Source organism: Lycium barbarum, chromosome 10 (genome assembly GCF_019175385.1).
Source record: "Lycium barbarum isolate Lr01 chromosome 10, ASM1917538v2, whole genome shotgun sequence".
NCBI classification, from domain to species: Eukaryota; Viridiplantae; Streptophyta; class Magnoliopsida; order Solanales; family Solanaceae; genus Lycium; species Lycium barbarum.
Genome location: NC_083346.1, coordinates 77,326,524 through 77,398,612, shown reverse-complemented (window position 1 = coordinate 77,398,612; position 72,089 = coordinate 77,326,524). Strand labels below are relative to the sequence as shown.

The window sequence follows — 72,089 nt, the reverse complement described above, 5'->3', positions numbered from 1 at the left end:
AGAAGATAGTGTCATAACCAAGGAATAGAATTAAAAATCAAGAACTAGTTTGATTCTTTCGTATTCACATTGGGTCCTTAGCCTAAGACTCTTAGTCATGGAATCATTCTTGTCATACTTATCATAGACGTATTCTCTTCCTTAGCATCATCGTTATCATGGTTATCATAGACATATTTCCATTAGAATGGTACGGTACTTATCGTTTGATAATCGGGACAAGGGTCAAAAGTTTCCTTTGAATTCTGCTTCAAAATAAGTCAAACGGAACAATAAGGAAAATCCGGGAACAATGGGCCCACCTCGGGCCGAATGAGGTAGCGTGCACAATTTACATATATTACATGTCATGGCGTTACTTGTGAGGGTTTCAAGGTAGTCGGGTCCTATTTATGCAAGTTCTAGAGGTTTGGAAAGTTTTTCCAACGTTTCGCACACTTTCTAATTCAATTCTACTGAATGAAAGAGGGGAAACTTTAGGTGCGGATTCTGGAAAATAGAGTTATCCCCGAGGTTCATATCCAACATATTACGTCTAAGATATGCCATAGAAGGAAGGGTGAAGCCTTACATACCTCTTTCCGCTCCTTATGCTATTCCAAATTCAAGTTGCAAATCCGCCACAATCTACAAATTGGTCATATTTACCAAACTTTGGTTAGAGCATTTAGAATTGGAATCTTAAGATAATACTTGGCTACCGAAATTTCGGCAGCATTTCCCCTATAAATACAACATCCTCAAAATTCAACTTAGCCAATTTTTAATCAACCACAATCCGGGAATACAACCATACTAAAAATTTCCATATTCAATCCAAGATACATTATAATAACTCAATCAATATACTACTTCCTTCAAAACCTTCCAACTCCAATAAAAACAATAACAACCTTATAATATATGTTCCAACAATACCATACTAATATCATTGTCTTCCATACATGTAAGAACATAGTATTCAATTTACATAAACTTCATCCACAAGTCTCCAATTTCCATAATTTCTCTAAGACCATTAAGCTTTTTATCAGCAATATAGAATCCACATAACAACAACCAATACACTAAATAAAATTAACTCATTTTCCTCCACACCACACCACAACTACACGGCCAACATCATGCATACACAACTACAACCTCTCCAAAATCATTCAACTTCCATTATCAACATAGCATCCACAACAATAACAACCAAACACTAGATAGAATAATTAAAACATGATTCATACACACACATAGGCATGCACGGCCACACACCTATATTCTTGTTCTTCATGAATTTCACTCATTTTTACACATTACAACATGCACAACATCCATAACATATAAGAAAAGGATGAATCCTTACCTTCTTCTTTGATTCTCCAACTTGCTTGAATTTCCAACTTATGAATTTGTGTTTTTCTTGCTTCAATAACAACTCTACTTTGTTAAGGACCCTCCACTTGGTAGAAAATGATTTTTGAAGGAATTTTTGTCAATTTTCTTGTTGATTTTTGCACTTGGCCGAAATGGCCCTTGAAGCTTCTTCTTTCTCTCTCTTTTTTTTTTCCAAGTCTTGAAACTTCTAGAGAGCAAAATGAAGAACATGACTAATTTTGCTTATTTATTCATTTCCCACATGGGCCTTGGCCCATTAAGAAAGGGTTGGATGGCCAACATGGCCCAATTCAACACAAGCCCATTTTTTTGTTTTATTTTTGTACTTCATGACAAATTTTAATTTTTTTCCAATTTCCAAATTTGCCCTTCGTCTTCCTCCATAATTCCACGAGTCATATTGCGAATTCCCCTTTATGCCCTTAACCTTTCTTAATATTCCCACTTCAAAATTTTCATAACCAACTCATGTGCTTAACAAAATAAAAATAAACCCTCGCTTGTCATTTTCCCGCAGTTACCTAGAATTGTCCGAGCGCCCAAAAATGCGGGATATAACATCCTCCCCCCCTTTAGAACATTCGTCCTCGAATGTTAAACGGGCCTCATAGTGTATTACAATACTTCGGGGAGGTCTCCTTCGTAGATATCTCACATGTCGCTTAACATAGGATTAGGAAGAGAATAAGGAAGCCTAGTAGCATAGCTCTATCGCTCGATCTAGAGTACAAAGAATGTCATATTTCCTAAATGCCCTGCAGCCTCCTGTCTATAAGTGTGGCGCGCTACACACCCATAAACAGGACTCTACTGGACACGGCTCGTAGACAAACCCCTAGGACCGAACTACTCTGATACCACTTCTGTCACGACCCAACTAGGGCCGTGACGAGTACTCGATACTTGTACCCATTACTCCCCTAACTCGTATCTCATTATTATTACTAAGTGGGCCATATGAACATCACCGTACTTTCTTTTTCTGCATAACATTAACATTAGTAGCATAATTATAAACATAGGCTAGCAAACTTTGCTAGCACATTACACAGCGACGAGGACCATCAAAAGTACAAAACATCTAACTGTACATATCAGTCTACGAGCCTCTAAACATAGTACACATATACATAGGAAGGGTCGAGTACTGCCGTGCCCGAACATATATACACAAAATAGTACCAAGGAACTGAGGCTCCGGAACAACTGGAGCGCTGCTACAATACTGCTGATGAAGCTCCTAGGAGTCAAGTCTGTCTACCTGCTGACCTGCGCGGCATGGAACGCAGCGGACACAAGAAGGGACGTCAGTACAAATAGTGTACCGAGTATGTAAAGCATGGAAGATAATACAAACAGAAACATAAGGTATGATTAACAATACCATGGGATAATAGGATATATAGTGATACAAGAAAGTAACCTGTACATAGGAATACCCTTTTCAGGCCGGATACCATGCATGCTTGTCCTTCCCTTTAAAAAGAACATTTATTTTTCATAGACATAGAAAATAGAACTTATATCATGTCATGTCTTATCATATCATATCATATCATAGCGCATCATGTCATATCGTATCATATCATGTCATGTCATAGCGTATCATGTCATATCGTATCATATCATGTCATGTCATAGCGTATCATGTCATAGCATATCAGATCATGTCATATCATAGCACCGAACAATGTCGGCTCGCCCACATAGCGCCGAAATACGTCGGCTCGCCCATATATCCCGCGTCCGGGCATTCCGCGTCCGGGATGATAACGCCAGTTGACCAGGTGGCAATGAAACATGTATCCCTTCCCATCCCCCATATATCCCTTCCCCCACCCCATGTACATATTCATATCTCATATACATATATCATATAAGCATGCAGGAGAGCCCAAAGAAAACCATGTATCCATCGGAGTGACGTAAGGTCGGTGACCTCCGATTACATTATGGTATAACCGTGACCGCTTTGTCTCACCTTGAAGGAACTAATATCATAAGGCGAGACTATCAATGAAGAGTGTCATTATGAGAAAACCTAAAATACGGTCATAAGGCATCGTTTCATATACTTGGAACCTCTAAAGTAGTCATTACCCATAATAGAGTTGAGATATCAAGAAATAATTTAACATTGTCATATTGTCATATTCATAGTAGGAACATATCGTCAACATATCTATCATAGACATTTGAGACTTTACGACTTGGGATCATGCCTTTGAAATCTTTAGAAGATAGTGTCGTAACCAAGGAATAGAATTAAAAATCAAGAACTAGTTTGATTCTTTCGTATTCACATTGGGTCCTTAGCCTAAGACTCTTAGTCATGGAATCATTCTTGTCATACTTATCATAGACGTATTCTCTTCCTTAGCATCATCGTTATCATGGTTATCATAGACATATTTCCATTAGAATGGTACGGTACTTATCGTTTGATAATCGGGACAAGGGTCAAAAGTTTCCTTTGAATTCTGCTTCAAAATAAGTCAAACGGAACAATAAGGAAAATCCGGGAACAATGGGCCCACCTCGGGCCGAATGAGGTAGCGTGCACAATTTACATATATTACATGTCATGGCGTTACTTGTGAGGGTTTCAAGGTAGTCGGGTCCTATTTATGCAAGTTCTAGAGGTTTGGAAAGTTTTTCCAACGTTTCACACACTTTCTAATTCAATTCTACTGAATGAAAGAGGGGAAACTTTAGGTGCGGATTCCGGAAAATAGAGTTGTCCCCGAGGTTCATATCCAAAATATTACGTCTAAGACATGCCATAGAAGGAAGGGTGAAGCCTTACATACCTCTTTCCGCTCCTTATACTATTCCAAATTCAAGTTGCAAATCCGCCACAATCTACAAATTGGTCATATTTACCAAACTTTGGTTAGAGCATTTAGAATTGGAATCTTAAGATAATACTTGGCTACCGAAATTTCGGCAGCATTTCCCCTATAAATACAACATCCTCAAAATTCAACTTAGCTAATTTTTAATCAACCACAATCCGGGAATACAACCATACTAAAAATTTCCATATTCAATCCAAGATACATTATAATAACTCAATCAATATACTACTTCCTTCAAAACCTTCCAACTCCAATAAAAACAATAACAACCTTATAATATATGTTCCAACAATACCATACTAATATCATTGTCTTCCATACATGTAAGAACATAGTATTCAATTTACATAAACTTCATCCACAAGTCTCCAATTTCCATAATTTCTCTAAGATCATTAAGCTTTTTATTAGCAATATAGAATCCACATAACAACAACCAATATACTAAATAACATTAACTCATTTTCCTCCACACCACACCACAACTACACGGCCAACATCATGCATACACAACTACAACCTCTCCAAAATCATTCAACTTCCATTATCAACATAGCATCCACAACAATAACAACCAAACACTAGATTGAATAATTAAAACATGATTCATACACACACATAGGCATGCACGGCCACACACCTATATTCTTGTTCTTCATGAATTTCACTCATTTTTACACATTACAACATGCACAACATCCATAACATATAAGAAAAGGATGAATCCTTACCTTCTTCTTTGATTCTCCAACTTGCTTGAATTTCCAACTTATGAATTTGTGTTTTTCTTGCTTCAATAACAACTCTACTTTGTTAAGGACCCTCCACTTGGTAGAAAATGATTTTTGAAGGAATTTTTGTCAATTTGCTTGTTGATTTTTTCACTTGGCCGAAATGGCCCTTGAAGCTTCTTCTTTCTCTCTCTCTTTTTTTTTTTTTCCAAGTCTTGAAACTTCTAGAGAGCATAATGAAGAACATGACTAATTTGGCTTATTTATTCATTTCCCACATGGGCCTTGGCCCATTAAGAAAGGGTTGGATGGCCAACATGGCCCAATTCAACACAAGCCCATTTTTTTGTTTTATTTTTGCACTTCATGACAAATTTTAATTTTTTTCCAATTTCCAAATTTGCCCTTCGTCTTCCTCCATAATTCCACGAGTCATATTGAGAATTTCCCTTTATGCCCTTAACATTTCTTAATATTCCCACTTCAAAATTTTCATAACCAACTCATGTGCTTAACAAAATAAAAATAAAGCCTCGCTTGTCATTTTCCCGCAGTTACCTTGAATTGTCCGAGCGCCCAAAAATGCGGGATATAACAAATAATGTCCTTAACTTTCATAAGCTGTCTCGTATTGATTTGATACATGTCTATGGTCCCTGATACTTTCCTTAATATAGTTCTTAATGACATTTAGAGAGAACTTAATATGGCTATTATCCTGACACTCGAGAGCTGATTAGTCTACTTATCTATTGAATCTCAAAAGATGATTTATGTGCATATGGTTACTTACTACTCTGCTCGTGCATACTGTTATTGTATCATTCACCGAGTCCCGGGCCGGGTGTGTTATCATGCACAGTGTCAATGCATTATTCACCGAGTCCCTTACTACAGGGCCGGGTACGGTATATGATGATATGATGATATGATATATGATTATGGCACCGAGTCCCATGATGGTCCGGGTACGGTATACGTGTACACGACTTTATTCAGCGAGTCCCTTACTAGAGGGCCGGGTACGGTATATGTATATGATGATATGATATGATTATGGCACCGAGTCCCATAATGGGCCGGGTACGGTATATGATAATGATATGCATGATTTTGTTTCGTAAGGCACAGGTACAGTGACTTCTTGATTATTATACTTGTTTCTGGTAATCTCTACTTCAGATGTGATCTCCTTTATAGTATTCCATGCTTTATATACTCAGTACATATTTCGTACTGACCCCCTTTCTTCGGGGGGATGCGTTTCATGCCCGCAGGTACAGACGCTCGTTTTGGTGATCCGCCAGCTTAGGATATCTATTCAGCTATCTTGGAGTGCTCCCTTGTCCCAGAGCCTAGCTTTTTGGTACAGATCCTTTTGTTGCATACATGTGTTTATCCAGGGGTACGGCGGGGCCCTGTCCCGTCATATGATACTGTTATTACTCTTAGAGGTCTGTAGACATATGTGTGGGTTGTATGTATGTGCGACAGTTCTAAGACTATGTGTTGGACCTATGGGTCCCATATCATGTTTGGTTGTGGATTTATCATATAGCTAACAGGGGTGTATACGAGTGTCTAGCTCGGGCACTAGTCACGGCCTATGGGGTTGGGTCGTGACAAAAGTGGTATCAGAGCAGTTCGTCCTCGGAATGTCTACAGACCGTGTCTAGTAGAGTCTTGTTTATCGGTGTGTTGTGCACCACATCTATAAACAGGAAGCTACGGGACATTTAGGATGTTATCTTTCCTTCTCACTCTAGATCGTGCGATAGAGTTGTATTATCAAGGTAATTCCTTCCTAACGGATTATTATGTTACAGTGATGCCTCCAAAGAAAGCGACAGCTGTCCAGAAGGGCAAGTCAGTGGCTGGAGAGACCAGCCAGATCCGGAGAGTTACTAGGGCCCATGCCCAGCCTATGCCTGAGGTTGTGGTCCAGTCAGCGAGCTCTGCTACACCGCCACTATCAGAGGAGCCTAGAGCAGCAGCAACTACAGATCAGGGGGCGGTTCCACCGCCAGTTCCTGAGGTTTCAGTACCCGAGCCTCCAGCTCCTCAGCCAGGGGCGGAGGATAGGGCCATGAGAGATGCAGTTCAGTTATTGACCAGACTAGCGGCAGGGTAGGCTCGCAGGCATGGATTAGGGGTTGACTATGCGAATAGACATGATAGTTTGAGGGCTCGTGATTTCTTGACTTGTAATCCCCCAGAGTTCTTCGGGTCAAAGCCCGCGGAGGATCCACAGGATTTTATTCGGCAGATGCAGTGTACGTTGAGGATAATTAGAGCTTCTGAGACTGAGTCTGTTGAGTTAGCTTCATATCGGTTGCGTGATGTAGCTGTTAATTGGTATGAGTCCTGGGAGTTGTCTAGGGGTGAGGATGCTCCTCCAGCGGTATGGGATGAGTTCGTGGAGGCCTTCCTTGGTCATTTTCTACCTCCGGAGATGAGGCGAGCCAAAGTCGATAGATTTTTACATTTGAGGCAGAATGGTAGATGTTCGAGATTATAGTCTTGAATTTGATTCGCTGGCTAGATATGCGCCTACTATTGTAGCCGATATGGCTAATAGGATGCATCGTTATGTGATGGGACTGGATCGTTACTTGATTGATAGATGTATGGCAATGGCTTCTCAGCAGGGATGGATATTGCTCGGGTACAGGCTTATGCATAGGGGGTAGAGGATCGGCACAGGGGACGCCAGCCGGATAGAGACTATGACAGAGGCCAGCATAAGAGGGCTAGATCAGTTGGCTATCCGGGTGAGTTTCGAGGCAGGCAACCTCAGCAGTAGCATAGTAGATATCCTTCTCAGCCAGCACGGAGTGCACCCCCGCAGTTCTCGGGTAGGAGATTTGATAGCACAGGGTATTCAGGAGCCGGTCAAAGCTCTAGGGCTTCAGGTTCACAGATGCACGGGAGTTCGAGTCAGTCGAGGCCACCTTTCCCTCGGTGTTCTCGTTGTGGTAGGCCTCATTTTGGGGAATGCCGTTTTGCTACAGGTGCTTTCTTTACTTGTGGCCGTCAAGGCCATATTATGAGGGAGTGTCCATTTGGGCGTAGTCCAGGTGGTGCAGCTCAGCCTACTGGGTCGGTTGCTGGTTCATCTTCTTCTATGGCTATACGCCCTATGGGGCAGGGTATGCAGACACCAGCAGGCCGTGGTAGAGGCCGTGGCGGAGCTTCCAGTTCTAGCGGTCCTTCAAACCGCATATATGCTTTGGCTAGTAGACAGGATCAGGAGGCGTCACCAAATGTGGTTACAGGTATATTATCGATCTTCTCTCGGGACGTACATGCATTGATAGATCCAGGATCCACCTTATCATATATATCTCCCTTTGTTGCTAGTAGAATTGGAATAAAACCTGAGTTGATTGAACCATTTGAAGTAGCTACACCGGTAGGAGACAGTGTATCTGAATATGCATATATGATGACGCTATGAACCTTCAGAGTTCTTTTGTAAAGTTCCATATTATTCGTAGCTTCAGTTTGACTATATCTGATAGGTATGTATACGGGTGTCCAGGTCGGGCACCAGTCACGGCCTATAGGGTTGGGTCGTGACATTTTACTTGATTGATACTGAGATGAGAATGGTGATTCCATTGTGGACTATTGTATAGCCTTACTATTTATATTACTTGTGTGCTATGTGTGGTACTATTTTGGATTGAATTAGTTGTTGATATTACATTGCATCATATTCATACTCATTTCCATGATACATTAATATATGCATGATTATGGTATTGATGATGATAAGTGAGAGAGTGTAGCCTCCAAGGTCTTTTCCGGAGAGCGTAAAAGAGAGAAGAGTGTAAGTTGCCTGAGGTTTCTTGCCGAGAATAAATGAGTGATGATGCCCGAGGTTTCTTGCCGGGATCGAGAGAGTGCTCGTGATCCGATGTCATTTTTTGGAGCGAGCGGTATATAGACTTTATGGGTCCCCCATGGGTCATGATCGCCGAGACGTGGAGTTATTCCGTCCGGAACATGTTGTATAAAGGTGCATATGCATTGTATTCATCATACATACATTATTGTATTGCATTCTACCTTTTGGTGTCTGGTGATATGTTGTGATACTATCGTGATATACTGGTTTGGATTGATTAGCTGAGACTTGGCACAGTTGCGCTTAGATGATATAACATAAGTGATGACTTGTTGTGAGATGATTGTGATGTACTGGTTTGGATTGATTATACTGAGACTTGTCAGAGTTGGGTTTAGATGCTATAACATAAGTGATGACTTGTTCTGTTTGTACTTGTTGGTCTATGTGTTTATCTTGCTTTGTTGTCTTTATATACTTTAGCTGGTCTTAGTTGACCTATTATACCTACCAGTATTTGTTGTTTGTATTGACCTGCACTTGCTACATTCTTTTATGAATGCAGAGTACCAGGTGGGATCGACCTCTACTCCTCGTGGCCGATATTTGAGGATTGCTAATTCGAGTCTTTCAGGGTGAGCACGAGGACGTTCGCTTCCCGAAGACTCTCCCTTCTATTACGTCTTTATCTCTATCTTGAGGCATGATTTTGAGACTATTTATGTATTACTATTATTCAGACTTGAAGTAATTAGTTAGATGCTCTTGTATGACCATATTAGATATTGGGGTGTATTTCATTTACTTCCGCATTTTCTTATATTATTATCATAAGGCTTGCGTTATTCTATTTCTTCCACTTTATTTATGTTTTTGTGTTTATTGGGATAAGGGTTCGCTTACCGAGGTGGAAAAGGTAGGCGCCCGCACGACTTAGTGAAAATGGGTCATGACAATAAGTGTCCTAGGATTGTCTTTGGAGCTGTGTCTAGTGGAGTCCTATTCATGCAGACTGGCCACCTCTATGGATGTGTGACTACTAGGACATTTTAGGTGTTTCGTACTTTTCTTGATTCTAGATTGTGCTGTAGAGCTTGAACTTCCTTTAGGATCATTCTAACATGTTCGTTACCCGTGCTTTATAGACATGACTTTAACTCGTGTTACAAATGTTAACCAAGTGAACAATAGTGTTATAGAGTGCACATTGTTGTGATGTGTAATTTGATGGATGGTACAGAGTCGCTGAAATTGTATTGTAGGTGTTTGGTACATATGGTCGTTGTAGGGTTTGGTTGTTGATAAATTGAGACAGGTATAGAAACAAAAGTAGTCTTTGTTACAGAGAAAACTCTGGCAAAATCTTGTTAGGCTTAAGGGAATAATTAAGACGTGATATGTTTTCAAGTACTAGAGGTTAGGATGAAGGGGACAATTGAGGGTCTCTTGTAGTGAATTAAGAATTATCATATATTGAGGTAATATTCTTATTGGGTTAAAAGATCTGTGCTATTTTGATGTTTAGCTTAAGAACTATATTTTAGGCTTGAAATTAGAGAATAGCCTCTTGTGGAATAATGATTTAAGAAGATAATGAAGTTGATTTAGGCTTTAATTTGTTATTCTCGATTTTGGCATGAGGCAAGTTAGGCTTGAATCATTTATTGTTGAATTAGCCTCCTTGTCGGAGTATATTGTCTTGATTTATATATTGTGTGCTTCCTAGTCAAAGCATATACGTGTTGAACCTTATGGGTATCTAACTTTTGGAAAAGTCAGATGAAGGTAGAAACCCCCTTACTTCGTGTTGAGACTTGAATGTTCTAGTCATTAGAATCCCCGTGAGGACTATGTTGTTCTTATTTGGGTGTTAGTTGTATTTTTATCTTTCCAGGATCATTTAGTACAAAGAAAGCTCGACTTCATGATTTGGCTCGTAGGGAGGTGGCTGGAGCCTCAGATGTTGTGGTCACAGGTATTCTCACTATTTATTCTCTTGATGCGTATTCGTTGATCGATCCAGGTTCGAATCTTTCTTATATGACTGTTACGCCTGGGAAAATTTCATGTCGTCGTATGGTAGATAGACTAACGCAGGGTAAGAAGTACATGATGTTTCTACAAGTAAGAAGTAGTGCTTAACGGTTCTAATTAAGATTACAAACACGTTTGAGGCAACATAAGAAAGTTCGTTGAAGAATGTCAAGCATAAGCCGTGTTTGGTAAGGGGTTTGCAAGCACCGAGCTAATGTTGATTTAATAATGCCTTGAGGAAAGGTTATAACACTCCTTAGGTTGTTAGTGAAGTGCTAAACAAGTGCTAAGAAGGTTCCACAAGGATTGGAGATCAAACGAAACAACGGAAATGATTTCAGGAAAGTGGAGTTATACGACCTCTTATACGGTTTGTATTAGGATTCGTATAACTCAACAGAAAAGATGTTTTGCCTGATGATGAAATATGGACACTTATACGGACCGTATAAGGGTCCGTATAAGTCCCGACGGGATGAACATTTTTCCAAGTATATAAATGTGATCCCACTTCTAATTTCTCATTTTCCAACTTCTCCACTTCTCTCTAACTCTATAGAATACTCCACTCACTCCATTTAAAAGAACTCAAGGGAAATCAAAGATCAATATCATCAATTCAAGGAAATCAAGTGCAAGAGAGTTCTCTAGGGTTGTTGAAAGTCAAGAAATTCTTTGGAAGTGGAGCTAGGGTTTTCTCCAAGTGAAGTATCTTCATCAAAATCCCATCCCTACACAATCAAAGGTGAGTTTTATCATCATTTCATGATATTAAGAATATTGAGGGGTTGAAAGACTTGAATTATGGAAGAAATTAGAATATGGAGCTCAAATGTGAAATTTATGGTATTCTTGAATAGTAGTTTAACATGAATCATGACCCTTGATATATAATGAGTAAAATCTTGTTGTATATGATACAAATGCCGTTAAGGAAGTATAATATGAGAACGCATACGGTGTTATGCCATAGTTATGGTCATGAATCATTTTAGTAAGGAATTGTGGGAATTGAATAACGTTGAACTTGAAGAAGTTGTTGATTACGATATTATGAATGTTGTTATGGATGTTGGGAGTTGTTATATCATATGGAGAAAGTTGTAGAAACAAAGGAGATGCTACCCAATTTTCATTAGCTTTAGCTTAAGCTTAAGTATACTTCCGATTATCTAATTCTAGCACGAATTCTTTTGAATGTAGAAGCGCGAACTTGGAAGGAAGCGTTTTGTCGGAAAATTAGAAAGGAGAAAAGGTATGTGAGGCTAGTCCCTTCTTTTCCAAGGTATGATTCCTATGACATGATTCCCTTTATTTTTTCATGACCTTCTTACATTCCGAAAACTATGAGTCTATGTTTATAAAAAGCTTCTCATGAGATAAAGATTAGAGATATGTTACGAATATGATAATGATGATGATGAGTCTAAGTCTAGAGATTCTAAAGGATATGATGTTTCTACGAAGCTAATGATCCTCGTACGATTCTTTAATGCTACTAATTGTTGTTACACTCACCTTATATTGCTAGTTCCTTCAAGGTGAGGCAGGATGATTATGACTACTCTATAATGAAATCGGGGGTTCTCGACCTTACGTCACCCCGATAGAGTTATAGTTGGTCCTTGAGTTCTTATGCATGCATTATGATAAGTATATGATGATGAGACTACACCGTACCTATATGGCCGGGCAGACACCGCTAAGGCGGGTGGCATATACACCAGGTCTAGAGGGCATGGGCAGACACCACTAGTGGGCGGCATGAGATGTTACCCCGGACGCGGGAGGCCTGGACGCAGGATAATGATGATCACGCCGTACTTATATGGTCGGGCAGCTTATATATGCATACTTGATATGATAATGTTCATGATGTAAGTTAGCATGCATTATTCTGTCTTAAGTGACATTCGACTACAGGTTGTTTTCTTACTTGATGTTTCCGTATCTCTTTGATATGTTACTATTGTTCATGCCGTACATACTCAGTACATTGTTCGCACTGACGTCCATTCTTTTTGGATGTTGTGTTCATGCCCACAGGTAAACAGGGAGGTGGCCCAGAGTCCTAGGAGCTACTGAGCAGATTTACAGGAGCACTCCATTATTCCAGAGGTGCCACTTTTGAGATATTATTTGGTGTGTATATTTGGAAACGACGCGGTCCTATCCCGTCCTTATGTCTTAGTACTCTAGTAGAGGCTCATAGATACGTATGTGTGGGTATTAGATGTCCCATGATGACTACATTATAGATCTTTGTATATTGTTTTTGCAGCCATGAGGGCCTATGTATATTTATATATTGCTTTGAAGAGTATATGTGTTCAAGTGGGGTATGATGATTATCATAATGAGTGGTGCTCGATAATCAGCTCCGGGTACCCGTCATGGCCCCCTAGTCGGGTCGTGATAAAAGTGGTATCAGTGCAGCTCCGTCCTAGGGAGTGTCTACGAGCCATGTCCAGCAGAGTCTCGTTTATGGGTGTGAAGCGCGCCACACTAATAAACAAGAGGCTACGGGGCATTTGGAAAAAACTGACCATTCTTCTTCTTATTAGATCGTGCCATAGAGCCATGTTATAAGATTTTCTCCTCCCTAATTGTACGTTATGATTTCAGTGATGCCGGTAAAGAGAAAAGCTACAGCCGCCCAGAAGGGCAAGGCTACGATAGAAAGGCGGATGGAAAGGGAGCTACCAACAAATATAGAAAAATGTGAATCTCATAAAGAGGCTCCATCCAATACCTCTCACACTCCGCCTATTCTAGAAGAACAAGAAGGTGTTCCTGCTCCGGCTCCTATGCCTCCAGTTTCTCCACCTGGTGCTTCGGGTCAACAAATAACCGAAGCTATTCAGCTATTGACACAGCTAGTTGCCGCTCAGGCACAGCGGCAGAGTACAGGTCCAGGTGACAGGGTGGCTAGTGCCAGAGCCCGTGATTTCATGAGTTTAAATCCTCCAGAATTTTTCGGGTCAAAGCCGGATGAAGACCCGCAAGGTTTTATTGATGAGATGTTTACGTTGAGAATCATCCATGCCTCCGATACTGAATCTGTGGAGTTGGCATCTTACAGGCTCTTGGATGTGGCGGTTCATTGGTATAATAATTGGATATCTTCAAGAAAGGAAAATGCACCCCCCCCCCTCCCCCCATAGTTTGGCAAGAATTCATAGATGCTTTCATCCGCCACTATTTGCCACCCGATGTTCGTCGGGCCAGAACTGATAAATTCTTGAATTTGAAGCAAGGGAATATGAGTGCCCGGGAGTATAGCTGTAACACCTTGAAAATTCCCCGCGAACGTACAGTGGATAGGCTAACAAAGGGCATAGCGTGTACGATGTTTTAATAAGAAGGGAACGACGTTTGACGACCCTAAGTAAGATTTCAAAGGCAATTGCAATAAGAGATAGGTTATGCTCCATAATGACTAACTATAGGTTCTGAAAATGTGGAAAGTTCCAGATTTGCACTTTGGCCAGTTGATCGTAAAATGAAATACGGACCGTAAAGTAGTTTACGGGCCATAAACTTCCATGTCGTATTTCAACTTCCAAAACTTCAAATTTCTGTCAAATGCTTGAATGGTTAAAGACGACTTAAAATACGGACCGTAAACTGAAATACGGCCCGTAAACTGTGTTCGTAAATCACCATGTCTCAGCCTGACTTTCTGGTTCTGTTATGATTAAATACGTCCACGAAATATGGCCCGTAAACTATAATACGGACCGTAAAATGAGTTTACGACCACTGTTGCACTTTCGACGACTGTTCATTTCAGATCAGATTTTGGGTTATTAAAAGGGGGACCAAGTTTATTATTTCATTTCCACATTTCACCCCTTCTCTCTAAAACATCTCTCTACATTTATTCCACAAGAATTCAAGGATTATTAGTGATCAACAACATAAACCAAGTGAATCACGTGTAAGAAAACCCATTAAAGATTATACAAGTCAAGAAATCTCATTGGAGATGAACTAGGGTTTTTGCTCAAGTGGAGTATTATCAACCAAGGCTTGTTCCTACGACATCTTAGGTAAGATTTGTGATATTTCTATGTTGTGTAAGGTATTTCAGAGTTGAAATACTTGGATTGTAGAAGGGTATAGAAAAATAGGTCATGAATGTGGAATAGTGCCATTTTGAGAAATAACTTAACTTGAGTTTCGATTCTTGATGTGTTGTGATGTAAATATGTTATAAATGATGTTGAGAACATGAGATGAGCAATGTATGAGAATAGACGTCGTCGTGCGTTATGGCCATGGATATGGATGATTGAAAGTAAGTCTAGAAATATGGATAATGTGGATGAATAATGACTATCGTTATAGTATTGTGAATGTATTATTGACGTTTGAGAGTTGATATACGCTATAGAGGAATGTCGTATAAATAGAGGAGACGTTGCCAGATTTTCTCTAGTTTTTGTCATGTATGCTAGCTATCGATTCTAATGATAGTATGACTTTAATGAAGGTAAAGACGTGAGCTTCGGAGGAGAACGTGCAAGTGTAGAATAGTTCAACGGAAAGGTACGTAAGGCTAACCCTTCTTTCATAAGGCATGGTTCTTTGGCCAAACGTCTAAATCTTCTATAAGACTGATATCTTTCAAATGATTTGATCTTCCGAGCTTGTAAGCTCACGATTCTTGATACGCCACGATTGTGCTAAGTTCCTCGTATGACGAGTAAGCCTATAAAGATAGATGTCATGAATGACGATAATAGTGACAATGACATGGAAGACGACTATGGTGGTAATATCGATGACGATAACGATGACGACGATGATAGTAGCTATAATAGTAAAGACGCTTATGAGCTATTATGCATATGTATCTATGTATGACTATTATGGAACCTCGAGCTTATGAGGCCGGGTAGGATATGTAAATAAATATGTATATGATTATTTAATGCGCGCACACCTCTGCAGATGGTACGGATAACCCTGACTCCTTGGTAGGGCCAGGTAGATGTAACCCTGACGCATTGGTAGGGCCAGGTATGTGTAACCTTGAGCCTTGGCTGGCCAAGTATGTATGAAACACCAATCCTGCATGGTCAGGTATGCTATGTAAATGCTATGTATATGATATGATTGTGTATAATATATAGATACGAGTATGATACGATATGAATGTGAACAAAAGTATGTATACGAATACGAGTGTAAATATGGAACGGAGACGATTATGGATACGGATATGGATGTATGTGCACAATACGCATTAGAAATGGAAAGTTCCTATGAAAGGCAAGTAAGTGCCTGTGACGATGATATTACCATCTCCCATCCTGTGCTATTTTTCATGTTGCTTATTATGCTTCTACATTGATATTGATCATGCCTTACATACTCAGTACATTCTTCGTACTGACGTCCTTTTGTTTGTGGACGCTGCGTCATGCCCGCAGGTGCACAGGGAGACAGGATTGATCCATAGCTACATTCTCAAGAACTACATAGTGGAGCTCCATTTCATTCAGAGCTATAGCTTTTGGGTACTTATTCTTTTGTGTACATAATTATGGGCATAGCGGGGTCCTGTCCCGCTTATGTGATATGACATACTCTCCTTAGAGGCTCGTAGACATGTGTACGTGGTTAGATGTGTTTGGCCTTGTCGGCCTATATTTTGTATATCATTTTGTTAGCCTTGTCGGCTCATCTACATTGACGTGGTATAGATGCCAATGATGATATAAAGGCATTGTTGTCCAATGGGACTAGTATGACTGATGAATAGAAATGTATGTTTAATTATGTAGCTCACCTAGATGTAAGTGTAAGTGCAAGCCAAGGGGCGCCCGGGTGGGCTAGCACCGGGCGCTCGTTGCGGCCCCCTAGACGGGTCGTGACAATAGCCTTCACTTTAATTCATTGCCTAGGTATGCTCCAACTATGGTGGCTGATATGGGAGATAGAGTGCACAGATTTGTGAGTGGCTTAGGGCCACATTTGTTCAAAAATTATTTGACAGCTTCATTGCAAGAGGGGATGGACATTTCCCGTATTTAGGCTCACGCCCAGAATTTAGAGGAGCAGTAAAAGCCGCAGAAGGGTGAGCGTGATATTGACAGAGAACAGAGCAAGAGGGCCAGATCTGCTGGTGCTAGTAAAGAGTATAGAGGGGGTCAGCGGCAATAGTATCCTAGATATTCGGGCCAGTCCACGACGAGTGCACCTCCACGATTTGTGGGCAGACGATTTTCGGGTCTGAGTTAGAGTTCAAAAGTCTCCGGTCCTCAGTTTGGAGGTGATCCTAGCCAGGGGCGACCACCAGTGCCACGATGTAGCCAGTGCGGTATATTACATTCTAGTCAGTGTCGCCGAGGTTCAGATACTTGCTATGCTTGCTATTCTTGTGGTCAGGTTGGACAAATGATGCGAGATTGTCCATCGATGAGTGGTAGAGTTGGGGTTCAGCCCACAGGATCAGTGGCTAGTTCTTCCTCGTCTGTGCGCCCGATAAGGCAGACTCCCCAGACTCCGGCAGGCCGCGGTAGGGGTAGAGAAGGAGCATCCAGTTCAGGTGGCACTCAGCCCCGTATTTATGCTTTAGCCGGACGCCAGGATCTTGAGTCCTCCCCGGATGTGGTTGCATATATACTATCCATATTCTCTCATGATGTTTATGCATTGATTAATCCGGGTTCTACGCTATCTTATATTACCCCTTATATTGCAGACCGTATTAGGGTAAAACCTGAGCCAACTAAACCTTTTGAGGTATCTACTCCGATTGGTGACCTAGTAATAGCGAAGCGGGTGTATAAAAATTGTGTGATAATGGTATGCGATCGTCAAACTGAAGTTGATTTGGTTGAGCTGGAAATGTTAGATTTTGATGTTATCATGGGTATGGATTGGTTAGCCTCTTGTTATGCTAACGTCAATTATAGAATGAAAATAGTTCGATTCCAATTCCCGGGAGAACTCGTACTTGAATGGAAAGGTAATACATCATCCCAAAGAGGTAGGTTTATTTCCTACCTTAAGGCAAGGAAGATGATAGCTAAAGGATATATTTATCACTTAGTCCGAGTTCATGACACCGAAGCAAAGCCACCAACTCTTCAATCCGTCCCAGTGGTGAATGAATTTTCAGATGTATTTCTAGATGAACTTCCAGGCCTTCCTCCGGAAAGAGAGATTGATTTTGCTATGGATGTGTTGCCGGACACTAAGCCTATATCTATTCCTCCTTATCGAATGGCTCCTGCCGAATTGAAAGAGTTAAAAGCGCAACTGAAAGATTTGCTCGAGAAGGGGTTCATTAGGCCCAGTTCATCACCATAGGGAGCACCCGTCCTATTTGTGAGAAAGAAGGATGGTTCCCTACGAATGTGTATTGATTATAGGCAGTTGAATAAGGTAACTGTCACACCCTAATCTTACCAGGGTTTGATAGGCACCCGACCCTATATTCGGAGCCGAACGAACCCGTTGACTCTTATTACACACATACTCGCTTGGACTTCTAACTTAAATTAAATGAAATACATAATAAGAGCTTTCAGAAATATTCTTTTCGTTATTCTCAAATCAAACAAAATCTGTAATCATATGGAGTTTATCACATAACACAAAATGACACATCGTTGATGGAGTCGCTTACAAAACTGACATTCTATACCCACGACTCTGTCTGCAAAGTCTCTAACTTCGAACAAGACATCATAGCATAATACTCTAACCCGGCAACACTCCGGGGCAAATGGAGCTTGCCAACTCCGCTGGAACATCTTCTATAATGGCTTCTACTCATCTGGGTGTACCTGCACGGCATGAAACGCAGCGTCCACAAGAAGGGACGTCAGTACGAGTAATGTACCGAGTATGTAAGGCATGAATAGTAACATACGAGGGATACATAGCATGAATAAAGACACGAAGGAAATGTAGAGCATATCGTGAGATAAAAGAGCAACCTGTACATATGAGTGCCTTTTGGCGGGTACCATGCATGCTTAGTGCTGCGGAACGTGCAGCCCGATCCATTTATATATTATATTGTTGCGGAACGTGCAGCCCGATCCATATATACATATATTATATTGCTGCGGAACGTGCAACCCGATCCATATATACATATATTATATTGTTGCGGAACGTGCAGCCCGATCCATATATACATATATTATATTATATTAGTGCCGAGGAACGTACGGCCCGATCCATAAATATAATATATTAGTGCGTACAATGACATAACCGGCCCGGGACTCAACGAACGATATAACAATAGTATGCACGAGCAGAGTAGTGAGAACCCATATGCATATAAATCAATTCTAAGACCCGATGGACAAGTGTACTCACCGACACCTGGGGGCTCAGAAACAAGTTTCGGGTCCATCCGATTTAGTATAAGAAAGTTATGAGCGTTTGAAGTACAGAACCTTCTACGAACGTTTCAGAAGCCATTTTTGGAAAATCAAGGCAACAATCATGTTAGGTACCTTTCGAACATCGTTATGGATCAAATCCGATAGAGCTTTTGGAACCATATGTACGTGTCAAAATATATCAAAGACTCAACGGAATAATCAAACGTGCCATCATTTGAAAATCAAGACATTAGTCATATCAATTGTCTCTCGAATGACATTCGGGAACATATCAAATAGAACTTCGGACATCATAGATACGCATCAAACCATATGAAATAGCTTATGGAAGTCAAGAATATTAGCCATCCTAGTGGCTTTAAGAATAGGAGTTTCTTTGGAATCATATACATATCGTCTGTTCGTTTCACAAGGATCATGCCAAAAGAAAGAAAGGTAAGCCTTACATACCTACTCCACGTCCTATTAGCTACGTTTAATTGTCCAAGCTTGCTAGTCTACATTCAAAAGAATTCACACAATCATTAGATTCATTGTCATACACTTACCTTAGCTTCTCAAACAAATTCACTTATAATCTACCGAAATTTCGGCAGCATCTCCCTTGTAAATACACCATCCCGAATCTAACTCGGCCAATTTATCAACAACAATCTGAGAATTCAACTCGGCCAAATTATCAACATCAATACCGCAATCATACCAACAACTTCAACAGTCAATCCAAAATATATTCTAACATTAACAACCCTTGTCGCATAATTCAACGGCATTTTATTTATATTCAACTCAATCACATATATTCAAGCTAACACCAATGATCCCACATTCAAGTATTAATCTGAAATCATTCTAACATGATTCAAGAATACTTCAAACAATTCACCTAATATTCAAAACAACCCAACCAACATACCACTTCACCCAAAGCTTTCCAAATTCAACAAGAACACTAACAACACATTTCCTTTCTTCCAAATTCATAAGCTACACCAACAATCTACACCTTAGCAATATCATTCATACAAATGTAAGAAACCATACTAGTGTCACATTAACTCATTCAATAATCCCACAACAATTACAAATTCATTTCAAGTCATCAAACCTTCATTTTCATCATGAAATCCACAACAACAACAATCAAACTACTAAATAAAATCAATTCATCACATCCTTCCAACATCACATTATTCAGCCACACTATACACATACATATTTCATGAATTTCATTCATTCCTACATACTTCAAATTACATAAATCATCTATAACACATGTAAAAGAAGATTGGATACATACCTTTCTCCACACATCTTCTTTCTCGGCTAGAGTCCACAACTCGTACAACGAATACTTTGCTTACTCCAATAATTAATCCATGTTAAAGAGGACCTTCCAATTAGTACAAATTCTAGAAGAAAATAATTTTTCTTGATCAATTTTCCATGGCTCAATTTTGGGAAGCCATAGCCGAATGGCTTCTCCTTCATTTTCTTTCTTTCTCTTCTTCTCCAAGCTTCTTAACTTGAGAGAAATATGTCTTATTTTTTTTTTCACCACTTGTCTATATATATAATTAGGCCCTTCAAGTAAAAATATGGACACATGGCCATGGGGGGGGGGGGGGGGGGACCCACACACACCACACCTCACGGCCAAAGGGCCCTTCATGAACTTTCTTGAAGTTTTGTGAAACTCCCTTTTTGCCTCTAGCCTTCCACAATATTACCATGAACCACCTTGTGAATTTCCCTTTTTACCCTTAGCCTTTCTCAATATTTTCATACTAATAAACAACTTGTACATTAAAATAACTTTGGAAAATAGTCTTGCCCTTAACTTACCACGACTTCCTTGAAATATCCGAATGTACGAAATACGGGCTATAACAGTAACGATAAAGAATAAATATCTGCTTCCAAGAATGGATGATCTGTTTGACCAATTACAGGGTGCCAAGTGGTTTTCCAAGATTGATCTGAGATCGTGGTATCACCAAGTGAGAGTTAGAGAAGAGGATATTCCCAAAACAGCTTTTAGAACGAGATATGACCACTATAAATTTCGGGTGATGTCATTTGGGTTGACTAATGCTCCAGCGGTGTTTATGAATCTGATGAATAATGTATTTAGGCCCTTTCTGGACCTATTTGTGATCGTGTTCATCGATGACATCTTAGTGTATTCTCGGTTAGAAATGGAGCACGCGGACCACTTGTGTATTGTCCTTGGAATTCTTCGGACTCGAGAATTGTATGCAAAATTTTCAAAATGCGAGTTTTGGCTAAATTCTGTGACTTTTCTGGGCCATATTATCTCAGCGGATGGCATTCGAGTCGATGTTCAGAAAATTAAGGCTGTGAAGACTTGGCCAAGCCTATAACACCTACAGAAGTTCGTAGCTTTCTGGGATTGGCAGGTTACTATAGAAGATTTGTGGAAGGGTTTTCCTCTATTTCAGCACAACTAACGAAGCTAACACAGAAATTGGCAAAATTTCAATGGACTGATACTTGTGAACGCAGTTTCCAGGAATTGAAGGACAGATTAACTTCAGCCCCGTCCTGACACTCTCAGAAGGGCCAGATGGTTATGTTGTCTATTGTGATGCCTCTGTTGTTGGGTTAGGCTGTGTGTTGATGCAGCACGGTAAAGTCATTGCCTATGCTTCAAGGCAGCTGCAGAAACATGAAAAGAACTACCCGACCTATGATCTTAAATTAGTTGTGGTCATCCATGCGCTAAAGATGTGGAGACACTATTTGTATGGCTTTCATGTTGATATTTATACAGATCACAAGAGTCTCCAATATATTTTCAAATAGAAGGAGTTGAATCTTCAGCAGAGGCGGTAGATAGAATTATTGAAGGATTATGATGTGAGTATTTTATACCACCCTGGAAAGGCAAATGTAGTAGCTGATGCGCTTAGCCGTAAATCGATGGGTAGTCTATGTGAGGTCCCTCCGGAGAAGAAAGAATTAATTCGTGAGCTCCACCAGTTAGCCAGCCTCGAAGTTCGTCTAATTGATTCAGGCAATGCAGGAATTGGTATTCATAACCCAACTGTTTCATCCTTAGATATGGAGGTGAGGGAGCGCCAATATGAAGATCCCCAGTTGCGCCACTATAGAGATACATATCCTGAGAAAGAGAAGTCGCCATTTCAAGTCTCTACAGATGGAATTCTTAGGTACCGACACAGGCTATGTGTTCCAAATGTTGCCAAACTATGTCGTCAGATTCTAGAAGAAGCTCATTACTCTCGGTATTCCATTCACCCAGCAGCGACAATAATGTATCACGATATCAAGTTAATGTATTGGTGGGATGGAATGAAGAAAGACAGCAGAATTTGTAGCTCAATGTCCAAATTGCCAATAAGTGAAAATTGAACATCAAAAGCCAGGAGGATTATTGCAAGCGATGGAAATTCCAACCTGGAAATGGGAAGTGATTAACATAGATTTCATTGTAGGTTTGCCTCGTTCTCAGCGAAAATATGACTCCATATAGGTAATCGTGGACAGACTCACGAAATTAGCTCATTTTCTTCCAGTCAGAACCACATATTCAACAGAAGATTATGCAAGGTTATATCTTAAGGAGATAGTGCGAGTTCATGGTGTCCCGATATCTATTATCACAGACAGAGGAGCACAATTTACTGCTAAATTCTGAAAGTCCTTTCAAGAAGGTTTGGGTACTCAAGTAAGGCTTAGCACAGCGTTTCATCCACAAACTAATGGACAAGCTGAACACACTATTCAGACCTTAGAAGATATGTTACGGGCATGTGTGCTAGATTTCGGTGGTAGCTGGGATGATCACTTACCTCTTATTGAGTTCGCATACAACAACAGCTATTATTCAGATGGCTCCATATGAAGCCCTATATGGAAGGAAGTGCATATCCCCAATAGGGTGGTTTAAAGTAGGAGAGACACAGCTAATAGGCCCGGAATTGATTCAACAAGCGGTGGAAAAGGTCAAGGTTATCCGAGATCGATTAGTGACAGCCCAAAGTCGCCAGAAATCTTATTCGGACAACCGTCGGCGAGACTTAGAATTCCAAGTTGATGATTCGGTATTCCTGAAGGTATCGCCGATAAAAGGCGTGATGAGATTTGGCAAGAAGGGAAAATTAACTCCTCGATACATTGGACCTTATAAGATTGTCCGCAAGATAGGCCAAGTAGCTTATGAACTGGACCTACCCCCAGAACTTGAATCAGTCCATCCAGTTTTCCATGTATCAATGCTCCGTAAGTGTGTCGGAGACCCTACTAGAATCGTGCCGATAGATGATGTTCAAGTTACAAAAAGATTGGCTTATGAAGAGGTACCCATTGCCATACTAGATAGGCAAGTGCGGAAGCTTAGAAATAAAGAGGTGGCTTCGGTTAAAGCCTTGTAGTGAAACAATAATCGAGAGGAAATGGCTTGGGAAGTGGAAGAAAACATGAAGTCCAAGTACCCGCAATTGTTTCCACCCCTAGAAGAGGTTCAAGATAAGACACCGTTGTCATGAGGTATGTAATGCTTTCTTTTTAATGTTTTTGGGTCGTGTGTGGCCATATTTTCTTGCTATTATGTTGTAGCCCTGTGTGGGGATGTTATTGTGGGCTGTTGTGACAGGATGGTAGCGCCGTGTTTGGTAGGGCTGTCGTAATTAAGATTCCAAAGACATTTGAGGCAAGAGAAGAAAGTTCGTTGAAGAATGTCAAGCATAAGCCGTGTTTGGTAAGGGGTTTGCAAGTACCGAGCTAATGTTGATTTAATAATGCCTTGACGAAAAGTTATAATGCTCCTTAGGTTGTTAGTGAAGTGCTAAACAAGTGCTAAGAAGGTTCCATAAGGATTAGAGATCAAATGAAATGACGGAAATGATTTCAGGAAAGTGGAGCTATACGACCACTTATACGGTCCGTATAAGGGTCCATATAACTCAATAGAAAAGATGTTTTCCCTGATGATGAAATATGGACACTTATACGAACTGTATAATGTTATACGGACCGTATAAGTCCCAACAGGTTGAACATTTTTCCAAGTATATAAATGTGATCCCAATTCTAATTTCTCATTTTCCAACTTCTCCACTTCTCTCTAACTCTCTAGAATACTCCACTCACTCCATTTATAAGAACTCAAGGAAAATCAAAGATCAATATAATCAATTCACGGAAATCAAGTGCAAGGGAGTTCTCTAGGGTTGTTGAAAGTCAAGAAATTCTTTGGAAGTGGAGCTTGGGTTTTCTCCAAATGAAGTATCTTCATCAAAATCCCATACCTACACAATCAAAGGTGAGTTTTATGATCATTTTATGATATTAAGAATATTGAGGGGTTGAAAGACTTGGATTATAGACGAAAGTAGAATATGGAGCTCAAATGTGAAATTTATGGTATTCTTGAATAGTAGTTTAACATGAATCATGACCCTTGATATATTATGAGTAAAATCTTGTTGTAGATGATACAAATGACGTTAAGGAAGTAAAATATGAGAACACATACAGTGTTATGCCATAGTTATGGTCATGAATCATTTTGGTAAGGAATTGTGGGAATTGAATAACGTTGAACTTGAAGAATTGTTGACTACGATATTATGAATGTTGTTATGGATGTTTGGGAGTTTGTTATATCATATGGAGAAAGTTGTAGAAACAAAGAAGATGCTACCCAATTTTCATTAGCTTTAGCTTAAGCTTAAGTACACTTTCGATTATCTAATTCTAGCACGAATTCTCTTGAATGTAGAATCGCGAACTTGGAAGGAAGCGTTTAGTCGGCAAGTTAGAAAGGCAAAAAGGTATGTGAAGCTAGTCCCTTCTTTTCTAAGGCATGATTCCTATGACATGATTCCCTTTATTTTTCCATGACCTTCTTACATTCCGGAAACTATGAGTCTACGTTTATAAAGAGCTTCTCATAAGATAAAGATAAGAGATATGTTACGAATATGATAATGATGATGATTAGTCTAAGTCTAAAGATACTAAAGCTCATGATATGATGTTTCTACGAAGCTAATGATCCTCATACGATTCTTTAATGCTACTCATTGTTGTTACACTCACCTTATAATGCTAGTTCCTTCAAGGTGAGGCAGGATTATTACGACTACTCTATAATGGAATCGGGAGTTCTCGACATTACGTCACCCCGATAGAGTTATAGTTGGTCCTTGAGTTCTTATGCATGCATTATGATAAGTATATGATGATGAGATTACACCGTGGCTATATGGCCGGGCAGACACCGCTAAGGCGGATGACATATACACCATGTCTAGAGGGCATGGGCAGACACCACTAGTGGGCGGCATGAGATGTTACCCCGGATGCGGGAGGCCTGGACGCGGGCTAATGATGATCACGCCGTACCTATATGGTCGGGCAGCTTCTATATGCATACTTGATATGATGATGTTCATGATGTAATTTAGCATGCATTATTCTGTCTTGAGTGACATTCGGCTACAGGTTGTTTTCTTACTTGATGTTTCCTTATCTCTTCGATATGTTACTATTGTTCATGCCTTACATACTCAATACAATGTTCGTACTACCGTCCTTTATTTTTTACGCTGTGTTCATGCCCACAGGTAGACAGAGAGGTGGCCCAGATTCCTAGGAGCTACTCAGCAGATTTACAGGAGCACTCCATTATTCCGGAAGTGCCATTTTTAAGATATTATTTGGTGTGTATATTTGGGAAAGACGGGGTCTTATCCCGTCCTTATGTCTTAGTACTCTAGTAGAGCCTCGTAGATACGTATGGGTAGTAGATGTCCCATAATGACTACATTGTATATTCTTGTATATTGTTTTTGCAATCGTGGGGGCCTATCTATATTTATATATTGCTTTGAAGAGTATATGTGTTCAGGTGGGGTATGATGATTAGCATAATGAGTGGTGCTCGGTAGTCAGCTCCAGGTATTCGTCATGGCCCCCTAGTCGGGTCGTGACAGTGACTTCGTACTCTACCCTTGATTTTGGTAGGGAACCCAAACAATCGTTAGAACCCTTTTTCTATAAATACCCCTGCTAGTGTCCTTGTTATTGCTTCTAGAATATATAGAGATTGCGTCATTGTAGTTAAGAGTCGTAAGACTACTTTTTATGTCTTTGAATTAGAAATAGTGAAACTTGATGTGCTTATGCGAATAGATTGGCTTTCCAAGGGTATGAAACTCTAGTTGTCAATCAGAAATGTTAGGCTTGAATTTCTCGTTGAACCCATTATAGAGAGGAAGAGAGAGATTTCTAAACATCGAGGTAGAATTACTTCGTATCTTGATGCTCACAAAATAAACTCAAAGGGGTGTAGTTACCATCTAATTGTCGTTATGACACTGAAACTATATTACCTTCACTTACTCCCTATCCCAAGTATGTGTTGAACCTTCAGACTATCGAATTCTTGAGAAAGTGTAGACTAAAGGTATGGATCCCTTATTTCGTATTTAGGCTTAAATGATATAGTTGTGGGAGTTTCTGTGAGAACTATGTCGTTATTGTTGGTTGGTTATTTGATATTTTTTCCTTAGGAATAGCTCGTCTTGTAAAGGAACTCTGGAAATTTTGAAATTTTGAGGTTTAGTACAAATCTTAGGCCATAACTTTCATTTGAGGACGAATGATCCCGAGAGGGGGATAATGTAACACTCTGTAAATTAGGATTAGGTGTGAATGTGTTGAAAGAGTATTAATGTGATATTTTAGACATACAAAGTCCTATCGAGATGAATTTGGATGAAAACAGTTGATTTAAGACCAACACGAATAGCGGGGTGCGTAAGATTCGACAGAATCGACTAAGTTTTTGATAGCCCTGACTTCCAGCCTGTTTACGTGAAAATCCGTTGAGAATTTAAGTTAGAACACAAAAGTTGTAGCCCTTTGAAATATCTTTTCAAGCATTGTGGAGCTCTGTGCTAAGAGTTATGCCCATATTACTGAATGTTGTCGACGTAGTCAAAAAAAGTAAAATTTTGGCTAAGTGTGAAATAGACAGGGGAGCTCGCTGAGCGTGGCTCAAAGCGAGGTAGGAGCTCGCCATAGGCCTCGCTCAGTGAGGTGTGAGGTCCAAAATGTCCAGGCCTATAAATACCACCCTTGGACGATTTTATGTCACATCCCAGACTCGTTCTAAACTATATTTTGCAGATAAAACAACTCTAAGACCTCCGCTAAACCTATAAAGTAAGTTCTTACTCAAACGCCATGATTATTACCTCAATCTAACGAAGATTAACATTAGAAACGTCACCTATTCCATAGATTGTGGTAATTTTAAGAACAATTGAAGAGGAGAATTGTTGGGAATTCGTTGTGAGGTAAGTTTCTGCAATTCAATATGGATATGGGGGTTGTTTGGGGTCTATACATCATTTATATATCGTCAGAATCTATGGGTGAATTGCATGAAAGCAAGAACACGAAATCTACTTAGAAACCCTAGTTTTCAAAAAGGGTAGGATTTCAAGAGAAAAGTGTAAAGCTCTAATATTTCCTATCTATATCAATTGTAGCGTCTGTTGAACCTCGAAAAATCTATTTGGTAGCGATATAGCTGGAATCGAGGTATGTCTCTTGTAAAAATATTTTTGATTATGAAGGTGTTTTGTATGTCTCTTTTAAAAATCCTTTTTGACTTCAAAGGTGATTTGTATGTCTCTTTTTGAACATACTCTTTTGAAATGATTTGTGTCACTTTGGTTGTGGCTTGTGTGAGTGAGGGATAAGCCCACATTAAACTTTATTTGTACTATATTATATATACGTATTCATGGTTGTTTTCCTCTCTAAGAGATGATTAAATATTGAAATATAAAGCTTTGGTAATTGAACTCGAATTACCTTTAAGGGATGTTTAAACTTTATATTTGGAAAGCTTGATTATCTCATGTGAATGCTCTATAAATGGATTGTGTTAAACGAGAAACTTGTTTAAAGGCGTGAGTCAGTTTTCTAAAACTAAATTGAATTGATGTGCCCCTATAATGGGAAGATGAACATAATCCATAAGGAATAATTTGGTTATCATAATATGCCATGTGATTCGGCTTCTATGCCATGATTGATGATTCGGCTAATATGCTATGATTCTATTGTTTGTGTTTGGCCTAGCTACTTGGGAGGAAAGGTAGTCATCATGGATCCTAGTGTGGTTAGCCTAGTCATTAGGGAGGAAGAGTGGCCATCGACGGTTCTTAACCCCGACGTGGTTCTTGCCTAGCTATTCGGGGGGAAGGATAGCCATTGAGGGTTTATAATCCTGATGTGGTTTTTTCTAGCTATTCGGGAGAAAGGATAGCCTTCGAGGGTAACAACCCCGATGTGGTGCTTCTAAGCTGGTTTAGGGAGCCTTAAATAGTTATCCCTTCATTATAATGATTTGGGCCTGTATTGGCATGTGTACTTCAGTATCCTGTGAGTGGCTTGTTTCGTATCTCTGTTGCTTGAGTGGCTTGTTTCATATTTTGGAAGCCTGTGAGTGGCTTGTTTCGTATCTTTGTTGCCTCTGAGTGGCTTATTGATGATAATGAACTTGTTCGCCTGTGAGTGGCTTGTTGATGATATTGGTCTTGAATGGAAAAGACTCAAATGGTAATAAATGGTATACTGAATCGAAAAAGATACATACTTGTCTTGATGGTTATCTATTGATGATTTTGAGTTGTACGATTGATCTTGTCTTTGATTTCAAATTATTCTATTGGAATTGTTTTCACTAATCATTATTGTATTATTTTGTTATATTACTTATTGTCCCCGAGACACTCACTGAGTACCTAGTACTCAGGCAATCTAGTGTTGTTTTTTATGGTATGTTAGGTAACGAAGAAAAGCAGTTATAGAAAGATCTCGCGGATTAGGAGTACTTGCTGCTTTCCTGATTATTGGTGAGCCCACACCTTTGTTCATAGGTTTTCATTGAATCAATTATTACTTTTTAGCAATTTCAGGTTGTGTGCTGAGTTAGTTTATTTTCTTTGAAGCTCCATAGATAGTTATAAACTTGTGGGTAGCATCTTGGATGTCTCTTATGTTTTATGGAGGCATGTAGCCATGTTTTAATTTAAATATTGAATAAGACTTCCGCTGATTTATTTTTTTTTGCTTCATAAATTATGACCATGATCTTTAATTAGTTATTTATAACATCTCTTAAACTATTATTGAAAGATTATTAAAAATGGACTTGACGGTTATTGATCTATAAGGTTCTTCTGATGTTGTTCATGACATAGGATGCCGGTCACATCTAGGGTCGATTTTGGGGCATGTCAAATACTTCCGGCAGTACTTCTTTCCATCTACCTTTTGCCGACTCCAATCTTTTCCTTAAAATTTTCACGATCGTTTTGTTAGTTGACTCAGCTAACCATTTGCACTTGGATGGTACAAAGTGGAAGTGATTTGTTTGATCTTTAGTCCTTCAAAGAACCCCGGTACCTTTTTGCCCACAAACTGTAGCCCATTCTCACAGGCGATCTCCTTCGGTACTCTGAAACGGCATACTATGTGGTCATAGAAGAAGTCAATAACCTCCTTTTATCGTATTTTCTTGTAAGCTCCGGCCTCTACCAATTTAGAATAGTAATCAGTCATAACCAAAAGGAACTTTACCTGACCAGTCGTTGTCAGTAGTGGTCCAACAAAATCCACCCATTTGATAAATGGCCAAGGAGATATCATTGGGTGCAAGTGTTTAATCGGTTGATTTATCATTGGGGCATACCGTCGACACTTGTAGCATTTTTGGACAAACATTTTAGCATCCTCTTCCATTTGAGACCAATAGTAACCAGCCCTAATCAACTTGCGGACTAATAAATCTGTCCGGGAGTGATTTCCACAAACTCCTTCCTGTACCTCTCTCATTACATAATCTGCCTCCCCCGGGCCTAAGCATATTGCCAATTGACCATAAAATGATCTCTTGTACAACCGTCCATTGTAAAAGAAATACCAAGAAGTTATGATTTGCAGAGCCCGAGACTCCTTTGAATCATCTAGTAACTTACATCATGCAAGTAATCTATATAGTTGTTTCGCCAATCCTAAGTCAAGCTCATGCAGTTTACTTCATCATGGCTAGCACGTAGTGTTGAGTTCAACAACTATACTACTTACCAGAGTTAATTCCTACGACATCGGTTGATGGCCCCAGATTAGCCAAAGCATCACCTTGCATGTTTTGCTCACATGACACATGCTTTAATGTCCATTCCTTGAAACGGCGCAACAAAACTTATATTTTGTCCAAGTATATTTGCATTCTTTCATCTTTCACATGAAACACCCCATTCACTTAATTAACAACCTGGAGCGGATCACTTTTTGCCTCAATGATTTTGGCTCCAAGGCTTCGAGCCAATTCTAAACCTGTAATCATCGCCTCATACTCATCTTCATTGTTAGTCCATTGCACAGTTTTGATAGCTTGCTTAATAACATCTCCGGAAGGAGTCTTAAGTACCCTAATCCAGACCCTCTTAAGTTGGTAGCTCCATCCAAATAAGGTCCAGATTCTAAGCATCGCTTGTGAGGAAATTATAAACTCTTTTTCTACCTCGGACAGCAACCCCGGGCTAAAATCAACAACAAAGTCAGCCAACACCTGGGATTTTATAGTCATCCGAAGCCTATATTCTATGTCATACCCGCTAATATCTACCGCCCATTTGTCTAACCTCCTCGAAAGTTCAGTTTTATGCAATATATTGCTCAATGGGTAAGTTGTTACTACGCAAACGGGATGGCATTGAAAATAAGGCCTTAGTTTTCTAGTCGCTGTTATTAGTGCTAAAGCAAATTTCTCTAAGTGAGGATACCTAGTCTCTGCACTCGCTAATGTTCTACTAATATAATAGATAGGGAATCACGTACCTTTTCCTCTCGAATTAGTACTGCACTTACCGCTATCTCATACCCGTCCAAATATAATAGCAGCTGCTCATCTGCCTTGGGTTTAGCTAGCAACGGTGGGCTCGAGAGGTACTTCTTGAAGTCCCTTAGCTCTTGTTGACACCTTGGAGTCCACTCGAAATCATTCTTCTTTTTTAGAAGTGAGAAAAACCTATGGCTTTTTTCGGATGACCAGGAAATGAACCGACTCATTGCCGCCAGCCTGCTGGTTAATCTTTGTACGGCCTTTACATCTTTCAATACCTCCAGGATATCCTCTGTGGCTTTAATTTTGTTCATATTAATTTTGTTCAGAAGAACTTCGATCACCCTGTTTGACACCAGGAAACCAAGGAACTTACCGGAACCAACCCCGAAGACACACTTTTCTGAATTTAACTTCATGTTGTACCTCCTAAGGATCTCAAAGGTTTCCTACAAATGCTTCAAATGGTCCTTTGAATCCAGAGACTTGACCAACTTATCATCAATGTATACTTCCATTGTTTTTAGCTACTTGCTCTTCGAACATGCGATTTACTAGGCGTTGGTAAGTTGCCCCGGCATTTCTTAAGACAAAAGGCATAACATTGTAACAATAAGTCCCATCTTTAGTGACAAAAGAAGTTTTCTCTAGGTCCTCCGGATTCATCCCGATTTGATTATACCCAATCGATGTGCGGTAGAGGAAATAAATCCTTCAAGCATGCTTTATTTAAATCTTTAAAATCTATAAACATTCTTAACTTATTCCATTGTTTAGGCACTACCGCTACATTTTCCAACCATTTAGGGTACTCAACTTCCCTAATAGATCCTATGTTTAATAATTAGGTTACCTCCTCTTCGACAAACCTGTTCTTGTGCTCTACGATTGGTTTTTTTTGTGCTTCGCTGGAGTAAACCTTGGGTCTAAGTTCAACTTGTGAGTTGTAAACTCCGGTGGAATAACTGTCATATCTAAATGGGGCCATGCAATGGAATCAACATCAGCTTTAAGAAAATCAATTACCTTAAGCTTGAGCCTCAAAGCCCATTTGATGCTCAAATATGTCTTAATTTCAGGCTAGTGCACGAATAGGACAACCTTTTTGAGCTCCTCTATAGTCGACTTTGTGTCATCCGAGTCATTCGGTACTACAAATGACCTCGGTGTTGACACCTAATTTTTGACCTCCCATAATTTATTTTGATTGATTACTCAAAGTCCTTGGATAATAGATAAAATGAGTCATGCCCCTTAAAAGGTTTAAATGGTTTTTATAAGAGTTGTTTAGGTAAACATTTTATTCCTTTAAATTGATGAAGTGATTTTCTATGGCATTATAAATTATTTAGGAATTAACTGATATTTTATGACATTTATGAAATATTTTGCTAGAATTAATCAAAATAATTTTGAATAATTGTTTACTTAATTGATAAATTGTCAAAAAGTCAAATTAACAGATGATTTATTCCCTTTAATCCAAGGAATTTGAGTAATTAAAAGAATTGGTCGTTTTGTCCCTCAAAATCTAATTATGTGTGCTTGCATGATTTGTTGAAATTAATAAATTCTTTTAGTACTTAATTAGGTTAATTAATCAATTAAAGGGTCATTATTGCAAATCGGTTTAATTACTAATCTTTTATGTTATGGCCACATTTGAATTAACCAATTCATGGTTTAAGACAATTGGGGTCATTTTTGCAATTTTAGCCTCCTAGTGACTTTAATTGAAATGACCAAATCCATTAGCACAAATTAATTAAGGCTGTTAATGTAATTTAATATTAATTAGTTAATTAGGTTAATTAGAGTTATAATCAAATAGGATTCAATCAATTAAGGCCATGTTTGCAAAAATAAACTTATTGGTTGTGTTCTAAATTAATTACGTCCTAATTTGTTTATAATTAAGTGCTACTACGGTTAATAATTGGTTGTTTTAAATATTTGCCTATTTTACTAAATTACCCGTCCCACCCCTATACGTGTATATGCATCAAATATACATAGATATACATACGTGGTATACATATAGTAGAGCCCACCCCCCCCCCCCCCCCTCTTTCCTTAAAACTGGACCGAGTCCAGCGCAAAACAGGCGTGACCTGGCCCAGTTTCACGATCAATTAAGAGGGGCAAAACACCCCAAGTCTCTTCATTTTACACCCACGCCAAACACACTTCTCATACCCCGTCTCTCCTCCTTTTTCCTCTTACGTGTAAAACCCTAGCAGCTGCCCCTAGATTCTTTTCTCTCTCCGTGCCAAGAATGGATATCCTTCAGCATTCACAGGCTTTTTGCAGGCTTTGTATGTCTTTTAGCATGGAACCATTGATTTCAACAGTGTTCTCATTCAAACTCGCTCCAAACTGTCACGCCCCAAAACCCACCCTAGACGTGACCGGCATCCGACGTCATAAACAACATCTGAAGAATCTAAAAGATGCGATAATAACACTTGAACCCGCCAGGTTCAATAATCACCTCCAACAATTTATAAAATAAATTCAAACGAATCATGAGATTTGAATTAAATTAGTGGAAGTGTTTAATATTATAAAACTAAATCAAACGTATAACCCAACTATTAATATTATTTTTATTTTCTTTAGGATTAGAATATCACCTAACTATTACTATTTTCCTCAAAATATACTAAACACACAGAACCCTACTTCTCTCCCAGTTGACATGCCATGTCATATAAAATTTTATTTTATTTAATAATAAATTTGTATAACTCATTCATTCCATTTAACTATGTCCATTTCCCAACCCAAACTCATTTAACTCGACTCTATCCAGATTTGCTCATGTGGTATGGTTTTACGGCGAATACCCTTGGGTCTGACCCCCTTCACACCATCTTGTCCTCTCTCTTTACGTCTATTTTTCACTGTATGTAAGTTGGTCGAACTTGTATCTTCCTTTCACTAACAATTCTGGATAGCTTATCAAAAAACATATAATTACATTACCTTAATGGAAAAAAAGAAAAAAAAAGAATCCTGGATAGCTTTCTCCACAATATACCACTTATCTTTCGTGTTCATGGATAATATTCAGCTAAATTTGCATACTTTTGTATTTGGTTTGGCTTTGGGATAATTTTCTGGTATTATTGTTTAGGGGAAACATATCTCTAGATCCCTAAAACATTTTTTGGAGCTTTCATTTAGTGGAATAAAGAGATAAAAACAATTAAACATCTTATTTACTATACTAAACATATTTTAAAAGATTGTTCAAAAATGAAATAATTTTAGGATGGATCATGAACGCAAATCTGGCATAGAAGTGCTTAGACATCTTGAATGGGTATAAGATATGGATTGGTTGGTTAAATGAGTTTGGATTGGATTAAGTGAAATAGATTGGATGAATAAATAGAATTTTATGTGACATGACATGCCAATTAGGAGAGAAGAGGGATTTTAGGCGTTTAGTATATTTTGAAAAAAAATAGTAATAGTTAGGTGATATTCTAGTACTAAAAAAACAAAAATGCTATTAGTGGTCAATTTTCTAAATTCAATACATGAGTGACCTTTTAGAAAATTTACTCAGTAGCATGAAAAAGTTACTCTTCCACTTCCGGTGTTGATTCCAACTTTCAACGTCGCATGTTTAAAACCAATAGTAAAAGACATTTTGTTACTTTTTAGATATTTTAGTTTGAGATCATAAATTTCAATTATTATTTTTAACTCCATGCCTAATTAAAAGCATAAAAATAAATAGAAATGAGGGACCAGTATTAGTAGCATAGAAATGTCGCTCCTCCACTTCCGGTGTTGATTCCAATGAAACCCTACGTGGGGGACCAAAGAAGAATCAACTACCCTTGCGGACAAAATATATAATTGCAAAAGAAATTTTATTTTTTCTTGTTTTCTGTTTTTCTTGTACATCTTTTTGCTTTCATAATCAAGTGATAAATGAACAGTCATCCTACAAAAATTTTTAAAATAAATTTCTGATATGTCACAATCAGCCTAAATTGTTCATTATTATCCTTCCAGGGGTTGATGGAAGCTTAATAATTCAATATTTATTTGTTATTTTAGTTAATTGGGTGGGAGGAAACAGTGGCTGAAAACGATGTCGTGGTATTAATAAATGGAATACAAGATATCAACATTGTGTAACCCATATATTTGTGGTCTATGATTGAATTGCGTTGAGCTTTTGTTCAAGTCTTTTTGGTACGGTTGTAGTTGTCGACTTATTCCTTTGTTTCTTTAGTCAACCATACTTTTTAAATTCTTGCTGTTAAGGAAAACAAGTAAAAGGTAAATTAATCTATCAGTTTATCTGGGTTGATAATTTGACTATTGTCTTAATTTGCTTGTGCTTGCTTTGGATTAGAAAGATGATGATCTTGCAATTGGGAGGAAATTAGTTAGTTACAGCTTTCGAGTACCAGCTCAGTTGCATCATGAGTTGAACCTCAATGTAAGCTTTTTTTCTTCTTTGTGTTTAATCTTGTATTTGTCTTCTCTTTGTCCTATATCCTTTTAGATATTTCGAGTTGATTTCTCATATCCTCACTCAACTAATACTCCCTCCGGTCCATTTTACTCATCGTTCTTACTGAAAATAAATTGTCCAAAATAGTTGTTATTTTAGAAAAACGAGATATAATTAACCACTGGTTTCCATCTTTGCCCTTGTTCAATAAATGTGGAGAGAGATTATTATTGTGGTGAAAAAGAACGTAGTATTAAATTGAGATCAGACAATAAATAAGGATAACTTCGTCAAATTACCTTTTTAGTTGATGTTTTCTCAAGGGGCGTGCAAAAAAAAAAAAAAAAAACTGGACCGGGGGAGTAGTTGTTATATTACAGAGTCATTTTCTTTGTTGAAGAAAACTGGAATCAATAAGAAAGTTGACTTTCTAAGATAATAGCTATTAGTTGAGTGACAATCTGAGAAATCAACCCTAGATTTTTCTTTTTCCGCTTTGGTTCTTCATTCTTGTTCTCCCTATTGTTTGATGAAGTTCGGTATTTGCCTTTTTGGTGAAATTATGTACTTGTCAAACTAGAAATATATTGTGGGGTAATGCAGTGCTGAGATTTTAGTGGAGCCGTGTTGCTTTTTTATACAACATGGAGTGGAATGTAAAATGGGAGTGGGGAAACACGATGATGTTTGGTTCAAAGGCTTGTGAAAGTCCGAAAGAACTGCAATTAACAGATTGGGGAGGAGTTGATGAAGCGGGAGAACATGATGGTGGATCCTTCAATTTATCAGGGTTTGGCAGTGGTTATGGCTCTGACGTGGGGCGTTGTTCAATATCAGCTTCTACTGACTCGTCACCAAACGAGGGGTTGAAAGAATCCAACTTCACTTTTGAAGCATTTGATGACTCTCATGGGAATCTCGGTAAGGATGTGGAACAGTGCAAAGTTGAGCTATCTAGACGTTCGCCACCTATGGAGGCTTCGATAGGCTATGATGGACCATTGACTGGTTTGAAACTTGGTAAGCGAACATTTGAAAGCAACAGTGGTGGAAGCAGTGTTAAGCTCCCCTCCATCTCCATGATCCCTGTATCATCTGTTATTGCAGCAAAGAAAACAAAATCCTCTAGTCAGAATGCACTAATTCCGCGCTGTCAGGTTGAGGGCTGCAATCTTGATCTGTCTTCAGCTAAAGAATATCACCGAAAGCACCGAGTTTGTCACTGTCATTCTAAATTCCCAAAGGTCATCATAGGAGGTGTCGAGCGGCGCTTTTGTCAGCAGTGTAGCAGGTAAACCTCATTTGATGAACCTATATTAGGGCATCTTGTAGTTAGATGTTTGGCTTCCAAATTTTAGTTAGTAACAATTTGTTCTTCTGGATGTATGGTTCCTATGGCATTTTGGGGGGTTTAATATGTCCTCAGTCCTTAAGCATATTTGAGATCATAATGGCTCATTCCTTTTTTTCTCCCACTGAAGGTTCCATAGCTTGTCTGATTTTGATGAAAAGAAACGAAGCTGTCGCAGGAGGCTTTCTGATCACAATGCACGCCGCCGCAAGCCACAGCAGGAAACTATTCAATTTAACTCGACGAGGCTTTCTTCATGGTTTTATGGTATGTTCCTATGTTGAGGTTGGGTTTTTTTTCTTCTGAAATGTAACTTATATGAGCATTCAAATGAAATTCTTCAGCAAGAACTACAGGAGAAGGCTAATTTTTAACATGGACAGGAATGTGATTTAATGTCAATGCTTCTATAAGAAATTCCTTTTTTGGTGCAAACAACCAAATTATGTGGCATTGTTTTGCTTAAATCCATACATTTTAAGACATGCATACCTATAAGAATATTTTTTCTCGATCAATTTTCTTTTGGAAAGTAAGCCCATGAGGTTCTGCATGTGAGATGGGATATGCTGTTTCTGTCAATCAATGTTTCTACTGACTTGGGAATGTGGCTTTTTCTTTTAAGTCCTCTACAAGTATCATACTCTGTCATGTTTCTTTGCACATGTTCTGCCGGTGGAGGTTCATCCAACTTTTAGTTCACCTTGTTTTGCATTTTCATGTTCTGTTGTCGTATCATACCTTTCTATTTGTGGTGGTGGGTGGTGGTGCATGACGGGTGGAGATTGTGGTGGCGGCAATAGCGGAGCCAAAATATTTCTCTAAGCAGATTCAATATATAAAGAAGTAAACATTACTAAGAAGCCAAGCGGATTCAACATATAGTATATGTACATAAAAAATAAAAAAAAGTTGACCCTCCTACATGTAATTTTCCGGCGAAGAGTTGCCAATTGAATCTTCCTGGACAAAGTATAGCTCTGCAATTGGTGATGGGGGTGTGGGCTGGGAGCTAATTAAAACCTTTTACTTTCAGGTTTCTACCTTATCATCTAATTGGAAGAGATCTCTTACATTGTTTTTGTTTTGTGCTTACCCAGTATCATTTTATGTGCTTATACATTTACAGATAATAGGCAATCAATGAATCTTGTGTTCAACAATGACCCCCTTCTCCACTCTAAAACTGCTGCAGATACTACCTGGGAAACCTCTGAAGTTTCCAAGTTCACAATAACAAGAGGGTTAACTTTAAAACCTTACAAAGCTGACAGTATTAATGGAAAGTCACTTGTGGGAGGAGTCAAGCTTTCAGGGACCACTGAAATGCAGACCAATGCATCTAACTTGTACTCGGCATCCAACGCCACCACAGCCAAGGTCTTCAGGCAAGGTTTGTTTCGATACCAAGGAACCCCACCCTACAATAGTTTTCATTTTAAATCTGTAGGTCTCCTATGTTATGCATGAAACTCCATCATCAATCTTCTCCTGATTTAGAGGGAAATATCTCTACTTTTGTGCTAGTACGGCTACTTCTCTTTAAAGATTTTGTCTGGTTATTTGATAATTAGTAGTGATTTTTTATGGCTGCAAGATATCTTAGTATAGCAACTCTTATTTGCGTTATAACCACATGGCTTACAAGAGTACTGAAACTTCCTTATGCACCTATTGGGTAAATTTCATATTCTGCACATTCCTTTTCTCGGAACTGACCTATATCTGATGAGTGACATTGGAGCACCTTATTATAAAGATTGGTTCTGCAGATGGTAGAAATGATTGGTGTTCCTGATTTCTGGTTGTCCTATCCTTCATTTCTTTCAAAGTCTCGAGGGTTCAAGTTCAATAGAGATGTTCTATTACAAATTAGCCAACTTGTTTTGTTGCTGAGACCTAAAATAATGGTTGAAGCTGAATATAGATAGCGTAAGCAGTTCGTTGTTGGGTGATCAATTGGGTTGTAAGAACTAAACTGGAATATATCAAAAACTAATTAAAGCATGCAGCATGACTTATTTTCTCTCTTCTTGCACACATAGTATCTTGGAAAATTGAAAGATTTAGGTGACGGCATAAAGCTGTTACCTAATAACCTCAAGGGTCTTAACTAAAAGTGGGTGAGATGATGGTTAAGTTGGTTCCCTTGCATCACAGATTGTGAGCGCTGACGAAAAGAAGTGAAGTGTTCAGTAGCATGTGTTATACAAGTAATATGCACTAACCTTGTCAAAATTTAGGGGCTGCAATGGTTTACTTCTTTACATTATAGCTATCTGTAAACTTGTTCTTTGGAGGTAGTAGGTATCTAGTGCTAGTACACGCCAAGGGGGCAGCCCCACAGTCAAAGATCTAGAGTGACAATTTTTGCTTTTGAGACCACTGTACAAATACAACAGAGGCACACTAGGTGAATTTGTCCCATTTGTCTAAACTTTGGTGGACAAAGTTATCGATTATGCACCCAAGGATGTGGCCTAGCGGTCAATGAAGTGAGAGAAGAACCACGAGGTCTCAGATTCAAATCCTTGCGGAGACAAAAATAGTAGGTGATTTCTTCAAATCTGGCTTGGACAGAGTTACCTCGTACTTGTTGTTAGTGGGAGGTAGCAGGTATCTCGTGGAATTAATCGAGGTGCATGCAAGCTGCCCGGACACCTCGGTTATAATAATTAAAAAAAAAAAGGTTATTGATTATGCATGTTGGTGGAGAGTTATGGTGCCTTGTGGATTAGTCGAGGTGTGGGCAAATTGGCTGAATGCCGCTTGAAAAGAAAGATTATTTATTCCGGATACTTCCCATTTGATGGGCTGTAACGGGAGATGCTTGAGTGTTTGATTTCTTAGTCAATTTGCCTCCAGCATTGATATGTTTCTGATTGGAGTAAAGAAAATATAATATCAGTAAACATTGTTGGTTTCCTCTCATAAATGGTACAATAACATTGAGATGACATGTTGACTAATTATAAATATGCTTGTAGCAGTAGATTTTTCTGGAGTATGGCGCCAAAATGGCACATTTTTGTAGCCTAAATACAAAAATGGCATGTCCTTTTTTTTTCTATAGCCAAATGGTTTTTCGTTGGACAACCAACGAAATGTTAAATAACATTAACGTCTCCGTCATTTTGTTCAAAAAAAAAAAAACCATTTCGTTGGGCTACCAGCGAAATGTTTTAATTTTTTTTTTTTTTTTTTTAATATTTCGCATTTTGTTACAATCCCAGCGAAATGCAATTAAATTTTTTTATTATTATTATTTAGCATTTCGTTTGGTGTCCAGCGAAATGTGATTTTAATTTTACATTCGTTTATATTGCGACTCTCCTGACTTATACAGAAAATAAAGTTGCAGATTCAAATTTAAGACGAGCATTGATTGGTCACATCTTTTTTTTTTTTTTTTTTTTTTTTTTTTTTTTTTTTTTTTGTAGTTCGTGACTCAATTTTGTGAACTTATTTTACTTTTTTTTCGGTCAATAAATATTGCCTATCTTTACCCATGTTATATCCTTCATCTTTCAGTTTTCTTTTATCTATTTCATATCTTTCAGGATTGTAATGTCCGACACCCTTCACATCCAGGTCTGAGTGAAGAGGTCGGGATGAGGTGCTAGTCTGAGGAACGTGGAAAAGGAGGTTCGCCAAACCCTCTTGGCTCCCAGGTTGTTAGGAATTGCTAAATGCGGCGAAACCTTGTGATGTTGCTGGTGGAGTGACCATATTAGACGAGTTATAAGAAGCCTCGGACGGAATCATGGATGGACCACATATATCCATGGTCGGATTATATATTGGGAGTTGTGTATATCCATAGATGAGTGATATGGAGCTTCTGGACCAGTCATAGATGGGCCGAAAAAATCCATCGATGGATAATATGGACTGGGTAAATTCACGTTGATGACCTAGAGCCACACCCATCCACGAATTTATCCAGTCCATATTATCCATTGGTGGATTTTTCCGGCCCATCTATGACTGCTCCAGAAGCTCCATATCACTCATCTATGGATACACACAGCTCCCACTATCCGACCATTGATATATCTGGCCCATCAATGATTCCGTCTGAGGCTCCATATAACTCTTCTAATGTGGTCACTGATCCACCAGCAACATCACAAGATTTCGCCGCATTTAGCAATTCCCAACAACCTTGGAACCAAGAGGGTTTGGCGAACCTTCTTTTTCACGTTCGTCAGACTAGCACCTCCTCTGGCCTCTTCACTCAGACCTGAATGTGAAGGGTGTCGGACATTACAATCCTGAAAGATATGAAATGGATAAAAGAAAATTGAAAGATGAAGGATATAACATGGGTAAAGATAGGCAGTATTTATTGACCGAACAAAAGTAAAATAGTTCGCAAATTGAGTCACGAACTACAAAAAAAAAATATTGATGTGACCAATCAATGCTCGTCTTAAATTTGAATCTACAACTTTATTTTTTTAAAGTCACGAGAGTCACAATATAAACGAAATGTAAAAAAAACATATTTTGCTGGTTTAGTAGCGAAATGCTAAAAATTAAAACCACATTTCGCTGGACACCAAAACGAAATAATAAGAAAAAAATTAAAAACATTTCGCTGGTAGCCCAAAGAAAATTGGTTTTTTTTTTTTTTTTTTTTAACAAAATGACGGAGACGTTAATGTTATTTAACATTTCGTTGGTTGTCCAACGAAAAACCCAATTGGGTATAGAAAAAAAAAAGGACATGCCATTTTTGTCTTTAGGCTACAAAAATGTGCCATTTTGGCGCCAGACTGCCCCTAGTCGGTATAATAGGAATTACTTGCTTGAATCCAATTTATTTTGTTTTCTTTTATGATTGGCGAAGTTACCTTTGTAGAAGTCTTCTAAAGAGAAAAGAATGTAGAAATGCTATGAAGTTTAAGTAGCAGCAGTCTTTTATCAGTTTTATGAGAGTTCTCTTAAGCTCACACGTGTTCAGAAAAGTAACTGGAAATGCTAGATAATTTGATTCACCCTTGGCACCAAATAAAATACACAATATGTCATTACTTTTACTTTAAAAAGTACAATATTACCATGGATGTTTATCTATCGTATCAAAACCTTTTGATTTCTCTATCAGGTTTCAAGGAGACCATGTTCTCACTAAATATGGGTGTGGCACCAGAATTACCTCGTGCTCTCTCTCTTCTGTCAAATAATTCATCATCTGAGCATGTAAACCAGATCAGCATGCCGGAGCAGGTGATGCATGCAATTCCTCAGAGTTCGCCACTTGAGTCCGCTGAACACTGGCAGCCTGAACAACATCTATTCAATCCACGAATTCATACGTCGGTTGCGAACGGTCACAGTGGCTGTAGCTTCCAGGAAATTCACCTTTCCAAAGATCCATTTGACGACTTCTATGTCAATGGATTGAACTGACACAGCAGAGACTACTCAGCCAACCCTCAATGTCAGAAAATGGATTTCAATTTTTGCTGGTTTTACATTCTCCAGTTAAGCAGATGGTTCATAAGTAGGGTATTGGAAGCAGCCTGTCATTCTAAAGTGGTAGCATTTAACACAAGTAAATGGAGCTCCGGATATTGGACATCCACTCTTGAAAGAAACCACGTATGCCTTAAATTTTACTTGCTTAATAAATCAATATGAGTTCTTAAGTGTTGTATTCGTTTCTTGTTTCTTCACGTTGACATGATGTTACCACAGATTTAATGTTGATATCTGAAAACGCCGTGACACTGAGTCAATTTATCCATCTAAAATCGTTCTGAAATAGGATTCGGTTGAATCGGGTTTTAAATTCACCTAGAATTTCTGGGTAGAAATGACTCTATTATGGTTCAGCCTTGTCAAGACACTTGAACTTGCATAAACGACAGGAGCTTTAGCAAATTGTGATACTTCATCTATCCCTCATTTCTTATTTTAAGAACTCTATTCTGTTGAACGGAGATCTGGTAATTTTCTTTTGTATGCATGCATTGGCATTGTATATTTTCATAAAAAGATTTGTCTCGACTTCTAATGACGGTCTATGCCATTTATTGAATTTATATTTACTCTCTTACATTTTCTGTTCCAGACATATAGACGACGAACAGGAGCTCTCGAGCTGAGCACCATTACTATAGCTTTATCGATGATCAACTCCATACTTAAATTTCCTTTCCCCCTCTTTTCTTTTAAGTTAGGTCGTGTATGAAGATATAATTGTATTCTTTTAGAAGTTCAAGGATATACCTGGTGCGTTAGACATATTTGTTCTGAATTTGCATTCGTTCGTCATCTTTTGACAGGTTCATCTTGTTATAATGATACCTTTACGCCATTTATAAGTTCTTGCTAGTATATAACGTAATCATTGAACTTCTCAGGAGCCTTGCTGCATGATTGTATAACAGTAGAGCCCATAGGTCTTAACACGTTGTAAAGGTTACCCTACAACGAGTTAAGGGTTCACTTAACGAATATTATATTAAGTATCCGTCACACAATCCTCCAATTTTGGACATAATGTTTCACCCTTCAAATCCTATCATATATAAGCCATAATTATCGAAGAATGAAAAATGAAATTATAAATCAAGTGCAAAATGATATTTATTAGCATGTTTGGCCAAGCTTTTGGGAGGACAAAAATGCTTATTCTTTTCAAAAAGTGAGTTGTTTGGTCAAGCTTTTGGAAGAAAATAATTGCTTCTAGTGAGTAGCAGAAGTTGTTTTTCAAAAGCTAAAAAAAATAGTTTTTTCCTAAAACACTTTTTTTTAAAAACACTTTTGAGAAAACACATTTAGAAGCACTTTTTGATAGTTTGGTCGAACATTAATTGTTGTTCAAAAATATTTTTTAAATTAGTTGACCAAACACAAACTGTTTTTCACCTAAAGTATTATTTTGAAAAAATCTTAAAAAAACAAAACTTTTCAAAATAAGTTGATTTTAAAAGCTTCGCTAAAAAGTTTATATCGTGACTGAATAAAAACTTACCAAATAAAGTTATTTTTTTCATTTAGTCGTTCCTTTGTTGCCAAAATAAAAGATCTATATATAATATAAAGCTAGACAAGAAAAGAGTGATGTGCATCTCTCTTTGGCCAAGGATTCTATTTATCTTTTTTCTCCTATTTTGAGAATTTTCTTATTTTCCTATATTTTTTTATTATTGTACAAGAATAATGTGTCATTTACTACTCCTCCATTCATTCCTAACCTTTAATGTAAAAATAAAAACTTAAAACGTCTTAACATTTACTACTCTACTCATTCTTTTTCTTTATTGTAATTAAGAAAAAATCAAGTCTCTACATTTACTGCTCCAACCTTTCAAACCCTTCATGAGGAATGAGAATATGTTAAATTGGAGTAGTCGGATTGGATATCATTCCAAGTAGCTTTTGAAAGGGTTCAAGTCAATAAATCTTTCTACAAAAGAAAAATTAAGAGAAGTTAGACCTCTCTTCTTGAAAGCTTACATAGATCTCTCGGCATCTTTTCCTACAATACAACAATTTCTATATGTAAGTTTTTCAAATTCTTAAAATTGTTTATCTCTATGTATACATATCTATACAAACACATCAATGCAATCAAATTTGTATCCAATTTCATGATATTTTATATATTATTTAGCTAATTTTCATTGGCAAATATACTTTTCCGGAAAAAACCGTGAATGAATGATGCAACTTCTGAGTTATATTATTATTTAGCTAATTTTAAATAATTTGTTTGATTTATGTTATGGTTTGTTGTGTTTTACTTTGTTGTATCTGGTAAATAATTTTTATGATAGAAACATGGCTTTCGCAGACTAACAGTAGTTTTAAGTTTCAATATTCAAACTTTATTAGTATATACATAAATAATAGTGTATGTTACATGTCAACATCTATATTCTGAATTCTATTGAAATTTCCCTTTCAAATGAATAACACTTTACCTATATGTTGCTTTCTATCTACCTACTTATGTTTTCTGCATTTCGGTCCGAGTAGTTTAAAAGTTCATTTTGATTGTTGTAAGCAGATATTTGGCAAGAATATAACATCATTTTTAGGGTAGTATTAATCGTTTGCTTTTAATTTTTCATGTATTTATTATTTAAAATTATGACACCTACAAGTTCCGTCAATTTCATATCGCTGATGGTGGAAAATAGTTTGGGGAATAGGAGAAGTATAAAAGTAGAGTAGTTGTGCCCCAGGAGTGGAAAGCTGATCTAAGAGAAGATCATGAGGTGACACATCTCTTAAGCCTGCATTACCATTCATCTATTTTTTTGTCAATTGTTTTTTACCTTTTTCTTTTATATTTTCCTCAAAACATTAGTTGGAAAATAAAGTCTCTATCAAAAAGTCTATAATTATCTACATTAGTTGCTCAAGTAAAAGAAAAAACATTTAAGAATAAGCGTTTCAGTTGCTTTTTCTCTTCATTATTTGTAACTATAAGTTTATTAGTTTAATTATAAAAAAACTGAAACTATGTCATTTTTTCCCTGAAAAACCACTGGGACTCTTCAAAGCATAATGAAAGGTATTAGGAATTTTCCTATAATTATTTTATCTAATTAAAGGCTTATTGCCTCTTCAACTACATGAGTTACATGAAAAGGGAGAAGGATCACGGTAAATGAATTTTAAAAGCAATAATTAAGTTCAGGAAGGGATGTATTACTACTTACCAATACTTTTTAAGTATAAAATTTCTTATGTTAAAGGAAATTAATTTAGGCGAATCGATGTAATGACAATCTTCATTAACATGATGAATATCATTTTTCTGTTTAAGGACTTACTTTTAGTTTCTTGATGGGTGGAAATTATTCATGTAATTTTATACATAAAAAAATAAGTTTTAAAATAAAACATGAATAATTAAATCTTATTCTCGCATATTTTCTGACAGAATGTTGCAGGAAATCGAATACCCCAGAAGAATGAAAAATAAGCAAATGCCAAAGAGATAAGAAAATATTTCATGGGTGCAACCACAAGTCCATAGTCACAACCGTGAACTTTCACATGTGGGAATGCATAGAGGCTCTATTGAAAGAAGTTGCAAAATTCATGGATGTGACCACCATTTTCATACTCACACCAGTCAAGTGTTGGCTTCAAGAGAAAAATTATAAAGCTCGTGGATGTGATCACCACTTTTATACTCACACCCGTCAAGTGTTGGCTTCAAGAGAAAAATTATAGAGCTCAAAGATGTGATCACCACTTTCATACTCACACCCGTCATGTGTTGGCATCAACAAAAAAGCTACAAAGTTCACAATTGTGACCACCACTCCAAGAAATGTATTCATGGGGAGATACTATATTTTCCTATAGATAGAGGCATCACTTTGCTTAGAGATTATTCAATTCAATCTTGAGAAAGACATAAGAAATAGTCTTTGCTCTATTTCTCTTCTTTTTATTTATGTTTGTAGGAGTAGTATTTTATTTTAATATCTTTCTTACATACTTCTTAATGGAGTAGTTTCTTTTTGTTGGGATTGTTGAAGAAGCTTGGTATAATTGTTATAATAATTATCTTTACTTTAATCTTGCTTCTTTTAGTCCTAATTCTCACGGAGGGATTAATTTAAGCTAGTTTATCGATTAAAGAATCACAATATTATTTCTTTTAGTTCTAATTCTCACAGAGGGATTAATTCAAATAATTTTGTTGGTTTAAAATTGTTATCTTATTTCTTTCGGTTCTAATTCTCACGGAGGGACTGACTCAAATAAGTTTATTGATTTAGGGGCTAATCGCAAGAGGTCTTTATTCCTCATAACACATATCAAGTCAAATAAGTTTTCCTATTCTTTTGTGAAATTTATTAGAATAAGATTTTATTATAATTGTACCAAGTGGATTCAACGACTCCAAACTCTTTTCTTTTTAAATTTTCTAATAAGTTGTTTGTTTTATTTTAAGTAATTTATAATTTCAAAACCTCTCCTTTCATCAATTTGATTCTATCAAATAGTAACCAAGACAATACACATCTGTAAGCTAGGTAATTCCAATTTTTGTGGGACGATATCTTAAACTATACTAGAATTTGACAGAGTACGAACGAATTTTCCTATGCACTTTGGCCTCGTTAGTTCTCTCTTTATAGTCTAAAGAATTAGTTAAGTTCATAATCAACTATCAGATAATAATTATCTTTTTTAGGATCTAAAAAATAATAATTAACTCTGGAATTAATGATATGGAGAGTTTTGGAGCTAATTGAAAAATTATTTGTAAGTATATTCATATACATGATAATTATCTCTGGAATTAATGATATGGAGAGTTTGGAGCTAATTGAAAAATTATTTGTAAGTATATTCATATACATGAAAAATTAATTTATTCTATTTAGGTTATATTTACAATAAGAGCATATCGCAAATTTACCCTTTTTTTTAATGACCGCTTCTCCTTTATTTTTTCTTTTTTTTTTTTCATTCGGACTAATCGAAGAAAACTAGGATGACATCCAACATTCATTTGCTGAAACTCTCCTTCCCTCCTTAAACCCTAACAAGCTGAAGAGAGTTTGTGTGTTTTGGTATTCCCTCTATCTCTTTCTTTGCTAATTCAATTAGAGTTTATTCTTCATGCTATACTTATAAATCCATTTCATTAATGGATAATAAACTTGGGTTAAACATCCATTTTGAGAATATCAAGTGTATAGATGATGTTGTCACTCTCTTCCATTAAATGGTGAGAACACAACCTCTTCCTTCTGTTTTTGTCTTCTCTAAATTATTTTAGACTATGCTAAATATGAATCGTTACTCTGTTGTCATTTCTCTTTTTCAAGAAATGCAGAAAATGGGTATCCCAATTAAGAATGGTGTCATCTTGAATTGCGTGATTAACAGTTATTGTCTGATGTATCGTGTTGATTGTGGATTTTTGGTGTTACCCATTTGCTTAAAGAATGGTTTTTCATTTGATGTTGTAACGTTCACTACTCTGATAAGGGGATTTTTCGCCCGAAAATAAGGATAAAGATGTAGTTGAATTGTTCAAGAAGTTGGTGAGAGAGAAGATTTGTGAGCCCGATAAAGTCATGTATGGAACCGTCATGAATGGGCTTAGTAAATAGGGTCATACCAAAAGGAATTTAAGTTTGTTCCGATTAATGGAACAAGGGAACACTAAGCTCGACGTATTCATCTACAGCATTGTTGTTGATGCCCTTTGCAAAGATAGAAACTTAGATGGGGTATCAATCTTTTGAATGAGATGAAGCAGAAAGACATTCGTCCGGACATAGTCACTTATAGTTCATTAATTGATGGTTTGTGTAAGCTTGGTCAGTGGGAAAAGCTTAAGACTTTTTTCACTGAGATGGTGAACCTTAATATTTATCCAGATGTGCGCACCTTCACCATGGTGATTGATGGATTATTCAAAGAAGGGAAAGTAGAAGATGCCGAGGAAGTAATGAGACACATGATCGGAAAAGGTGTGGAGCCTAATGTGATCACCCACAACGTGATAATAGATGGATATTGTTTGCATGGTCAAGTGGATAAAGCGAGAAGAATATTTGATATCATGATAGATGAGGGAATTGAGCTTAACATTATTTGTTACAACATACTAATAAATGGATACTGTAAGAAAAAGAAACTGACCGAGGCCATGCAATTGTTTTGTGAAATTTCTCAAAACGGATCAAGACCTGATATTGTTACCTACAATACTATCTTGCAAGGTTTGTTTGACATTGGAAGAATAGGCTCTGCAAAAACGTTCATTAATGAGATGCTATCTAGGGGGGCCGTACTGTAATGAACCCAAGGCACATGGGAAGCACGTGGCAATTCCCTTTTATATATACACTAGAATTGGCTAAAAAAGGGTTAGGCCTGAAATTGCTATTGCCAATTCTCTCTCTTCGTATCTCTGTTCTCTCTTTCTTTTTCTCTTTTCTCTTCTTCTTATTCCCTACTCAATTCCTCCATTGTTACATAATCCTCCACTGCCATTGCAGGGGTTTATCACAGCTCAGAAACATTTATAGTTAGATTAGATTCATTCAATTGTAACCCTAGTTGTAACAGATTTGATTGTCTAATAAAATTCCCCAATTTATTGGTTCGATCTTCTCTTTTACTTCAAGTACATTACAAATGGTATTAGAGCAATATCTTGGCACCTTAGGTAGTTCTACAACCATGGTATAAGAAACTCCATATGAGGAGTATACAGAGCAATTGGAGAATCAACTTCAGTCTCTTACGGCACAGAGCAAGTCATATTTTGACAGATGGAATGGAGGATTAGATGGACTCAATCAGAAAATGGACAAAATCTTGGAGATTCTTGGAATTACTTTTGAAGATAATGAAAGCAGGTATCATCTTCTTAAAGAAGATCAAGAAAGTAAAAGAAAAGAAATCACAGGTGCGACGGGAGATTTGACTGATCAAGAGGTTCCGTTAAGTGAAGTCATATTGAGTCCAAGAGATGTTGTGCAACAGAAATCACCAAGGGGTGACATTGACGAACCTATTGTAAAATCCTTGAAGCTTGAAGATGCTCTTTAAAAAAGTCTTTAAGCCTCAAGAACATTGAGGTAGGCAATGTGTTTCTCATACTTCCGCTTGAAATAGTTGGGAAGTCCAATAAGTAAAATGAATATGTGGAAATTAAGGTAAGCCAGCAAGTTCCTCTTACTTTTGATTGGAAATCTCAATTGTGTGAGCTCCATAGGGTGGAATTGGGTGTTAAGGACTTTAAGTGCATAATCTCTCATGTTTTCTATGGGATAAGTCATGAGTTAGATGACCCACATAAGTTGTTTGATGAAATGCTCGAACTAGATGTTGTGCCTATTTCATATTTGTTTGTTGACTCCTTTTACGTATCTGAAGGTCAGAATGATGAAACTATTATAGTGTTTGATCCTGGAGGTATTACAATTAGCTCCATGCAATTTATTACGTCAAATTTTCCTTCGCTACTGACAGCTAGCTCTCAATCATGGTTACCAAGTGGGGATACAAGCATAGTGTTTGACTGGCTAAATCAATTGAAGGAGTTATTCGTTGGAGCCAAAATTGCAGTTAGTGCCTCGCTTCCTTTGTTTGTGTATTCTTTGGATTATTCTAAAATACAGCTCGCTAATATTGCTAAGGCTGCGAACCACTGGAATGTGAGACGGTTTAATGGATTGCTTGATGTCTACTGGAAGGACACAAAAATTGTTGTTGGTGAATTGCAGGATAGTTTCTTAGCAATTTTTTTGTTCGGAGGGGGATTCATTAATGGTGTAATGACTTCGTTTTTACTGTTGATTACACCCTTAAGAACCTGGGCAATGCAAAATAGGCTAATGTTCTATAAGCAAGGAAATCATGGTGGAAGGGTGTTTGATCTTGCTGCAATTGTAATAAAGGATTTTATTCACAAGTATGCTTGGGCATTCTGGGCAGTCAGCTTCTTAGATTATCGACAGAGAACTGAACCTGAGTTCTTTATTGAGTGGATGACCTTATTAAGTTACCAAAGTATAGTTGGTGAGATGATTAAACCTTTGCCTCATATTTCCTTAGTCGTGTTATGTATAGATAAATCCTCCCAGCCAAGTGTTTTGACACTAACATCTAAAGGTCATGGTATTCTTTGCAACCTTGTGAAAAATACCTTGATTCTATGGTTAGTAACTCTTAATACGGTCTTTTTGCTGAAGTTCTACTATCCCTCGCTATCATTTTGGTCTTGTCTACACCAAAAATGGGTTGTAGCTAATAGCATACTGTTCTTTCATGTCTCTTATGTTGAGGTTCTTGAAGTAGAATCCACACTTTATGGTCTAATTAACCTCATGGTGATGTTCTTCAATGATTCTTCTGTTGACATTAATAAGATAATAAATTCTCCCGAAGGTGTTGTTGCATTTGGACGTTATCGAGTGTGCTATGAACATTCATATAATATTTGTTCAAGTTTGAATTTCAAGAATCTATGTAATTGCTACTAGAAGGGAGTTGCTAGCAACCTGGCTTATAGTGAAGCAACTGATGATTCGTTAGTGCTCCTTGTTTACTTCATTGACTATACTTGTACATGTTTAGTGATTGGTGACAAGATGGCAAAGAAAGGAGGTAAGAGGCAGTTAAGGGGTTTAATTGATGCCTATAAATTGACTCTTCAGCCAGGATGCATTGTGGATTCAAAACTTCATGAATGGGTATCATGGTTACTGATAGTTTTGATGCATCCTGCTATGGTGATTGTCCTGAAATATGAGGATAAAATTGATAATGATTTAATGGGGAAGATTATAGTTTCTTGGTGTGTATTAACCAGTTGCTATTATCAAGAGAGTGACCTTAAAACTGAGCTTTTTGGGATGATTGTGTTTGACACCTATTCAAGGATTGAAAAATCTCTTGCTACAATTTCAATGATACAACAGACCAATGTGAGAGTTGATAGGCAGCCTGAGACGACTTCGGTGGACAAGCTCACACATTTGCGTTATAGTCGTTGGCATTGACACTTTTGTAGGTGTTCAGGGTTACCTGCCATTTAGAAGTAAACAACCGCTAGCAACTAGCCATTGCCTCCTTCAACAACCTTGAGGACAAGGTTGATTTCAAGCGGGATGGATTGTAATGAACCCAAGGCACATGGGAAGCACGTGGCAATTCCCTTTTATATATACACTAGAATTGGCTAAAAAAGGGTTAGGCCTGAAATTGCTATTGCTAATTCTCTCTCTTCGTATCTCTGTTCTCTCTTTATGTTTTCTCTTTTCCCTTCTTCTTATTCCCTACTCAATTCCTCCATTGTTACCTAATCCTCCACTGCCATTGCAGGGGTTTATCACAGCTTAGAAATATTTATAGTTAGATTAGATTCATTCAATTGTAACCCTAGTTGTAACAGATTTGATTGTCTAATAAAATTCCTCAATTTCTTGGTTCGATCTTCTCTTTTACTTCAAGTACATTACAAGTACCTAACTTATACACTTATGGCACTTTGCTCAACAGTTATTTTAAGGATGGACTTGTTGAAGAAGCTGTATCACTCTTTAATAAGTTGGAAAGAAAGAGAGAAAATGTTAATATTGAATTTTATAATGTTGTCATTAATGGTAAACTTAACAAAGCTCATGCTATTTTTGAGAAGCTTTCTTCAATGGGATTGCTTCCAAATGTGGGAACATTCAATTCAATGATAACTGGATTTTGTCTACAGGGGTTGTTAGATGAAGCTAAAGATATGCTTAGAAAAAAGGAGGACAATGGTTGTTTTCCGGACAACGTTACTTATAATGTTATTGTGCAAGGATTTCTCAGGTACAACAAAATTAGTCAAATGGCAACTTTCGTGAAGGAAATGCCTGGAAGTGGCTTCTCATTTGATGCAATAACAACTGAGTTTTTGATAAAAGTTATAAGGGAGAATCCTTCCGTCCTTGACATGATATTAGAGCTTCACTTGATAAATATAAAGTGAATATTTCCTTCGCTTAGTTTATTCGCTATAGTATGGCTGTGATACAATTTCCTTTTTATCCCTGCAAAAGAAATGGCATCCAATACAATTACAGAAGGTGACGGCAATTAGAACATTGCTTGAGTTTTCTAGGCAGGCCTATTGAGGAGGTACTTCAATTTAGATATTTTGAGTTTCTTACCTGACCTTCTTTTTCTTACATATCAAATGTTATTGCACTCTTAATATGAGAAAAATGGTCACCATGCCGATTTAAAAAAAAATAAAAAAAAATAATGCTGAGTTTCTTTATGTCTACACGTCATAAGTCTGGTAATATCATTTTCACTGCTATCATCTTCAGGTATTTTTTCAACGGAAGCACAGAGAAGGGACAAATTTATAATTGTTACCTTCAGGTATTATCATTTTCTATTTTTTTTAGAATGAATAAGAATTGCCTTTAACTTAGAAATTGCTACACAAACAAAACTTTCGATAGTTTCTAAAAGTCCTTGTTACATCATCTCATCTATAAAGGGAACACCAGAACTGACAAGATCAACTCCTGAACCATATAGTATGAATAATTTTGGTTTTCCTGAAATTGAATTGAAACAAGTTTGAATCTTGTAGGATATACTATAGATGAATGATCAACATCATATTCAAACTCTTTAACAATATATTTATGGATGTTTATATATGATCCAGGAGTGATGGATGCTTATTGGGAGTTCACATTTTCGTAAAATAGTAATATTGTCAAAGTAAAATTTTCATTGGTCCAGCGAAGGGCCTTTTGATTGGGAATTTGAAGATATAAATGAATTGCTGCTGAAATTGGAGACTATCTCTGAATGATCAGGTTGCTGACTTACTGTGGAGAACAATTCGGAAGGAAATTGCAGCTTTGAAGCCACTTGTTTCACTTGGATCGCTACTTGCTAAGCTTGTTTAACCCATGGCAACTCGCAAAAGAGGAATCGTTTTGTTCAGCAGATGCTTTTTGTGTGGAAGTGTCAATGAATCGGTAAATCATCCACTGCTTCACTAGACAAATCTGGACAATGTACATTGCTATTTTTGGTGTCCACTAGGTCATTCCAAGATGCATTAAATTTGCACTAAGCAGCTGGTACAGCAGTCTTCATCAGGGGACAACAAACACTACACAACTGTTATTCCTTCCTACCTTTCTGGTCTATTGTCACGTCCCAAAATACCCGCTAGACGTGATTGGCACCCAGCAAACACCACCCGCCAGGTGAACCATATACCATACTCTTAATAATTTACTAAAGCACTAAAAGAAAATAAGTGCAGGTCCAACAACGTTATTAATGATAAAAAATGCGAAATAGTCGCCAACCAAATCCATAATCGATTTATGAAAACCAACCAACGCTAAGATAAAAAAAAATCTCTAGCCCACATCCCACACTAAGACCATGAAGCATCTAACAGAGTTACATGAGTTTGAGTGTTGGGCATGTAAACCCAAAATAAAAGAAATAACTAGAAATAAACTAGATAAAGCTGAAATGGATGCCTCCACGAACAATGCGGTGGCTCACCTCAGCAACAAAATCCACTCACGAAGTCTTAAATTACTAGCCCCGTTCTCAACGATAGTATCTACATGGACATGCAGGTAAGGAATGAGTTATACATAAATATAACCCAGTAAGATCCTCGACCCGCCACTTCAAATATCCCTGGAACAAGTGTTAGAAAATACAAACACACAACAAACACAAAAATATTATGCACCTGAATATATCATTATATAATAGCAACCAAGGTCCAAACCACTGTTTATTAAATATATTATATATCTCAACACAATTTACACTACGAACCGTCATAAGTGGCAGTTAAAGAATTAGTGAACACTATGAATCCACGACAACATACACAATGTGCCAAATATATCAGGAAGCATACACAATGCTAAGGGAAGCATACACAATGTCCCAATATCTTCAAGAAGCATACACAATGCTAAGGGAAGCATACACAATGCCCCAATATAATCAAGAAGCGTACACAATGCTAAGGGAAGCATACACAATGCCCTAATATCATGGCTCATAGCTATATCACATCACAAAATAATTTATAAAGAGAGTTTTGGATTATTTGAAAATATAGTATATGCGGTTGGCCTTAAGGACCACCGATTCTGCCAAGCACACGCTCGCCCCAACACATGGACCAGGCAGACAAAACATATTTTTAAAACGGGTTTTGAAAATCAAGTACCCAAAGCTTAAAGTCTCACTTACCTCAAATTCACAATTCATGCACACTTCCCAATAAATCAAAACTGCGTTCTCGAGTCTCTGGATTGCCTCAAACTACACAAAAATTGATTTAGAATGGTCAAAACCCTTAGGGTAAACCACTTCTATATTTTTAGAGGCTTAAACTGTTAAAGTCAAATTTTAAAGGACGAAAACGCCCTCTGGTCAATGTGTTCAAAACCTGACAAGACTTATGTTTTCAGAAAGGCCTTAACGAGAGGATTCCAACGATATATAGAAGTCTAAAATCCGACGCTATTTGCCCTTTCAAATCAATGATTTTGGTTGAAGAACCCTAGAGCTAAACTTTCTCAATTCCTCAAAATATCCCCATGTTTTCACCATAAAGATTCACCCATAATTATGTAATAAACTTAAATAAAAGATTAGAGTCATTACCTTGATGATTTGGGATGAAAGTTCTTGTTTTTATCCTCTCTTTTCCTTTCTTTTCCTTTGTCCCACTGGTTTTTTTCTCCTTCTGTTGGCACGTTTCCCCTTTTTTTTTTCTTTCAGCAATTTAGTGATTCACGTCTGATGGATTAGCCATCAGAATTTTAAAGCCCCTTTTTTTTTTCTTTTTTTCCTTTTCCTTTTCCTTTTTGGGCTTGGCCCACTAAATTGCTTCTTTTTCTATTTTCTCTTTAATTCTAATTATGAATTTCTTTTCTTTTAAATTCCTTTTAGCTAAAATTACCAACTAAACCCTTATTTAAAAATTGGGTAATTACATCTATTTCGATGAAGAGGAATGATAGACATCTCAATGGTGACAAGATAAACAACATAGAGCTGGTTAAATCATAAATGTTTGAAAATCTTGTACCCATGGTGCAGGAAGAATCTTGTTCAGGCTAGTGGCTTATAGGGGATTTGGGTATAAAAATGTTTTCTTTTGCGCGTGTAGGAATTCAAGAAATGGTTTTTCACAGTTGAGAGTGAGCTCTTTTCTTCCTTATTTACACTCTGGAGCTTTTTTATTCAGTTTCTCTATTTATCCTAGTATGATAGCTAGGCTTGATTGCTGAAGAATGAAAATTTGTCCCAATAGAGCATAATAGGCTTGACATGTAGTAATTGTACTTGTAGTATTTGATTGTTGTAAGAAAATAAAGAAAACAGAGTGAGATCCATGGGTTTCAGGTATGAGCTACCACTATGGAAGATTCATTCTGATGACTGACATTTAAGGCACCTCTGGCCTTTTTGTTTTCTCATGGTTTCTACAAAAAGAGAAGGAGAGAAAAACAAAAAGGAAAATTCAACTAAGCTAAGAACTTAAAGGATGGAAGAACAAGCCCTCTTATTGTTACATGTCTAAGTGGTGGTGGCCTTGCTGATTAGATTTCTTCTATGGCCAATCAATACATTGACCAGTTATCTGTTACTGTTGACGTAATCTTATTATGTCAAAATATGTCAGTATTAGAGATTAGGATTTTAGTAAATTGATGGAACAATAATGTTTTTTAGTTTTTTTTTTCATTGGATCTTAGGCTGCTCTTGTAGGCAAATTTGAACTGTTATCTGTCTAAATTCAAATTATGGTCTTCATTGCAATCATATTTCATTGAAAAATACTCAAGAATGTTGTTCGACGACATGTCCGCTTAGTGAATCCATTACTACCTATGTTTTCACGTCATGAATCTACTTCAGCTGTTGGTATGGAAGAACATGGTTTTGAAAACACTGCAATATCTGACATTTTGGAACACCATAATGTTGGGACCATGGCGGTGTTGGAAACTGGGGAAAATAAATCACTTGCTGGAATTATTAGATTAAAAGGTATCAACCACTTCTATAAGATATCAACTTCTTCTTGACTGGCTTTAGAGTTGGTGATGTTACCTCTTTGCTTTTCTATACAAGTTTTGAATATTGAAATTGTTCTATGATCGTGTATCCATGTGTAGTGTTACGGGCTGCCTTCGTTGTGCCTTGGTGCCCATAACCCCTGCGCGCCCTAGGAGGGCCAAGCGAGTGTCAGTCGTGCAGGAGACGTGCGCAGATGAGTGTCGGCCGCGCGCAGGCAGTGTCAGCCGTGCGCGCAGGCAGGGTCGGCTGCGCAGGCAGTGTCAGCTGTGCGCGCAGGCAGGGTCGGCCTCGCAGGCAGTGTCAGCCTTGCGCGGGCGACGTGCATTGACAAGGGGCTCCGACGGGCGAGAGTCAAAAAGCTTCTAGAGATGCTCTATGGCATATGTCATGGGCGACTTTCCAGCCATGCCCCATGACCCCTTGGATGCGCCCCATAGCGCCATGGCAAGCCTCTCAGCGCCTAGCGCCATGGACGGCCCTGTGGTCTCGGACGCCCCAAGTGACAAGGTTGCTTCTTCCTATGTCACCCCATCAATGTCCCTCGCTCGCGCCCCTATGCTGGCCGTGCCCTAGCGCGTGCCCAGCGCCCAGTGACAGTACAACCCTGCTACAGTGCCAGCGCTCAGTGCCCAGTGCCTGCGCCCCAGTGCGCGCACGACAGTGCCTCGACCGAGGGTGCACATGGACCTGCTCTAGTTAGGTCTCTTTTGTTGTAAATATAGAGTAGTTTACTTTATGTATTTTTGGTTGTGATTCTCTAGCAAATTTATGTCTAGTTTTGTAACTTGGATTTTTATTTTTAAAGCATTATTAGGGGGGATCAAGCAATCAAAACTTTCAAGCAAGCAATCAATTCTCTGTACTGGTGTCTCTCCCCCTCGACACCGCTTGCTCTCATTGTAATAGCTTTCGTTAATGCAAACAAACTCTCTTTCTTTCTCATTCTTAACTCACTTATCTGTTCTCTCAATTGCTCTTGACATTGGTTTTCCCGTACGACACTGATAGTCTCGTCTAGCGTGCGGAGGGGACCCCGGTTGGCGGACAGTAACCTTGGAATCATCGGTTGCTTATCCTTACGTCGCCCTTCTAAGAAGTCTCAGGATGGCGCCGCGTAACAGTTGGTATCAGAGCCTAGGCTCGACATCGGACGAGGGAACACGTTGCTATTGTCATCATTTTCTGACCATGGTGAACCATGGAGACCGCCTCTTGATTTTGGAAACTGCGGTCAATAGATTTCGACCCGTGACTAAAAGAGTGGAGGACCTGGACTGCAGGATGCGACAGGCCGAACAAGACATTGTAAATATTGCTACTGACACAGATGTAGCCGCGCGGGCGACTGCCATACAAAGAGATGGGGATCTGGCCCATCGGACTCAAGAGGCAGATAGAATGACTGCCATGCAAGGAACCATCGACAATTTGACTAATCAGCTCAATGTTATCAACGCTGCCTTACAAGGCCTACTCCAAGGAGGGGGCAATCCTATTGGGGGCACGACAAACACTGCCTCGGCACCCCAGAAACTCAAGATTCCTGAACCAAAGCCCTATCAGGGCGCTCGAAATGCCAAAGAGGTGGAAAATTTCATCTTTGACATCGAGCAGTACTTCGACGCTGTGGGAGAATTGGAAGAGCCCATGAAGGTAGCAACTGCTGCCATGTATTTACAAGGCGATGCCAAACTCTGGTGGCGTGTGAAATATGAAGCCATCAAGGCAGGTGAGGATGCTCTTGAGACATGGGAAGAACTAGAAGCAGCCATTCGCTTACAGTTCTTCCCCGAGAACGTCGAGTATAATGCACGGAGGAAGCTTCGAGAACTCAGGCAAAGGAAGTCAGTCCGAGATTATGTCCGCGAGTTCTCTGCACTCATGCTGAACATAAGGGACATGGGCGACAAGGACAAGTTTTTCACGTTCATGGAAGGTTTGAAGCCCTATGCCCGTTTGGAAATACAAAGATAGAGGGTTGATTCCTTGCCCAAAGCTATCCAAGCTGCGGAATGCCTCAGTGACTACCAAGTGGATGCTCGAAAGGATAGACCTCAACCACCAGCCCGTGGGGGATTCAAAGGGGGGCAATTCTACAATACTGGCCCCAGCAGAAGTGGGGGAGACCGTAGTGCAACCAAGTCTAAAGGTTCCTCCTCAGGCAGCAATAGTGCTGCGTCTCATAATAATGATCGGGGGCAGAAGCCCCCTTCAGGATGTCGTCATTGCGGCGGACCACATTGGAACAATGAATGCCCACAGGTACAGATGAACGCCTATCAAATTCTTGATGATGGGACGGACGATGATGAGGATGATGCGGATCAGACAGAACCAATAGGTGCCTTCAATGCACTTGTTTGTTCCATTTCCAATGCTGTAGATGGCACCAGTGCCGGCATATGCAAAAAGAAAGACCCAAGCTCAACTGCCAAGAAGGGAAAGATAAAGGCAGGTAATGGGCCTCCTCCCAGAAAGGAGAAGACCCTGATGTTTGTCGACTTGAGAGTAAATGGCAAACCTATTAAGGCCATGATAGACACAGGTGCTACGCACAACTATCTGGCCACCACAGAAGTAGAATGCCTTGGCCTAGTTGTTGGAAAGGGTAAGGGTCGTGTTAAAGCTATCAACTCACCACCCCAATTGGTGGGTAAAATAGACAAAGGAGTGTCGGTAAAGATAGGCCCTTATGAAGGCAAGTTTGACTTGCGGGTAGTGATCATTGACGACTTCGACTTGATAGTGGGGTTGGAATTCATGAGACAAACTAACATCATTCTCATACCTTATGCGGATGTGCTTCTGATGATGGGAGCAAACGGGGCCAAACCCTGCATGGTCCCATGTACAACCATAAAGATGGACTCAGGAAACATCTCTGCATTGCAGCTGAAGAAGAGGGTCCATCGACAAGAACCCACGTTCCTAGCTACCCTGTGTATGGAAGAGATTGAGCGTTTTTCAGGCCCCATTCCAATGCCTGTGAAGGAGCTCATGAAGGAGTTTGAGGATGTCATGCCGCAAGATATGCCGAAGCGACTCCCGCCTAGGCGGACAGTCGATCATGAAATTGAATTGGTGCCGGGTGCGAAGCCACCTGCCCGAGCACCCTACAGAATGTCACAACCCGAACTCACCGAGCTTCGGAGACAATTGACGGAGATGCTGGACACGGGGATCATCGTGCCCTCCAAGTCTCCTTATGGGTCACCTGTGCTATTCCAAAAGAAACATGACGGTACCCTAAGGCTCTGTGTTGACTATCAGGCCCTCAACAAGATCACCGTGAAGAACAAGTACCCCATTCCACTAATGGCGGACTTGTTTGATAGACTGGGCGGTGCCACTGTGTTCACCAAAATAGACCTGAAGACAGGTTATTGGCATGTCCGCATTGCTGATGGAGACGAGTCCAAGACGACATGTATGACAAGATATGGCTCGTTCAACTTTCTAGTCATGCCGTTCGGTCTGACCAATGCTCCGGCCACGTTTTGCACTCTAATGAACCAGGTCTTTCGAGAATACATTGACGAATTTATGGTGGTATACCTGGACGACATTGTGGTGTACAACAAAACGTTAGGCGAACACCTGGAGCACCTGAGGAAAGTCCTAACTCAGTTGCGAGAGCATGAATTGTACGTAAAGCTATCCAAATGCTCCTTTGCCCAAAAACAGATTGACTTCCTCGGGCATGTTGTTAAAGAGGGTCGCATCAAGATGGACCAACAAAAGATCAAGGCTGTCACAGATTGGCCGCCACCTAAGGACATCCATGCCTTGAGGGCTATCCTTGGCCTATGCAACTTTTATCGACGGTTCGTCAAGAACTACTCCCTCATTGCATTACCCCTGACAGAGCTCCTCCAGAAGATCACACCTTGGGACTGGTCGCCAAAGAGAGCAGACGCCTTCAACTCACTAAAAGTGGCTATGTCTAGTAGCCCTGTTTTGGCCTTGCCCGACTTGACCAAACCCTTCGAAGTACAGACGGATGCCTCTGATTACGCCTTGGGCGGAATCTTGCTACAAGAGGGGCACCCGGTGGCATACGAGAGTCGAAAGTTAAAGGATGCGGAACGGCGCTATGCAGCCTACGAGAAAGAATTATTGGCTGTCGTCCATTGCTTGCGCCTTTGGACGCACTATCTTCTGGGGTTCCCATTCGTGGTGAAGACGGACAACACGGATATCAGTCATTTTATGACCCAGCCGAAACTAAATGGCCGCCAGGCCAGATGGCAAGAAGTTCTAGCGGAATTTCTCTTCAATCTGGAATACCGAAGTGGGAAGACCAACCATGTTGCGGATGCACTAAGTAGAAGGGCTGATCTAGCGTCGGTATGCCTGCTTGCCACCCTTAGGGGGAGTGAGGTGGCTACCACCATAAAAGATCAAATCCAGGACCTTCTCACCAGGGATCCTTCTGCACAGTACTTGGTCGACTTAGCAGGTCAAGGAAAAACTCGCCAGTTCTACATGGAGGATGGGTTCCTGAAGGCAAAAGGAAACCGGCTTTACGTTCCTAAAGGAGGAGATCTGCGGAGGACTCTCCTGATGGAATGTCACGACACTCTATGGGCAGGACACCCAGGAGAAGAACGTACCATGGAACTGCTACGCCGTGCGTATTATTGGCCCCAGATGGCAGATGACGTCGCTCAGTATGTGAAGACTTGCCTAGTATGCCAGAAAGACAAGTCTGACCGCTTAACACAAGCGGGCCTGTTGGAGCCATTACCTGTCCCAAAGAGGCCTTGGGAAAACGTCTCATTGGATTTCATCACCGGCTTGCCCAAGGTTGGAGATCTCACGACTATCTTGGTCGTGGTTGATCGGTTCTCTAAGTATGCCACTTTTATTGCAGCACCCAAGTATATATCAGCAGAGGAGACAGCTCGACTCTTCTTTACCCATGTTGTCAAATATTGGGGTCTGCCCAAGGATATTGTTAGTGATCGCGATTCTCGCTTTACAGCAACTTTTGGACCCAGCTCTTTAAGTGCTTAGGGTCTAAACTGAGTCACAGCTCGAGCTTTCACCCGCAATCCGATGGTCAGACGGAGCGGTTCAATGGCAGAGGAATATCTGCGGCACTTTTTTACCGGCTCGCAGAAGAATTGGGTGAAGCTATTGGATGCGGCTCAACTGTGTTTCAACTCACAAAAGAGCTCTAGCACAAACAAGAGCGCTTTTGAAATTGTTACCGGACAGCAACCGCTACTCCCACACACTGTGAATGCCCCAAATATGGCAAAATCTCTACGAGCAGCTAGCTTCTCGAAAGAATGGAAGCAGAATTTAGAGATAGTGCGGAGCTATCTGGTGAAGGCACAAAAGCGGATGAAGAGACATGCAGATCAGAATCGTCGCTTTGTGGAATATCAGGTTGGGGATAAAGTGATGGTGAAGATCCCAAAGAGGTACCTATTTGCAGGGGTCCATGACCCCCGCCTGTTGCAAAAATACATTGGACCTCTGTCCATTGAGAGACGCATTGGAAATGTAGCATACCGGGTGGATACCCCAGCTTGGTGGAAGATTCATCATGTGTTCCCTGTCAGTCTTTTAAAGCCTTTTTAAGAAGACACAGAAGACCATTCACGAAGCCAGCTCACAATACCCAGCATTCGCGGCCCAGAAGCAAGATCGCCAAGAGTTCCTGGTGAAATGGCTGGGATGTGATGCAGAAGAGAATACATGGGAGAGGGGCACCAGCCTCAAAGCCTACAAGCACCTGATCGATGAATATCTTGCAAGTAAGGCGCCGAGGACGTCACCAACTCAGGTGGGGGATAATGTCATGGGCGGCTTTCCAGCCATGCCCATGACCCCTTGGATGCGCCCCATGGCGCCATGGCAAGCCTCTCAGCGCCTAGCGCCATGGACGGCCCCGTGGTCTCGGACGCCCCAAGTGACAAGGTTGCTTCTGCCTGATGGGGTTCCCCATCAATGTCCCTCGCTCGCACCCCTATGTTGGTCGTGCCCCAGCGCGTGCCCAGAGCCCAGTGACAGTGCAGCCCTGCTACAGTGCCAGCTCAGCGCCCAGTGCCTGGGCCCCAGTGCGCGCGCGCCCAGTGCCCTGCGCGCACGACAGTGCCCTGACCGAGGGTGCACATGGACCTGCTCTAGTTAGGTCTCTTTTGTTGTAAATATAGAGTAGTTTACTTTATGTATTTTTGGTTGTGATTCTCTAGAAAATTTATGTCTAGTTCTGTAACTTGGGTTTTTATTTTTAAAGCATTATTAGGGGGGATCAAGCAATCAAAACTTTCAAGCAAGCAATCAATTCTCTTTACTGGTGTCTCTCCCCCTCGACACCGCTTGCTCTCATTGTAATAACTTTCATTAATGCAAACAAGATCTCTTTCTTTCTCATTCTCAATTCACTTTTCTGTTCTCTCAATTGCTCTTGACATTGGTTTTCCCGCACGGCACTGACAGTCTCGTCTAGCGTGCGGAGGGGACCCCGGTTGGCGGACAGTAACCTTGGAATCATCGGTTGCTTAGCCTTACGTCGCCCTTCCAAGAAGTCTCAGGAAGGCACCGCGTAACATATATTATAAGAGTGCCCAGGAAGTTTAGCAAGGATTTGGGATGAGCCCATGGGCCGTCGGCGGACGAGGCCACGCACGAGCCTGAGTGTCAGTCCCGTGCGTTTCCGAGCTATGGATGGAATCTTGGGATTTAGGGTGAGAGGACCCTTCCTAAGATGTTATAGAATGTGCTTACCAAGTTTGGTGTCATTTGAAGATCGTTCACCTAAGGGCTTTACTTAACCAAGGAGCAGTGTCAGTGATAAAGCTCCCGAAGGCTATATCTCGATCCACGAGTATGGGAATGAGATGAAACTTCATGGAGGAGTGAAGGAAGTCAAGAGAAAGAGTTAGGAATAGACGGAGCCTCATTTGGAGTTCGGAAGAGTGAGAAAGGCCAAGTGTGATTCTCTGGCAAAATGATGTCTAGTGCTAGAATTTGGGTTTTTATTTTTAAAGCATATATAAGGGGGGCAGAGGTGTCTAAAGCTCAGCCAGCCTCCCCCGTGCGTGCTGTCGGCCAGTCGCACTAAGTGATCAACCTTGAGGGAGGACCTCAAGGGCCTGCCTAGGCATCTCATAGGAGTGTCCTAGGTATCCATACGAGTTAGGGGACTCTATGGACGGCGCCATTCCTGCGGGCCCGCGTTGGGTGCACAACTTGTGCCGGAGGCTTGACGTAGGAACTTATTAGGCCCTGCGTGCTATCTTTATGGATGTTAAAGTCCTCCGTGCCGATTGAGTACTCGAGGCACCACTCAAGAGCCTCGTGTATTGACTTGGGTTCAGCCTTGCATGCAAGGGTCCGTTGGCCTAGACTTGCAGTCGTGGGGTGACGCTGCACTACGAGGGACAGAAGTATGTTGCGAGGGCTATGTTTGCCAATACCATGGGACCACCATAGGCACATAAAAGAGGACCGCACATGACGAAGGCCAAGGATTCGAAGTGCACATGATGAAGAGCAACCTGTACTGACTGTGAATTATAAAGAGTTAACACATGCTGACTTGCTTTCGTAATCAGTATCATCTCATGTATACATAACACATATATATATATATATATATATATATATATATATATATATATTAACATGCCCGACCATATAGGTACGGTTTAAAAAATATCAATAACATTAGCCCGCGTCCAGGCCTCCCGCGTCCGGGGTACCATCTCTAGCCGCCCACTGAGGTGATCATGCCCGGCCCATTAGGCTCGGTGTAAAACATAGCAGCCCCCCTTAGCGGTGACATGCCCGGCCAAATAGGCGCGGTGGAATCTTTTCATTACAAAATCAATCATTACACATCACTAAGAAGCATCTGAAAAGAGTATCATAACCTTATTACAACTTGACATTGTTTCATATTTATTGTTGGAGCATTCATTAAGATTGGAGGACAACTACAACTGTATCGGGGTGACGTAAGGTCGTGACCCCCGATTTTCCTTATGGGCACTCATTAACATCCTGCGTCATCCTGAAGGGGACAATATATAAGGTGAGTGTGGACAGTGGATAGCATCATTAACATTTTTGGGAACATCCTGTCATGAACATCTAGCACTTGCACGCTCTAACTCATTACCTTGTGTAGAAAATTAGGGTTATAACCTTCCCGGTGTTGGAGAAATTCATGAAGGAGAAGGGAAATCATGCTACAAGATTCATGCCATAGAAAGAAAGGACTAGCCTCACATACCTTTGTCGTTTAGCTAAGCTATGGTTCACTTGTTCTCCTTTCACGTCACGTCTCTACCTTCAAGAGATAATTCGCATTAACGTTAGTTAATCGACAAAGAGAATGCGTCACTATTTCTAGAGAAAATTGGGCAGCACTTCCTTTGTTTATACTACTCTTCTCATAACCTATATCAACTCCCAACGCTCACAACTACATTCACAATATTGTAGTCAACAATCATCATTTATATGCATTAACCACAATCCACCACTTTTCTCCATTTTCCCCCACATTTATTCTTATAATTCATTATTGCGTTTTCGCATATATAATGCTCATTTCCTGATACAAACGTCATTTATATTGTATTCACAATCACAACACATCAACATTCAAGATTCAATCCAACTACCATTCAACCATTGCACTATTCACCCATTTATGACCCATTTGCTATGTCTTTCTACAATTCAAGCATTTCATCATTTAATCTCTCAAACCATTCAAAAAGAGTCATAAAACTTACCTAATGATGGATGAACAAATTTTGAGTGGAACTCCCTTCCTTGCACCAAAACCCTAACCCACTTCTCTTGAATTTTCTTGACTTAGATGAGCTTTTGATGGGTTTCATACACTTGATTCCATGGATTTGGTGTAGTTGATCATGGTTTTCTTTTGATTTCTTGTGGATGAATGGTGGAGAAAGTTCTAGAGAGTTCTTGAGTGTGGACAGAATGAAAATGAAATGAAATAAAGTGAGGGAAGGGTCTTTTATTATTTCATGAAATCAGTCCCGATCGAAATGTTCGGAGCGATCGACGTAGCGTCGATCTGGTCGTCGATGATGTTAAATTTCCAGTGAGCAATCTGTTATTTTCTTCATTTCAATGGTGAGAAGATCGGTCCGTCGATATGAACGACGGAGCGTCGATCTGTCCGTCGAGTGCTCTTTACCCCACATCAACTTTACGGTACAATCGACGAAGCGTCGACCTGTTCGACGGTACAAGGGACGGCCGTCGAACCTCCTTTCACTGAACTGCGTCGGAGCTCATTCGACAAATCGTTCTTTCTCGCTGTTAACTCCTTTGGAATCTTAATTAGAGTTATTAATAGTCCCTTCTGACTTGTGGGGACTTCATGTACGCCTTCACTCACGTTAGTCCCTTCACTGCTCAACAACCCCAAAGTTTCGAGGTGTAACATTCTCCCCCCCCCCCCCCCCTTTTGGAACATTCGTCCTCGAATGTTGTACTCAGGAATTTTGCAAAAATTTCGCCAGAGTTTCCCCCTGTAATATGGCGCTACCATCCTGTCACAACAACCCATAATAATATGCCTCACAGGGCTACAACACAATTAAACTTTAAGGAAACTCGCTAAGGCTCCCGAAGACAAGGGATATGATATCTGAGTAATGATGGAAATAGAGGTATTCAGATACTATAATTATTACACTTCATTTAATGCATACATGCCTTACGTTGCCAGCGTTTCACCTTGAACCTCTTCTGGGGATCGGAATAAGTATGGGTACGTGGACTTCATACTTTCTTCCGCTTCCCAAGTCATTTCTTCTCTGTTGATGTTCCGCCATAAAACCTTAACTGATGCCACTTATTTGTTTCGTAGTCTTCGCACTTGCCTGTCTAGAATGGCAACGGGTGCTTTTTCATATGCTAGCTTTTCTGTCACCTGGACATCACCAACCGGCACAATCCTCGTGCGGTCTCCAATACACTTGCGGAGCATTGAGACATGAAAGACTGGATGAACTGGTTCCAGCTCTGAAGGCAAATCTAACTCATAGGCTACGTAACCCACCTTGCGGATAATTCTATAGGGTCCAATGTATCGGGGACTCAGTTTCCCTTTCTTGCCGAACCTCATCACCCCTTTCATCGGCGATACATTCAGAAATACCCAATCATTGACCTGAAATTCTAAGTCTCGCCGGCGGTTATCCGCATAAGACTTTTGGCGACTTTGGGCTGTTAACAGTCGATCTCGGACAACTTTGACTTTTTCTACCGCTTGCTGAATCAACTCAGGGCCCATTAGCTGTACTTCTCCTACTTCAAACCATCCAATTGGGGACCTACATTTCCTTCCATATAGAGCTTCATACGGAGCCATTTGGATACTGGAATGGTAGCTATTGTTGTAGGAAAACTCAATGAGGGGTAGGTGATCATCCCAGCTACCATCAAAATCCAATACACATGCCCGTAACATGTCTTCCAAAGTTTGAATAGTACGTTCGTCTTGTCCATCGGTCTGCGGATGAAATGCCGTGCTAAGCTTCACTTGGGTACCCAGACCCTCTTGAAAGGACTTTCAAAACTTGGCTGTAAATTGTGCCCCTCTATCTGTAATAATGGATAGTGGAATACCATGGAGTCACACAATTTCCTTTAAATACAACCTGGCATAATCTTCCGCTGAATACGTGGTTCTGACTGGGAGGAAATGAGCTGCTTTTGTAAGTCTGTCCATAATCACCCATATTGAATCATACTTCCCTCGTGAACGGGGTAATCCCACGATAAAATCCATATTAATTATTTCCCATTTCCACATGGGAATTTTCATTGCTTGCAATAATCCCCCTGGCTTTTGATGTTCAGCCTTCACTTGTTGGCAATTTGGACATTGTGCTACAAAATCTACTATGTCTCTCTTCATGCCATCCCACCAATATATCAATTTGAGGTCGTGGTACATCTTTGTTGCGCCTGGGTGGATAGAATACCGGGAATAATGCGCTTCTTCCAGAATCCGTCGGCGCAATCCTGCAACATCCGAGACACACAACCTGCCCTGGTATCTCAGAGTTTCATTCATCGATGTTTTAAATGGAGATCTCCCCTTTTCATGAGGTGTGTCTCTATATTGACTCAGCTGAGGATCTTCGTACTGACGCTTTTTCACTTCCACATTCAGGGACGAAACTGTGGAATCATTGATACTAATCCCTGCATTCCCTGAATCACTTACGCGCACTCCGAGATTAGCTAATTGGTGAAGCTCGCGGGTTATTTATTTCTTCTCCGGGGATACTTCACATAAACTGCCCATTGACCGGGGGCTAAGGGCATCGGCTACTACATTCGTCTTTCCGGGGTGGTACAAAATGTTCACATCATAATCTTTCAACAATTCTAACCACCGCCTCTGCCGCAGGTTCAACTCCTTCTGCTTGAAAATATATTGAAGACTCTTGTGATCCGTATAGATATCAACATGCATGCCATACAAGTAATGTCTCCACATTTTCAATGCATGAATGACCGCAGCCAATTCGAGATCATGAGTTGGATAATTCTTTTCATGTTTCCGCAACTGTCTCGAAGCGTATGCAATAACCCTGCCATGCTGCATCAATACACATCCTAGTCCCACACCGGAAGCATCACAATACACAACATAGCCATCTGGCCCTTTTGGAAGTGTTAACACTGGAGCTGAGGTCAATCTGTCCTTCAATTCTTGGAAGCTGTACTCACAAGCATCATTCCATTGAAATTTAACTGACTTCTGGGTTAGTTTTGTCAATGGGGCGGAAATAGATGAGAACCCCTCTACAAATCTTCTGTAATAACCTGCCAACCCCAGAAAACTACGAACTTCTGTAGGCGTCATAGGCCTTGGCCAATTCTTCACAGCTTCGATTTTCTGAGTATCACTCGAATACCATCGTCTGAAATAACATGGCCCAGAAATGTCACAGAATTCAACCAAAACTCACATTTTGAAATTTTGCATACAATTCTCGGGTTCGAAGAATCCCAAGAACAACGCGTAGATGATCTGCGTGTTCTGATTCTGTGCGAGAATATACCAAAATATCATCAATAAACACTATCACAAACAAGTCCAAGAGTGGCCTGAATACGTTATTCATCAGGTTCATAAATACTGCCGGAGCATTAGTCAACCCAAACGACATCACCCGGAACTCATAATGGCCATATCTAGTTCTGAAAGCTGTTTTAGGGATATCTTCTTCTTTAACCCTCACCTGGTGATAACCTGATCTCAGGTATATTTTGGAAAACCACTTGGCGCCCTGAAGCTGATCAAATAAATCGTTAATCCTCGGGAGAGTATATTTGTTCTTTATTGTCACCTTATTCAACTGCCTGTAGTCAATACACATTCGTAACGATCCGTCTTTATTTTGCACGAATAAAACTGGTGCTCCCCACGGTGAGGAACTGGTCTAATAAACCCCTTCTCAAGCAAATCCTTCAACTGTGCTTTGAGCTCTTTCAACTCTGCTGGCGCCATTCGATAAGGAGGGATGGAAATAGGCTTGGTGTCCGGCAACACATCAATGGCAAAATCGATTTCCCTTTCTGGAGGAAGACCTGGAAGTTCATCTGGAAATACGTCTGGAAATTCATTCACCACCGGAATAGATTGCAAAGTTGGCGACTCTGCTTCTGTGTCATGTACTCGGACTAAATGATAAATATAGCCCTTGGCTATCATCTTTTTCGCCTTAAGGTAGGAAATAAACCTACCCCTTGGGGATGCCGTGTTACCCTTCCATTCAAGTACGGGCTCTCCCGGAAATTGGAATTGAACCACCTTTATCCGGCAATCAACATTAGCATAGCACGAAGCCAACCAATCCATACCCATAATTACGTCAAAATCTATCATTTCCAACTCAATCAAATTAGCTTTCGTCTGACGATCACATATCACAATCACACAATTTTTATACACCTGCCTTGCTATCACAGGATCACCAACCGGAGTGAATACCTCAAAGGGTTTAATTAGTTCGGGTTTCACCCTGATGCGACCAGCAACATAGGGCGTAATATAAGAGAATGTAGAACCCGGATCCATCAATGCATATACATCACGAGAAAATATAGACAGTATACCTGTAACCACCTCTGGGGAGGACTCGAGATCCTGTCGTCCAGTTAAGGCGTACACTCGGGGCTGAGTGGCACCTGAAGTAGAAGATCCCCCTCGGCCTCTACCTCTACCTGCTGGAACCTAGGAAGTATGTGCTTTCGGGCGTGCTGAAGAAGACCCAGCCGCTGATCCCGTGGGCTGAATCCCACCTTTAGCATACCTCGAGGGACAATCTCGCATCAAATGCCCCGTCTGTCCACAAACATAACAACTATCTGTGCCCTGGCGACACTGTCCTGAGTGCAATTTACCGCACTAGCTACATCGTGGCACTGGTGGTTTCCTCTGACCATGATCACCCCCGAACGGAGAACCTGAAGCCCTCGAACTCTGACCCTGTCCTGAACGAAAGGAACGATCAAATCCCCTATCTAGAAATCTGGGAGGCGCACTAGTCGCCGACTGGCCTGAGTGCCTAGAATAATTCTACCTTGATCCCCCTTTATATTCGCTGCTTGCTCCCATTGATCTAGCCCTCTTACTTTGCCTTCTGTCAACATCCCGATCACCCCTTTGCGGAGGTTGTTGTCCTTCTAGATTCTGAGCATGGTCCTGTATACGGGAAATGTCCATCCCTGTTTGCAACGAGGCTGTCAAACAGTCTTTGAATAAATGCAGTCCCAAACCACTCACAAATCTGTGCACCCGATCTCCCATGTCAGCCACCATAGTCGGGGCATACCTGGCCAAAGAATTAAACTGCATACTATACTCCCGGGCATTCATACTACCTAGCTCGGCAGACCTCGGGTGGTAAGTAGTGGCGGATAAAAGCATCCACAAATTCCTGCCATACAGGTGGAGGCGCATTCTCTTCTCTTGATAGCACCCAATTGTTATACCATAAAATTGCCACGTCCCGGAGTCTATAGGAGGCTAACTCCACGGACTCGGTGTCAGAAGCATGAATAATTCTCAACGGCCTCAGTACCTCATCAATAAAGCCCTGTGGGTCTTCATCCGGCTAAGACCCAAAGAACTCCGTGTCACGACCCGACTAGGGGCCGCGACGGGTACCCAGAGCAATTACCGAGCACCGCTCACTCTACTGCTTGTCTTGCTCATTTAATACTCTTTTATCAATTTACATACCATTTGTAGGAAAATCATATTTAATCAAAACATAAATACTTTATATACATTTGCCTCTTGGCCATCAAAATAATATACATACATATGAAAACATCTTGTGAGACCATCTAACCCACACTGCGTATCTACGAGCCTCTACTTACATAATGAATACATAGACGGAACAAGACTCCGTCATGCCCAAAATATGCATATATGAAAGTGCATCAAAAGAATAGCCATAAGCACCTCCGAACAATGGAGTGCTATCTATCAGCTGACAGCTACTAAGGACCTGGGCCAAGCTCTCCTCCCTGTCTACCCGTGGGCATGAACACAACGTCCGAAGAAAGGACGTCAGTACGAATATTGTACCGAGTATGAGAGGCATACATAATGAAAGGAGACATCAATAATATGGAGATAACATCAACATGAGACATCTGAATCTGACTGATAATCATAAATGAAGTAATGCATGCTATCTTACTCATAATCATCATCATAACATGTATGCATCATATGCAAGCTGCCCGTCCATGTCGGAACGGTGTGATAATGAATAATATTAGCCCGCGTCTAGGCCTCCCGCGTCCGGGGTACCATCTCATACCGCCCACTAGTGGTGTCTGCCCACGACCGTAGGTCGTGGTGTATCCGTATCGCCGCCCGCCGAAGCGGTGTCTGCCCGGCCAACTAGGCCCGGTGTGAATGCAATCATGACATGCTTAATGTAAATACTCATAGTTATATGCTTATCATAAAATACTTATCTTATCATAATGCGTGTATACGGCTCATGATCAACTTTACTCTATCGGGGTGACGTAAGGTCGTGATCCCCCGATTACATTATGGAACCATTATGGACATTCTGCCTCACCTTGAAAGGACTAGTACATAAGGTGAGTGTAGGCAAGGAATAACATCATCATCATTCTAGTGTCATCATATCGTATAACTTATCTCATATAGACATTTATAGGTATAAGCTTTTAACTTCTTAGAATGCAAGAACTCATGAAAGGAATAGGGATTCAAGCTAAAAGATTCATGCCATTAGAAAGAAGGACTAGCCTCACATACCTTGGTCGTTTAGCTAAGATATCGCTCACTTTTTCTCCGTCGATATCACGTCGTTACCTTCATAAGAGAATCCGTATCAACATTAGTAAACTAACTACAAGAACGCATCACTAATTCTAGGAAAAGTCGGACAACGCTTCCTTCGCTCATACTACTTTTCTCACGTTCTATATCAACTCCCAATATTCATAATATTATTCGCAATAT

At 39.6% G+C, this 72,089-nt stretch overlaps 1 protein-coding gene across 13 annotated transcripts; it reads left to right on the top strand.

The window, feature by feature from the left end:
* Positions 1 to 34,937: 34,937 nt before the first annotated feature.
* On the top strand, positions 34,938 to 42,761 carry LOC132613539 (squamosa promoter-binding-like protein 12). Of its 13 annotated transcripts, none has more exons than XM_060327602.1 (6): positions 34,938 to 35,610; positions 36,229 to 36,645; positions 36,733 to 36,916; positions 37,107 to 37,243; positions 38,106 to 38,369; positions 42,087 to 42,761. In XM_060327602.1, exons 2-6 carry the CDS (start codon positions 36,270 to 36,272, stop codon positions 42,389 to 42,391), a joined length of 1,266 nt encoding a protein of 421 aa, XP_060183585.1. In that variant the 5' UTR covers positions 34,938 to 35,610; positions 36,229 to 36,269; the 3' UTR covers positions 42,392 to 42,761. The 13 variants fall into 13 exon arrangements, with proteins under 13 accessions (XP_060183585.1, XP_060183583.1, XP_060183580.1 ...); XM_060327600.1 differs by having other exon boundaries at positions 34,939 to 35,360; positions 35,528 to 35,610; positions 36,206 to 36,916; XM_060327597.1 differs by having other exon boundaries at positions 34,939 to 35,360; positions 35,528 to 35,610; positions 36,161 to 36,916.
* The last annotated feature ends 29,328 nt before the right edge of the window (positions 42,762 to 72,089 follow it).

Excerpts from the sequence above, each read along its gene's own strand:
- LOC132613539 (XM_060327600.1), top strand. The coding sequence starts at position 36,270 with ATGGAGTGGAATGTAAAATGGGAGTGGGGAAACACGATGATGTTTGGT. Across the intron at positions 36,917-37,106 it reads TTTTGTCAGCAGTGTAGCAG|GTTCCATAGCTTGTCTGATT; the intron begins GTAAACCTCATT and ends CTCCCACTGAAG. Across the intron at positions 37,244-38,105 it reads GCTTTCTTCATGGTTTTATG|ATAATAGGCAATCAATGAAT; the intron begins GTATGTTCCTAT and ends ATACATTTACAG.